The sequence below is a fragment of the Chaetodon trifascialis genome, chromosome 10, assembly GCF_039877785.1.
Source record: "Chaetodon trifascialis isolate fChaTrf1 chromosome 10, fChaTrf1.hap1, whole genome shotgun sequence".
Taxonomy (NCBI): Eukaryota; Metazoa; Chordata; class Actinopteri; order Chaetodontiformes; family Chaetodontidae; genus Chaetodon; species Chaetodon trifascialis.
In genome coordinates this window covers 5,942,018-6,013,723 of record NC_092065.1, presented here as the reverse complement: position 1 = coordinate 6,013,723, position 71,706 = coordinate 5,942,018, and the positions used below count along the sequence as shown (strand labels likewise).

General features: G+C 41.1%; 3 protein-coding genes across 4 annotated transcripts; 2 read left to right on the top strand and 1 right to left on the bottom strand.

Annotated features, from left to right (window-relative positions):
* The first annotated feature begins 16,213 nt into the window (after positions 1-16,213).
* Positions 16,214-42,991, top strand: ankrd26 (ankyrin repeat domain containing 26). Of its 2 annotated transcripts, XM_070971754.1 has the most exons (44): positions 16,851-17,016; positions 17,310-17,598; positions 18,496-18,610; positions 18,748-18,921; positions 19,242-19,348; positions 19,456-19,593; positions 19,901-20,061; positions 20,188-20,214; positions 20,513-20,549; positions 20,632-20,701; positions 20,788-20,839; positions 21,217-23,555; positions 23,735-23,906; positions 25,040-25,101; positions 25,185-25,275; positions 25,547-25,651; positions 26,102-26,169; positions 26,255-26,324; positions 26,423-26,467; positions 26,985-27,248; positions 27,343-27,444; positions 27,528-27,598; positions 30,215-30,390; positions 30,840-31,055; positions 31,663-31,693; positions 31,790-31,931; positions 32,112-32,325; positions 32,486-32,669; positions 32,824-32,970; positions 33,316-33,778; positions 34,123-34,628; positions 34,771-34,923; positions 35,126-35,301; positions 35,537-35,630; positions 35,775-35,801; positions 36,168-36,245; positions 36,740-36,874; positions 37,006-37,118; positions 37,723-37,870; positions 38,048-38,338; positions 38,578-38,813; positions 38,974-39,217; positions 41,225-41,270; positions 41,394-42,991. In XM_070971754.1, exons 2-44 carry the CDS (start codon positions 17,399-17,401, stop codon positions 41,522-41,524), a joined length of 8,421 nt encoding a protein of 2,806 aa, XP_070827855.1. In that variant the 5' UTR covers positions 16,851-17,016; positions 17,310-17,398; the 3' UTR covers positions 41,525-42,991. The 2 variants fall into 2 exon arrangements, with proteins under 2 accessions (XP_070827856.1, XP_070827855.1); XM_070971755.1 differs by lacking the exons at positions 16,851-17,016; positions 25,547-25,651 and adding an exon at positions 16,214-16,266.
* Positions 28,034-29,553, top strand: LOC139337246 (putative coiled-coil domain-containing protein 144B). Its single transcript, XM_070971756.1, has one exon. It carries the CDS (start codon positions 28,045-28,047, stop codon positions 29,161-29,163), a length of 1,119 nt encoding a protein of 372 aa, XP_070827857.1. The 5' UTR covers positions 28,034-28,044; the 3' UTR covers positions 29,164-29,553.
* A 14,050-nt stretch (positions 42,992-57,041) lies between the features above and the next one.
* Positions 57,042-68,318, bottom strand: LOC139338206 (forkhead box protein P2-like). Its single transcript, XM_070973191.1, has 15 exons — positions 68,163-68,318; positions 65,533-65,637; positions 64,521-64,607; positions 63,905-64,016; positions 63,003-63,180; positions 62,484-62,588; positions 61,351-61,438; positions 60,604-60,741; positions 59,707-59,890; positions 59,541-59,611; positions 58,779-58,880; positions 58,549-58,670; positions 57,477-57,546; positions 57,254-57,390; positions 57,042-57,165 (listed from the first exon to the last, which is right to left on the bottom strand). Exons 1-15 carry the CDS (start codon positions 68,316-68,318, stop codon positions 57,042-57,044), a joined length of 1,779 nt encoding a protein of 592 aa, XP_070829292.1.
* Positions 68,319-71,706: the final 3,388 nt, after the last annotated feature.

Genomic DNA, 71,706 nt, shown 5'->3' with positions numbered 1-71,706 from the left:
AGATTGTGCTTCTCTTTTATCCAAGATTCTCCAGCATTATTTGGATTGATCTCCCAGTTTTGACCTCACCTGTTCCCGACCTCGTCTGTTCTCCGCACCCCTAGTAGTTACCTCCACCTTCTGCCTCTGACTACGTCTCTTGCCTCGCCCCTGTTAAGCTCCAGAGTTTTACAGTGCAGTGTTAATACTTCCAGTTAAGTTAATGATGTACTTCTTCTAGCAGTGTGTTGTTGTAACCACCTCATAAGTGATTGCATAGTTGACACATGTTTGTTGTTTAGTTCCAGTGCTGGCTCTGACAAAATGTGAAGTACACACTTGTTCCATTGCAGAATTCATCGTATTCTTTCCGCTCCAATGAGCATGCCAACATCGCTCTCCCAAAACGAAAATTCAGACAGCCTGACTCTCATCTTGTCAGTTCACAGGGGTGCTCTGCTGAGAGCTGCCCCTCTATGAATTCCGGACGGATGTGCCTTTATAAATTGTATCTTGCGGTTCCTGAGCCACCATGTGCTTTATTTGCTCAAGAACTAAATGGATGCTGACACGTATGTGGAACTTCTGTGATTCACTACCCTCTGTGGAGCTTTTCATCTGCATGTTACGCTATGCTTTTGCCTTGGTTTTCACTGAAAGTAGTAAATATTTCCCAGTGCTACATCATTTTGCTGGAACGAACACTTTCACATGATTATTAGTAATTACAAAAAGGCAAAAATGCTGTTTGAACTTGACAACAGTTGACAAAAGATTTCAGGGTCTGCAATCATTCAGGACATCTGTAGCACTGCTGCCCAGAAATTCCAGGCTTGTTTTCAAAATAAAAGCAAACTACTGACATATATTTAAACTTATATACACATACACGACCAAAAGTATGTGCACATCTTTTTCCACATACTTGCATATACTTTTGGTCTGGGGTTGTTTCTCGTGGTTTCTTCTTTCCCCTTTTAAACAATAGTATGCTTCAAACTCTGAGGCAAAAGATTGAGAAAAGTTTCCTTCTGTTGCAACGTGACAACGACCCCATCCACAGGTCCAACAGAGAAATGGTTTGGTCTGGAAAAACATGACTGGCTTGCAGTCAAGTTCTTATGCTCAATTTGTTCGGATTAATTCTAAAGAAGCCCACGCAGCTATCCTAAAAAAAACCCTGTGGTTGCAGTCACACTAGATTTTCTCTCTAGAGCCTCTGTTTGGTTTGTCCATTCTGGGCTACAGTAGAAACATGGCAATGCAACATGGTGGATTCCGTGGAAGAGGTCTCTGTAGATGTAAAGTGCTCATTCTAAGGTACCAAAAACAATTCCTATTTCCAGGTGATTTTACATTAATGAAAACATAATTATGAAAAGTATATTCCATTTCTGCCAATAAATGCCCCTAAATCCTACACACTGGCTGCACCTTTAAGCGAAAACCTCCTCCACCACTGAGGAACTGAGGCTGTGGTGCAGTGGTTAGCACTGTCTGCAAATGTGAGTGCAAATTGCTGTCTGTCTATGTGCTAGCCAGTAACAGCCTGGCAACCTGTCCAGTGTGTACCTCATCTTGGGAGAATGCTGACAACGAGTCAGGTTTTATCATTCATCATTAGTGGTCGCCTTCACTGACACTCTTGCCACTGAATGTATTTTCAACACCTAAAACACCGAAAACAAGCAAAGGTACATTAGCAACAACCATTAGCCTCCACTTATGGTAAGAATCCTCCTTGTTTCTCAACTCCCTTGGTAGTTTTTCATTCAGTTTTCCGTGGTTTAGTCTTAATCATGTATACGTTGAAGGCTCTGGAAATGCCCTCAAATAACGATGTCCATGAGTCTCTTTCTATGATTCACAGCTGCTGGTACACGGCTGACTAAGGTGTCAGGGTTATTAGTGGTAAAAGAGACCTCAGCTGAAGTCAAAGGTCAGTCTTATGTCTATATACCTCAGGGAATGTCTCAAAACAAGCTCTAAATTCTATACATTTTGATTTCCCGCACTAATGTGCGTTACAAACCAGACAAATTAGCAAATAGTATGGAGTCTTAAGCAATTTAGGTCCAAACGTTGTCCAATTATGTCTGTAAAATCCTGGTAATTCACAAACATTTTACAAACAAATTACTGTCAGGCATCATGCCAAACTCATTACTCATCTATAACACTGTAGGACTTCAGTGAATGATGCATGTAATTTGAGTGAGAGCTACTCCAAGACAGACATGCTGTGAGCTGAGCTGAGAAGGTTCTTTAAAGGACAAAGTAAGATGCCAAACTGTCTTTGTTAGTGAAAATGTATGGATATTCTGTTTTTATTTATATTTCTTTTGTGACTTTACTGAAGTCACTGCTCATTTAGATGAAAATTTAAACTAAATGGTGAAGAGCATCTTTTCAGGATACCCATAAGAAAAAAGCTTTTCAGTGTAATACTGTTCGGTTAAAGTCATTCAGAAAGTATTGACTCAAAATGCAATTAAGTGTGAACATAATAAACTGTATTTTTTTCAACAACAGACATCCCATTTTTCACTCTGTTACTAAATCAACTGACCTGCAACAGTGTTCATGAGAAGCCAGATGGATGAAACAATTTCTTCGATCGTTCCTGTCACTTTAGATCTTCACCTTCCGCTGACGTGAAACGCATCTGTCTGCCTCATCTCCCAGAACAGCTGCGTTACACGTGGTATAATCCTCAAGTGTTTAGTCTTCCAGAGGCATTATTTTCTAAAGGTTATACTGTACCATGGTATTCTTCCAGATTATAATATCTTGGAAATCTGTTTCTTCTCAAGAAAAGAGGAAAAAGAAAATTGAAAAATTGCAGTAATATTATGGCTTTTCCAGGTCAGGAAGCTGAATGCCTCTGATGATGGAGCTCGGTGAGGAGGCTGCAATTGCATTACAACCTCAAATGCTAATAAACTCTTTAATGGAAGCATCTGAGTGTTTTATGCATGACTACACACTTGTTGTTGACAATACACAAGGCATTTTTAATAAAAAATCTAATTAATTTGAGAAATGCATAATGTTGACAGGCTCCAGACCAGAGTGCTAACAATCTTATGTGAACGTTGTATGGATCAGTGCATCGAAACTGACAAAAGGACAAGAAAACTTCTGCTTTTCAAGTCTGTGGACCTTGTATTAAAGTGTAATGATTTAGTCCTGGCACTGTGTTAGCCACAAAAGCAACCTTCATACACGATGGTAAGATCATTTAAATGATGACAGGAATTGTGCTAGTAGATGTAGAAGGTGAAGCAGACCACAAGTGGCTCAGACTTTCCTAATTGCAAAACAATTTTATAGTTGTTTAAAATGTGATACATGGGATTTCTACTGCTCCAATCAATGTATGCATCCAAAAAGATCCCATCTAATATTACACAAAAATCATAGCAATGCTTCACGTACCACAGTGACCGCTTACCAATTCTGTCTCATAGGAGTTTTATTCATATGCAGTTCATATGCAGATGGCGATTTATGTTCAGTGGAAACATTTCCCTCCACAGCAGGAAGTCGAGAAGTGCTCATACAGTGCACAGAAAGGCTGTCCATGCTGAGGGCTTAGGTTTGTATGCCGTCTCATACTTTCATACTTTTATATACAGTTAGCCAGAGTTTACTTTTCCAAATACTTCACCAAGACCACAATCATGTTAAAGGAACGTTAAGGGAAGGAATACCAAATAAATCTGCCTTCAGGCTTGAAAGGTTGTTCTGAAACATTTTGGTCAGAGGTCAGTGCTCTCCCGCAAGCCTTTATGTTTTAGCTATGTTCCTCCTAAAACCAGTGTGATCTATTGACATCCTAGCCTTTCTCACTGGATTACAGATACTATTGACAGGTGCTATTAGCATCCAAAGGTGCCAACAAAGCTATCTGAACCCACACCATGATCATTTCCTAAACCTAACCAAGTGGTTTTGGTGCATTAACCTCACCAAATTAAGACTGAAAACTGAAAATATTAAGTCACCTAGGAGTAAAAAAAAAAAGTTAGCATTGACTGGTTTCACCGGTGTCTCCAAAACTTGTGGACAAGGTCAAAGGATCTTGAAATTCTGTTTGCTGTTCAAACAGTCAGTTGCATAAGATTGCAACCAGGTTGCATCACGTTCATTAGCATTTTACAAGCATCCAGCTCTGCTGTTGGTGGGTCTTGTCTTGTTAAAGGCCTGTCAGATGACACAGACATAAAATCCATAAGGAGATGTTGAGTGTCTGGCTCAGCTATACAGCTTTATTTAAATGAGTTTGCACTTGATGTCGAAGGGGGGAAACATCAGAGGTGGAACGTCACTTACTCAAGTACAAATTTGAGGTTATGTCCTTTACTTGAATATTTCCATTTCATCCAACTACCGCTTCATCTCAGAGGCAAATATTGTGCTTTATTCTACTTTTGTCTGAGCAATATAGTTCTAAATTACTCTTCAGATAATTTTATACTCTTCCTGTCCAGTGAAAACCATGTATCTCCACATTTGGTGATTTTTAATTAGTTTTTTCTTATGAGCTGAAGGATTCCGAGTTCCTTTGTAGGTTGAGAAAGTTCTCCTAATTCTTAAAATAAGCAAACTGTTCTGCTCATGAAAAGCTGACTTTTTAGAGATACGTGGTTCTTACAGGACGGCAACACTACAAGCATATGATGATCTTATAGAATGTGATGCTTTATTGTAGATTAAGCTGATAGATAGATAGATAGATAGATAGATAGATAGATAGATAGATAGATAGATAGATAGATAGATAGATAGATAGATAGATAGATAGATAGATAGATAGATATTTTTTACTGATTATGCTTAAATACTTTTACTTGAGTCAGGTTTTGAATGCAGGACTTTAACTTTTAGTGGAGTGTTTTCATAATTATGCATAATTATAATTATGCAACTCCGCCATAAGTACTATATCACTTACCTTCCAAGTACAAAACTGTAAATCAACCTGGGACCTAATCTAATAAATGTATTCAATTAACATTTAAATGAGGATAATCGGTCATGTTTTTAATTGATTTCAGGCAACATTTTACAATATGGATGTTTCTGAAAAGTGCTGGTGCTTGTCCTGAACGTACACACTGAATCAAAGTGTGACAGTGTGTTTATAATTACTCTCCACTGTCTCTGAGGGGAACTTTGATGTGTACACGCATCATAAAATTCCATGGGACTTGACTCCGTTCCCATTTGTTAACAGAGTTGTTGCCTTCTCCCATATGTTTTGATTTTAGCCCATTTTTGGCTGACACACGCAAACTGGCAAACAGGCAAACAGGCAAGCTGGGCTCCAGTGAGAACATGTGAGGGCGAACAGCTCCTTCTCTGAGCCAGGATTCCCACTCTGCACAGCAGGTGGAAACAGTTGGACTTCATCAAATGTGTTTACGTTAGGAGGGATTTAATGTTTCTATATTTGTTTCTGTAAACCACTCAGTAATCCGTGTGAGGGTTTGTTTTGAAAATGACTGGAACATGTAGTCTGCAAAGTTGCTTTGCTCCATAAAACAATAATATGCACGTCATACATGTGTTCTTTTGTCCATTTGGAAGTTATGTGGTTTCACAACACACACGCACACATGCGTGCGTGCACACACACACATACGCACGCACGCACACACACACAGTCTTCCCTCATTTCCATAAATTCTCAGCATAATGCAGGACACTTCAACATAATTACTGTCTCCAAAATAACAATAAAATTGAATCAACACCTGTTTAAAACAGTATAAACACATACTGAACATTATAACCTTGAGTGTATAATTTAGGTTTTATTGCAGTGCTGTTGTATAGACTGCATTAGTTGTACTTAGGTACCTAATAAAAGAGCAGTTGAGAATACAATACTGCATAATTAGAGTACGCCCCTTGCTAGAACTTACTTATTTCAAAAACAAAAACCCTCTCTCAGCACAACTTTTGATATCCAGCTCTTAGTCAATTACGTGATTTGAATGCATCTTATATTTTCTTGTCTTATCTTTATGGCCTTTTTATAGGAAGATGTGCATTAATGTTGTTATCAGAAGACACACTGAAGTATTTGTTAACTTGCTTGGATGCCCGGATCTTTGGATAAAGGTTTTGTTCTTTTTTTTACATCCACTATCAGACAGGATGGATTCATCATTTGGGTTGGGTGGGTAATGTATATAATCGCAAACAGCTTGTTGAAATAAGTCGTTTGATAGAAAATTAGTGGCATTCTCTGGAGTTTGTTTAGTATGAAAGCGTCCGCTGTGCTTATTGTTGTACACCATTTACCCAGAAAATTGAATGATTTTCCTTTGTATATACTGAAAAAAGGGACATCTGCTCAAAAGTAAAAACCATAAAGACTGTAGAAAGAAAAGCCTTTTGGCCACAATAATGCAGCAATCCTCTATAACAGTGTAACAAGGAGATTCTCTTCTCATATTCCCGCTTCCTAAGAGGTCAGAGGTCATTGCTGCAAAACACCACCCATGACGCAGGGAGATACTTCTTGTTCTGCCCAAATGCAATTAAGGTTGAAGGATGTTGGTCAAAATATTGCGTGAGACCTGGTTTCTCCTGTTCACCAATGGTCTCTCGAACTACTTTGGGTCCCTGCTGCTCCGCTGTCCTCAGAGTGTTTTCTCATGGTCGGCGCTGACTCATTAAACATTAACTGTTCCACTGAGTAATTGCGTGCCCATGCATTCCCTCCCACCCTCTCTGATTCTCAGCTGATGTGACTTGGGGTATTGCTGACTGCAAGCCAAGGTTCCCAGACGAGCAGCCGATGAGAAACAGGCAAATCTTTTCCAGATGTTTCAACCAATGGCTCTCATTTATCGACGGAGCACTCCAAAACAACGCGGGTGATTTCCTTTCCTTCTCCAGCAGCAGGATCCATCCCTGGTGTCCCCGATTGGTGGTGAAAATATCTGCTCATGCATGTGGCCTCGCTCACTGGACCCACAGGGCCTCATACATTGAAATAACACTACCCCATTGATGCACAATGTTTAAATATACATTACCAGCAGGTACTGTCTCAATATTAAAGAACAGACCAAAAAGATCTGACCATCAGATGAGATTGAACCTTTGTGCTGCATGAAAGGAATATTGTTTTAGACTCAAGCAAGAAGCCTCCTTTACACTATAGAAAAATAAACCATAGATTTTGTGGTTCGTGCTCAAGTGGGTTCAGACATCTGCACCAATATAGCTGTCTTTGCTCACGTTACTATTTCCTGCCTTTTCCTACTTCACTCCTGCTGGCCACCGTGTGTCTGTCAGGCAAGTGTGCGTAATGTTTTCTTATAATGAAAACGACCACATCGCTGCTTCAAATGTGGTTACAACACTATAGCCATGACACTGCCGAGGAGTAGAATTGATGGAAGATAAACAAAAAAAGAGGAATCATATGACAGCGTATTTTTGTCATGCAAAGATGATTGAGATGCTCGTTACGAGGCACAGTGGTCTGCCAACCTCCCACGTTAAATCAACAGGCATTAGCAGAGCCACTAATAATTCAGAGGCTTGACTGCAAAGTGGATGCCGCTTAAGTGGTGGCAGTAAGGAGTTATGGTTAAGTTGAGCGTTTGTTTTTGTGTTTTGGTTATGGTGGTGGAGTGTTAGTGGTTTGACTACACCATCAGTCACCTGATTTTTCTGTAAAACTTATATTACTGTATATTGCATGTACATTTTCACTGATTCTGTCAATATCAGGGTTTGACACACATATTTCATCTTTTAATTGAGATATTCTGCAGTGTTATGGTATCACATTAGTCATTTCTTGCATTATGGTGGGGTTCAGTATCTTGCCCAGGGATACTTTGGCACGTGGACTGCCAAGGCCAGGAATTGAACCACTGACCTCCTGATTGGCAGAAGGCTGCTCTTCCACCTGAGCCACAGCGGCTACAGCCCAGTTTTAAGATTTTTAAGTTTCAATTTCACACCACAAAGTTCATTTAGTAGCTGTCACATCGTCACATCGTCAGCAGATGGGAGTTTGCCAAATTGTAATGAAGGTGAAGAATAAACTTTAAACTTTAACTTTTATGTCAATGTGGACAAAATGAATATCTATAATTTCATGACAACTGAGCGAGATCCATCTGCTGATGAAGATCATGTGACATTTACAATTATTGCAATTTGTCGTTTGGCATATGCTTTTATCCAAAGCGATGTACATATGAGATTTTCATACATCACAAGCAAGGCTCTAGATGGAGAGAACAACAACTTTCTGGTCCAACTGGACATAGGTGCTACAAAGTAATGCACAGAGTATATAGAGAGAAGAGAGATTTTTTTTTTCTTCTTTTTTGAAGAAAGAAGGTGTTTAATGAAGAGCTTGGTCTTTAGTCTTCTTCTAAAGATCGAGAGGGACTCTGCAGAACAAATGGAGTTTGGTAACTCGTTCCACCACCAGGGAACCACATGATCAAAAGCTCCAGAACAGCTCCTTAATGGACTTTGTGGTGAGATTTTTTTTTACAACCTCAGTTTCCAATGACAAGGACAAAATTTGTTCTTTAGTTTCAAGACTTTTCTTATTTTAGTTTATATAATGCTCACTTGTTGCATAATTGCAAAATAAAGCTGTGTCTAATCACATTACCACAAACTAATTGACAAGCAAAGTCCAGGTAGTGTTGTTCCACTATAAGAGTACCGGTTTGTTTATAGGTCTCTGGAACAAATGAAGCTGGTATTTATAGACTTCTTTGTGCACTGTACTTGTGCTTAATTCAAACTCTGCAACAGGGCGCATAAACAGATTGAAGTTGCATGTGTGGGGCCAATAAGGGCAAATGTTTGTCCCAGTGAGCCTCCTTGCACAGATGCATGTGTAGTGTGTAAGAAAACAGACTCTTTGTAGAAATAAAGCAGAGTGTAGGTCAGGATGTTCTGGAGAGGAATTGCCTGGATGAGGCTCAGTGTGTTTGAACGTGTCCCCTAATTCCACAGGCAATACCTCATACCACCCATTTAGTGCTACTGGCTCTTATCGTCCCTGTGGACAGCCTGCTGAAGCCCAGTGAGATAACTCAACATGTGCTGTAAACACCATCAGTCATGTCTGCATGACATCATTTCAGCTTAGCCAGCACACCCTCAACCTTTCACTCCAGTGTTACTCAATCCCATCTTTATCGCGTGTGCTTTCACTAATTACCAAACTATTAGTTACTGATTACATCTCTTCGCATGTGATCAAAAAATCATAACAAAGATTGTCCTCCTTGACCCCAGTCATGTGAAGCAGACTTTCAGTGCAGACACAAAGAAACAGAAAAGACATCTGTGAGTATGATATTGATATAAATACCCATCATTAAAGGCAGCTGTTTGTGTCAGAATTAGCTACAACTGGTTCTTCAGGCAAGTGTGCTTTAACAGATAAAGCATGTGGGCTAAGTCATCGTTGCATGGATCAAAAATTTGATATTTATTTACACGTTTATATGTCATGGAGTGTGACAGAGCAAAGATGCACTAATCTAAATGAAGAATGATGGTTTTTAACTCAGCTTAACTCTGTTAAGCTCTTGGAACAGCTTGAACTTGAATTCCTTCCTTTTCTGTTTAAGCAACAGTGAGCATAACAGATGTTACATGAAATGCCTTGTGCTAATGATGTGTGGGTAGAAAAACGGGGGAAACTGCTTGGTGAATCAGATGATTATTGCTGCTATAAAATGAAAGTCTTCTGGGGTGTTGAAGCTCAGATGGCCTTTGAGTCTCAGGGACTTCTACCCAGCTCCTGGTTTTACACCTCAAACACCACAGATTCAAGTTCTGTTTAGCTTTGGACGATAGCTTTGGCTGTTATGAAATATTTTTATTTAACGCATTGAGTAAAATGAAGAACTAAACCCTCACATTTCACACTTCACGTTCTTTTGGCCACATTTTCACATTCACATAAAATGAACTTTATCCAATTATTTAACTTAATCCCAAATGTGCATATAGTGTTGTGTTAGTTTGCTCTTGTTACAGGAATGTTTTTGGATTAATAACAGTTCCTTTGCTTGCGGTGATAATTGATTTGTTCAGAAAATGAACCGTGCTGTGTCCCATGCAGGCATGCATCTTGGGAATGCAGTTAGCTGGTGTGAATGTCTTTTGCTCTACTCAGGCAACAAAGAAATACCATCCTGCATGAAGAGATAGCTCTGCTTCTGTAATCCAAGCATGTTTGAGAGAATGTATGAAAGCACTGAAAAACACTACAATTATTAATTAAAAATTATAAGCAGCAGAATGTTTAGGGAGTAAGGGCAAGTCAACAAGTGTTTGCTTTCATTATGCAGCACAGTATCCCACACATGCTACATACACCAATTCTCTGTCCGTAATTGTGTTGGACAGTATAACTTTTTGACTCCCATCCTTCTCAGTTTTGTTACAGACCTGGACAAACCTGATCAGACTTGTGTGTTGCCCATCAGAAAACGGTCCTTTTCCCAGAAATACTGAATGTGGTGAATATGTTTTGGATCATGAATGAAGATTACAGGAAATATGAGCATCATACCCATTGTTTAGGTTTTGTTCTTGTTAACGTGCTCCAAACATTTATGAACATTATAAAATATGATCTTCACACTTCCACCACAGACCTGGTTTAGCTGTGATTAGATGATGATTCAAAAAGGGGGGATTAACAAATTGGATCAATGTGGTGACAGTTGCTGTATGCAAACCACCGGTGCCGGGCTGTGCACCTGGGAGCCGATGGCATTAATCCAACAAGTTTCCCCTGGTCCCAAGGAAGAGCATTTAAGCAGCTTCCCTTGCAGTGCTGCTCTAATTTCACAACCACAGTGTGACCTGCAGATGAATCTTTGCCCTGGATTTCACCAGAAGTCGTGTACATGAGTATTCATAGTATATCCTTCCATGCATTCCTGGGGTCAGAGGGAGAGCACTAAGAGACAATGTGTGGAAGGGGATATTTCGACATGCACTTCCTTAAAAATTGCCCCATCCAGAGCTAAAAATGAAGCCACTCTGAAGCCACTTGAGTTGTTTTAATTAACCTTACCACAAAATGCCTTTCTAACATGAATGACATCAGCTCTCTGATGATAAACAGCAGATGTTCCAGATAAGTGGCATCATTGACTTCCTGCTTTAATGGCCTCAGACCAAAAGGCAACTCCATGGGAATATTCTGCCCCCATTTGTTTCCCAGCTTCCAGTTTAGTGTCGCTTACTCATGCACCAATTCATCTGCACATTAAGGAAGATCATATAAGATGAATGAATATTTAATATTTTTATTGGTGTACTCAATCCAAGATGTCATTTTTTGAGGTTTTGTAAATATATTCTGCAAAAAATGCCGGCAAAAACATCCACCAGGCCTCCAGTTTCCTGTATTGCCTCAGCATTCATTCTGGGAGTGAAAACCGTGAATGACTGAAAAGGTTACTGATCCCAAATTCATATATGAATGTTGTTTTTCTTCCCCCCATGCCTCACATCCACCATTAACACTAACACCTTTCACAGCCCCTGTAGAGGGACCATTTGTTAGCTGTCAGTCATTTTGGTGTTGATTAGCTCCTTGTGAGATAAAGCTGAGTCCTGTGAGGCAGTGCTCAGGTCCATCAGTGCAGCAGTGTTTTGACAGGCAAACATGTGCCCGTTCCCATGGTGCGAACAGAATGGCACTGTATTAAGTTAATGTTCAAGTTGTTTCTGTATAAGCACTGTCACATAAATGGAATATTGTTATTAGTACAAATTCACAAGAAAGAGGAGTACTCTCATTCATCGTTTTTTGCCACACTTGCGGCTGGAGAGGGAAAAATCCTGCCAACTTTGCAAACCATGATGGTGATTCTTTTATTTATTACTGAAATGTCTTGATAGCTATCAGATGGATAGCCATGAAATTAGGTACAAATAACCAGAGTGCTCAGAAAATGAATCCTATTGATCGACTCTTCATTGAGCATCACCAGTAGGTCAAAGTTTACATTCAGCCAGTGAAATATCTCACAAAATGTTATATTCATGGTTCTCAAAGGATGACTCCTGATGATTTGGTGACTTTTCCTCTAGAAACATCAATAACTTAAGCTGCGCTTTATGCTGTTAGCCAAATATTAGCAAGCCCTCCTGCTAAACTAAGATGTTGCACATAGTAAACATATCTGCTGCTACCTGCATGTTGGCATGATGTTAGCATTCAGTTCAAAGCACTGCTGTGTCTTCATATAGCCTCACAGAGATGCATGTGTGGTTATAGACTGTTAAAGTCTATTACTCTGTATACTCTACAGTATTTCTCTTGACTTTGTCAATGATGTTTTACATGTTTGTACTTGTACAGGTTTGTACTTGTACAGGATGTAAATAAAAATTAGATAACTAACAAGGTACCCTGAAGAGGAGAGAGGCTGGCAACAAAGAGGATGGTGAAGCATATAGTCCCTATGATGGACTGTGCAAGATATTCTACGGGATCATGGAGGTTGAGAGTCAATCCTCTGCAGCTGAAGTGTCTGTCGCTAATGACAGTCCCTGTCTCCTTCATCCTCTTGGGTAGTGGAAAGTATTGCAAGAAGCTTGCATAGATTGCATGAATCTAAGCTTTTCAGGTGGAATACGTTCTTGTTTTGTCTTCTTAACAGTGAATTGAGATTGAATCAGATAAGCCTTCAAGTTTTGAACAACCAGACAGATTGGATTTCAGCCTCAGACCATCAAATCACACACCTTCAGTGAAGGTAGACCACACTAGATGGCTTGAGGCTAGAGGGTGATGGCTTGATGGCCTTGAAACAAGTCCTCTTCAATTTGAGAGCATAGTTAGTGATTGAGGTTGAGAAGGTGGAGGAGTGAAAATATAGTTAACACACCTTCAGTGAAAAAATCAATTTCAGGAAGAGGGGACAAGAGACCTCGAGGTGTGTATGTGTGTGTTCCATCAAGAATGATAACAGAGAACACAAGACCATAGAAGAACAAGTACAATCTCCACCCAGATCCACCTGCTGCACTGTGAGTTATGTAACTGGTTGAAGCTGAGCAAGAGATAAATTGAACAAGAGTGTGACATGAACAGAATTACAAGTCTTCCGACTCTGTCCCCTTTTTCACTACAAAGATTATGATATGAGAAGGCCCAGCTCAGTATTACATCAGCACCTCTCTTTTGCAGAATTACAGAGGGATCAAAAACAGAATAACTGGTTGTCATCCAAAATCCAGACTTTGCAAAGACATTAAGAAACTTGTTTTTTTATGCTTATAAAGAGATTTTAGGGTAAAAGAGCACATTCAAGTCTAGTTCATCAAATAAAAACAGTACAGGGTAGTATTAATAGGTATAGTGTTATGTTGCTCAGAATTTTCCCTCAGTAACTTCTACAAGATAATCCTTTAAAAATATACAATCAAAATTTAATTGACTTTAAATACCATGACCAAACCTTAAATAAGGAGGGACAAAGGTGTGCAGGTATATCTAAAAAAAATGCATTCTCCAGTGGAGGTGGTTTTCTCTTTGATAGCCTATGAGTCAAATGTGGTGGTGCTCTCTCCCAAAACATTCTGATTTACAGATGGATTTTAGGGGGATTCACTGTAGCATAGAGTCTTAGTCTGTGACATCACAAATAACTTATCATGACGTATAATGTCAAAACTAAAACCATAAAAGGTATCTCGATGAATTCCATTATTGACCTGTAGGTTGCGCAAATTGAAGGATATAATGACAGTTTAGGGCCAGCACATCTAGTACAGAGGACTCTCAAGCATGGGACTGAATGATTTGCTGAACAGCAGCCTGCATGATTTAAGACAATATAAATTAACAAAAGAATTAAAAGAAAGGAATTAAATATTTTTTCAAATATAGTTTTATATAACTTGATAATGAGTTAAAATACTTCACTGTGTTTTGTTCTGTGTTCTGTTACAGAATCAGATCGATATATTTTGCTATTCTTGTCATTTAATTAGATTTCGTGTACTATATTCATGGAATCTTGACAATGTGCTGTCACAAACGCTGCTTAATGGGTCACATGTAACAGGCACCTGGTATTTCAACTGAATTATGAATCTGACTCATTGATTCCTGGCTCAAAAATACCCCAGATTCCAGCAACTGACAACTTCAGAAGCATGTATTGTTAGTTGGAGTGTTGACTCCAGATATTGCCTCTCATAACAGTGTGGTTTATCACAACTGGCCTGCAGTGCACTATTCAATCATTACTCAACAGTTGGTATGATCTTACAGTACAAAGTGTTCAAGTACAATATCAAACATTTCATTTTTATGTGATAGAAATATTAGGTGATACGTCATAATAACTATACTGCATTGCTGCTACATTTATTTTTACATTTTAATATGATTGAATGGATTTCTATTACATCTTTTAATATATAGAAATACTAAACCTGAGTATTTGAACATGAAAACTTTGTACATCCCAATATACAATTTTCTCCCTTGAGATAATGTGACATTGCTTTACGACACTGAGGCACATATGTTCCATAATGTTACATTTCTAACAATACTGCTAGAGCATCCTCAGCTCCAGGATAAAGCAATTTTGAGTAGTTATGCTCCAGTGGAGGTAAAAGAACTTGTGCCAACTTAATGACATGTATCACAGTCCTCTGTAACACTTGGTTCTATTGCAATTCTAACTAAGGTATAATATTATACGGCAGCCAAACACAACCAGTCAGGGGTGGCTTTTATTATACATCTTGCTATAGTTAGACTCTTGGATGCAATTCTCAACCTTTCTCCACAACTTTTAAAGGTCAACATATAGTCACTATCTCTCAATATCACACTATCTTGCTACAATCATCCTATCAAGGCTGAAATTGCACAGTTGGACTCAAGTTTTCCAAAGTATATGCACATGCAAAGAAGATTTAATTCCCTATATAATGTCACACAATCAGTATTTGGTGGTGAACGTTCCATTGTGCAAACAACAGGACAGTAAATAATTAAAATAAATAAAAATCAAATGAATTCAACAATATTCACTGACTTGGGCTTTTTGGCAAGACAGTAGTCTACAAACAGCTGAGATTAAAATGAATGATTTGGTTGTCTGGAAATCGTAATACTTCTGTGACCTCACCTTTCAACATCTCAAATCACAAAAAACTGACAAAACCATGAGACTGTTGTGGATCACAAATATGAACACCATCCAAGCATCTACTGAGGGTTTGTGAAATTCTGAAAAGCAATAACACAATTCAGTTAGGCGTCTTAAATTAACCTCCACTTAAGTTCAATTAGCACTCTCCTCTGCTTTTCATGTTGCTTGTGTGATACTTCAGTATGCACGGTGCGACTCTGCTCCATATAGTCTAAATGAGGAGCACATAATCAGCACCACAACTTCATAGCACTCTCCACTGCTTTTAAAGTTGCTTATGTGGCACTTCAGCATGCAAAATGCAACTACTCCAGATGGAGTCTAAATGAGGAGCACATTATCAGCACTACAAGTTTAATTAGTGTTACATCTGTTTGTGATGTAGCTGAAAACATGGAAAATCATGTCTAAATTGCTTTTATCATTGTATATGCTGCAGGTCTAAGTAATCTCTTTTGGATTCACTTGTTATCACTTCCAAATAATCATTATCCCCTCATACTCCATCCCACCCCTCAAATCACTTTGATAAACAGACTGGTTCACATATTTAACAATAAATACATTGCAGGTCTAATCTTTGCCACAGCCTCTGTTTTGTTTTTTTTGTTTGTTTTTTTTTATTTATAGATAAGTGAGTTATTCTACAATAAGGTGGTGCATTGGATCCGTTTAATGCCTAAATCAAAAATCTAATCATCAACCAGTTTTATTCAGTGTTCTTTTTTTTTAAAGTGACTGTTTTGATTCATATTCAGAATGACTTTACTGGGTTGACCAAAACAAAATACATGGAACGAGTACTTAAGTTGTACCAGGCAAAGATATGATTTCAAGACAGCTGTTACCATCAAGTGGTAAAGTTTTGCTATTACACAACGAAGCTTTATCGCCTACGAACAACCCACCGTGTCTTGTAAACCAACCTTTAACACAAACTGAAGCCGGCTATTGGCTAATGAAAGCCGTCGTCGCCTCAAACTCATTTCTGATTGGTTCATTGAAATTCCAACTACCAGCAAGCTTTTCCCAACCTTCGTTGGCTTTAGCTCTTTGATTATGGTCTGACTCCGACAATCAACAGGTTAGTCTTAGAGTGAACACATTGTAGTTAGTATTAATTACACACACTCTCCCTTGAATTCGAGAATTCAGATACCCTCTTTGTATCTGTCTTACAGTTAGCGTTTGTAACCTCGCTTTAGTTGATACCGATCTCGGCTTTGATTTGTAGCGTTCGCTAATTAGCATTGAGTTAGCATGGTTAAATTTGTTTCATCCAGGTTAGCGTTTGCTAACGACAAGCATTTTTGAACCGAATCGACTCTCGCACATTAGCTTCGCCGTTTCAGCGCCGTTGTGACAGTCCCCACTGTGCTCAGCTCTGCTACAAATCCAGTTTAAATGTGGCGGTTTGCATCATTTGTGAAGTGACGACGTGGGAGGCGCAGCACGGAGCCAACTGAAGCTAATGTTGCTAGGCAACAAATGTTAATCCTGAATATAAGTAGAGCTTTTACACGGGTAAAACGTAGTTAAATTATTTATTTAAACACAGTAATGGTAACTGTGGTGACTTAACACGATTCTCAACGTTGTCAAATTGGGTAGCCTTTAGTCGTTACGTTAGCAAACCATTTCTACGGTCAGTTACCATGGTAACAAGCCACACGATATAACGCTTCGTTCATATCAACACCGCTGAGTGACGTCAGCCAATTAGGATTTGTTCGGTTCTGGTCGTCGTCGGTCTAATCGGTGTACTAAGGAAAAGCTAACATGCTTTGACAAGCCCAGGTGCTAAATAACGTTTGAGAGGACACTCTGGTGTAAGGTATGGTCAAGAAAATTAGGCTACGTGTAGCTTAGCCTTTACTGAAACGCTTGTGGACTAGAGAGACTAACTGGTGTGTTTTTACCGTCCACCTAACGTTATGTTGAAGTAGTTTAGTACTAAACGATATACGTAATGCCTCCCTACCGTGTATGCACCAAAGGTACCTCGCTTGATCTTACCATGAGGAGCACTACATGTGGTACTCTTTAAAATCTTATACCAAGCAACACCGCAGTGTTCCCGGCTCGGTTTTATACGCTTCTAATCCGCTTTGTACGTCTTATTTTTAGGGATGGGGGAGCTGCCTGTAGTGATCCTCCAGCACCAGATGAGTGGCAGGTAGTGACGGTGCAAAAGCAATGTCTTGCTGCCCTGTACAATGAAGAAGATATTCAACTTTACTAAGAAAAAGAAACACCCGTCCGGTACTCCTGACAATGGGAGTGTGCTTTCTGTTGGCTATGAACTGAAAGACAAGGACCTCGGGAAGGTTCACAAGGCTGCCTCAGTGGGTGATTTGGCAAAGTTGAAGCAGCTTGCTAAAAAGAATGATATCAATCAACTTGACAAGGAGAACAGGTAATTGGGATTAAAGTTACATCCATGAAAGTGTTTGTCTTTGCTGGATTCATTGCAGTCTACATTATACTGTAGTAATATAGTCTATTTGATGGTTTAATGTCATGATCTGTTGATGTGATCTCTTACACTCTTGTCTGTCTCACCCTTTGGAGCCTCTCTTTTTTCCACTGTTTCGTCAGTGTATATATATGAGTATTCATCAAATGGTAAATGGTGAAATGAGTAATAACAGGATTCATTTGTTTAACGAAATTGTCCCCTGACAGATTAAGGCAGCCATGCAGATGGATATGATCTTATATGATGTGCTGACACATATATGTGTGTGTGGCAGCTTTAGGGATATATTGAGTACAGAATGCAGTTTGGAATACTTTCTGCATAGTAGACGTGGGTTGTGGTAAAACGATGTCCATTATTGGAACAGCAAACTGCCAGCTGTTTAAAGAACCACCTAAAATGTACATGACACCCCATTGTGTCTTTTCTACTTATGTTTCAAAGTAGGATCTAGTTACCATTTACAATTAGTGTGTGTCAGAAGTAACTGAGTGGCGTACATGGAGTGTGTGAGGCAATTTACAAAATTGCTTGTAATAGGGATAAAATACCAGGAGTTGAACTTGTCAATTATTGTAAGTCACTTAAGACAAAGGTGTCTGTCAAATTAAGGCAATGTGATAATGATGATCTTAATTAAAGAAGAAACCTTTCATGGCAGACCTGTGCTCCAGGCATCAGTGATACAAAGTATGTCAGGCTCTGCAGTGAAGCAATGTAACTTTGAAACAAGTCGTTTGGAGGGAGGAATTAGTGAAATTCAGTAGCTGTAAAAATCTGTGTAAAGGTTGCATGAAAATGGCATATGACAAACTATTTCCTTTATTGTTGCAGAACTGCACTTCATATCGCCTGCGCCAATGGACATGTTGAGGTGGTGCAGTTCCTTCTTGAGAGCAAAGCCAAGCTTAACCTATGTGACAATCAAAATAGATCCGCCTTAATGAAGGTAATCCTGGATGAAATTGATTGATTCTTCATTTAATGTTAAATATACTGAAAGGATCATAGTTGGCTACTTTTCTCACACATTGTTTCAAGCCTGGTACACATCTCCACATTCATGTCAGTTCTCCACTGTGTCAGGCAGTGCAGTGCCAGCATGAGAGATGTATGAGCATACTGCTGGAGAATCATGCTGACCCTAACCTGGTGGACATCAATGGCAATACAGCCCTGCATCTAGCAGCAAACATCCCATCCATTTCAACTGCTGTCTTGTTGCTGGAGCATGACGCTGACATCAATGCACAAAATAAGGTAAAACTGTCTTTTTTTTCTACCCCAGGTCATCTTGTCAGTCTTAGGCCAAACATCAGGATGATCATTGGTTAATACAGACGTAGTATCATGTTACCAGATGTATTTGAATTGTGAGTAGATCCAGCCAAGATGCTAGCAGTTGGACAGTATTTATCAAACTGCTGTATCTTAATTGAAAATATTAACAGCTACCATGCCATCACAGTTCAATGGCATGGTGCACAGCGCGTCAAAGTAGATATTTAATATTTGGTGTGCAAGCGGGTATGGCTGTGCTGATGAATGAATGAGCCTGTTGATTGTCATCTTACTTTTAGGAAGCATTCACACCCTTGACTGTGGCAGTCCGTGAAGACCACATCGAGATGGCTGAGTTTCTCCTCAAGGAGAGTGCTGATGTGAATTTTATGGACCAAGATCAGAGGTCAGTACTAAACAATGCCACATTTGGAAGTCACATCTAATATTCTTAGTGTTGTTGAATTCATTGTTTACATTTAGTCATGTTGCTGTCATTGATTTTACCTGCAGGTCACCACTAATGATAGCAGCTGGCAATGGGCAAATTGGTATGTTGCGACTGCTGTTGCGGTTTAATGCAGATATCAGCCTGAAAGATCGCAACGGGTGGTCAGCAGATGACCACGCAGTGATGAACGGTCATCATCCGTAAGATGTGCTTCTTTTCTTTGCACTTATGTTCCCAGGGTGGTAGTTCTTCTGTAATTTATGCATTTGTGGTGTGTAAATCACAGAACTGAAATAAACTTAACAACCAAAGGCCACAAATGGGTCATTTAATTTGTTTTCAATGTTTATTTCATTCATAATGAATCCATTTTGTTTTTAGTCTTCTTCCTCTGTTTTTTTTTTCCTTCAGTTCCCCCTTACATTCTCAGCACACATTTGCACACCTGGCAGTGCAGAAGCAAGCCTTTGACAATATGACATTTTCAGTGTCTTGTGTCTTTTGTAGTTGTTCCCTCCTGATCATTGAGCACAGCACCCAGAGGAATGATGGGCAATCCCTATCACATCAAGGTCCGAGCAAAAAGAAGAAAAGAATGCTTTTGGGCAGTCCTTCCCAAGATGTAGAAGCAAGCTTCTCTCTGGGAGGACCAGCTGCTGATAAAGATGGTAGGGATATTGGTTTTAATCACATAACAGTGAATGAAAGTGGTTCGAGTATGTTATTGTGTCATTTCTTTATTGACTTTGATTATTTCATTTATTCCTCATGCATTACCTCTTGACTGGATCTAGAGCATGGAGCAAATGAAGCAGGGGGAGGTATTACTTCGCAAAGATGAGCTTTGTCAGCAAAATAATTCAAATGCTGTCCATTTCTTGCCAGTAAAGATTAACAGTTAATAAGGATGGATACTCAACCTACTCCTACTGTTTTCAGGAGCTTTGAAGTGCTTTTTGCACCATATTTTCTTCTGCTTTTTAGCATTTAGATACTTTATGATCTTGCGATTTGACATACATATACATGACAAATATGACATGTATCTTTCTAAAATTGATTCAAATGAGTGTGATTCAAGCGTTGATCGGCTGAAAACAAGTTCCTGCTTTGTTGCAGATTTTGAAGACAATTCTCAGTCGGAGTCACTAAGTCGGTGAGAACAATTTTTTATTGTGATTTGCAACTTACAATTACAGTTGTCTTCCAGACACAAACCATTCATTTTCCCTCCTCAGGGTTTCAAAAAGTGCTGGGGATGAATGGCCTTCATCAGAAGACGATGATGAATCAGGTTTAATTGAAAAGGTTGGTGTGACTTTATGTCCCTGTGAAGTGTGTTTCTCCTAAATGTGTCCTGTCCTTCATTATGCTTTCACTGTGCTTTCTTTCAGAAACCACAGAAGGTAAACCTGAGGAAAATGATTGCATCTAAAAGGGGAGAAGGTACTGAGATTCTTTTAACCTTATTCACTTCTTTCTGTACCCTCCATAGTTTGTGGTTTTTGGTTGTAATCGTTTATCCTTGCCTGCCTTTAGCTTCTGCACTGCCTGACAGATCCTTGAGTGGTACAGAATCTGAGCCAGAGAGTGAAAATAGAGTCCAGAGAATCCCACCCATCCCAAAGGCTTTACCATCCAACAGAACTCCACAGCACCCAGTAGATCCCTCTCCCATTTCCTTCCTATCCAAAGCACCTCAGATGACTTCTACCCCTAATCCACACTACAGAAAGGTAAAATGTTTGTGTTGAGGCTTTGACACTTGCGTTGCGTTGACATCTCTCTCTCCTATTTTTCTCCCAAATGTTTAAAACAAGCAGACAGTGCAGCTGAGCAGCCTTCAAGTAGTAAAGCAAGATCAGACTCGCAAGAGGGGAGCTCAGAAGCTGAAGACTCCGAGGAGGAAGTTGGAGAAGAAGAAGAAGAAGAGGAGGAGGAAGAAGAAGAAGAAGATGATGAGGATGACGATGATGATGATGATGATGATGAAGATGAGGAGGATGACGATGAAGAGGAAGAAGAGGATGACGAGGATGATGAAGATGAAAGTGAAGAGGAGGGTGGCGAAGAAGATGAAGAAGAGAATGAATGTGAGGAGGAGAACGATGATAACTGTATGGCTTCTGTCGAGGCCAACGGTACTGAACTGAAAGATGTTCAGAAACCCTCTGTTACTGGTACCCTGACGATTATCAACAGTGCTCATGCTGAAAACTTACCCGGCACTGACATCTCTGACAAAGGTCCTGGTATTGTAGGTGAGAATGTAGATACCTCAGAGAAAGAGACTCCAAAAAATGACATTGATTACCCACCTGGAACAACAAGTTATGCAATACCAGTGACATTAGATGTAGAGGAAGATTGTGTCGTGTCAGCTGTTAGGGTTGAATCAAAATTTTCTGATGAAGATGACAGCCTTGGGAAGGAAAGCATGTGGTCATCTGACCAAAACAGAATGTCAGACATGGGTTCAGCAGGAGGCCCCACACCATCCAGACATCACACAGAAACTCGTCCACCTGCTGAGATCAAAGAGGAAGAGTTTGAAAAAGAAATGGAAAAGGATGATGATGATGATTCCTGGAGCAGTAAACAGAACAGTGGCACTACAGTGTGGAATGACAGTGATGATGAAGAAGATAGTCAAACAGGGGGCCTTGGTCGCAACACAGTCCTCGCTAATCGAAGAAATGTGGTGACTGAGGGTAGAGAAGAACTTAAAGACTCTGATGCTGAAGATGATGCTGAATCAAACGAAGAAGCTTTGAAAGAAGAGAAACGCAGATCCTCATGGGGCTCCTCATTAGAGGACAGTGACGCGGACCTACCTGAAAAAGATGAGGTCAGCAAGGAGAACCTTGATCAGAAAAGTGATGTTCAAGCATCAGATTCACAACCAGAAGCAGCAACACTGCATTCAAAAGACACATCACCCCAACCAAATGAAGACCACCCAGATGCCTCATGGGATTCTTCATCACCAGTGGAACCATCTCCAAAATGTGTCTCACCTCAGCCAGTGATGGAGGAACCTGTGCCCTCTTTGGGATTAAGAAGCACTCCTCAGTCCAAAAACACACCAGCAAAAGCAACAGTTGATGAATCAGAGTGGGATTCTTCCTCTGAAAATAACAACCAAAATGATAACGGGTCCATGATTACAGGTGACGCACCACTGTCAGTTTCTACAACAAATATTGTAACAGCAAACCAGTATGGAGAGCAGCAGTGTTCTGATGGATCATACGAAGAACAACATGAACAGAGTATTGAGAAAGAGTCAAATGACCCCTCCCCTGTAGTGTCACCAGTACCTGAGGATGAAACAGTATCTAGAATGAAATTACCTGATAACAATGATAATGAATCAGTTGGTCAGTCATCACAGATGGCAGGAAAATTACGCTCAGAGAATGACAAAAGTGATGATAGTAATTGGGATGACGAAGATGAGAGTGACGAGTCAGAAAAGCAGAAGACAACAGCAAAAGGTAATGTCTCAAAGACCCATTCTACCCCAACCAAGTCACTGTCACCAAAGTCAAGGCCTGAAAGTGCAGTAGTCAAGAATTTAGAGCAAGATTCTGAAGTAGATGACACTGTGGGAGATGGAGAGAAAGACAAACAATCTGCTATTTTTGGAAATGATGAGTCTCCAGAGGAGATCAGGCTGGAGGAGGAAAAATTGGTTGATGGTAAGAAATACAGTCCCAGCAAAGACGATGATACAAGTGAGGACTCTGACAGCAAGGACCAAAAGCTGCAGTATGATTTTTCCAGCGCCACAGTCAAAGTGTCTGATGTGGGCGATGACTCTGATAACATTCCTGATGGAGGCCTGTGTGGATCAACCAAGATGGACAATGATCATGAGGCCAGATTAACCACATATGTTCCACTAGAAAACAGAACTGCTGTCGTTCCCCGAACAAAAGTGCTGTCAGGTGAAGAACCAATAAGGGAAAATATTTTTTCAAGCCCTCCCACTAAAGATGATGTCGCTGCTGGGCAGCACCATGACTCGGACAGGAGCGTGTCTGATGAAGTGTTACCTCAGACTGACATTGATGATGTTGATCTAGACTCACCTGACGAGGCAGAGAGCATAGGCACAAGAAATCAAGAGCTCAGAAACATTGAAGTGCCTGTTATTCAGGTAAAAGACGAGCACAGCAGGTAGATTTTAGTTGTATGTAGTATAGCTGTTTCTAAAATGTAGTGTTGCTCCTGGTTTGATTAGTGTTTTTCTGTTCATTGGAGATGCACTGTGGACACATGCACTAGTAAAAATAGGCTTTAAAGTACATGATTATGATTTCTTTTTTTTTTACACAGGAAGAAGATTCCACTGAGGATGAGGATGACGATGATGATGATGAGGAGGAGGAGGAGGAAGAGGAGGAAGGAGACATCTCAGATGAAAATGATCAACCTATAGAGAGTGGAGAGTCCCACGATGCCACCTTACCTGCTCCTCAGACAGAAGTCTCCAAAGATAGGAAAAGAGGCGAGCAAATCGTTTATAATAGATGCTGTAAACATGTTATCAGTAACCGCATGTGCACCACAGACATGATGACCCACCATAATTTGCAAATTTCAGCCTCAACATGTCCTATCTAAGGCCAATCTTTTCGCTAATTTAGAATAACAGCACAGTCCTGTCCATGCCATTAGTTACTGTGGCCTACCTTTAACAACACACTGACAACAAACATGGTGGCTCCCATTTCATTCAGCCAGATGTAATGCTGGGTCTTTTTGACCAGATTCCATAGAGATGTAATTAATTTACAGTAACTTCACATTGGACAGATTACGAAAAGAGGAAAATTAATTGTCCAATGACAGAAAAAGTGACAGATGTCAGAAACATTATCTGGAGTTTCAGTAAGGTAATTGCACGTGTCAGATTTGTCCACTCTGATGGAAGCAGACTGAAAGGACTGTCTTTATTTTTTTTCTATACAACGACGCAGATCATTTATAGGCAACGCTATCACTTAATTGTTCGCTTTACTGGCCATAGGATTTGTGCCATAGCAAAAAAGCAATATGATGTGATTTAATGTTATTTGACCTCAGAATTTGCATTTACTGCCAATCAAATGAGGGCTGCTTGCACCAAACAGGCAGGGGCATGACTCAAGGGCAGAGTACCTGGATATACTGCTCGCATCTATGCTTCTGTCCGTCCAGCTACCTGTACACTTAACACTGATACTCATACATGTATGCTAATACATTCTGCAGGAATAGCAGGCAGTTTAAGAAGATAAGTGGGTTTGTGACTCAGCCTTTTTAACAAGATATAAACCAGCAGGCCTCTTTGCTCCTTGATGTTGATTTAATAGCATGCTGGTGACATTCTGGCTGAGTGGGGAGATGATACCATAGTAACTGTGTTATTGTATTGTAAATGTGGTCGTACGGTGAAGAAAAGCAGGGACATCAAATTTGAAATACAAAAGATGCATCAAGAATTGTTTTGACTTGAATTGTTGCATCATGAATTGAAAACAAATCAAATTGTAAGATTTCTTCTGCATCTTCTGCCCCTGTCCAAGACATCGTGATTCATTAAGAAATGCATTGATTTTCAGTTATGTCAGTATAATTAACCTCCATCTGTTGAAATAGACTTCCTTTCTGAGCTGGGTCTGGAGAAAGGAGAGGAAGAGTCAGATTCTTTGGACTCGGAGGTAGAGTGAAGACACATTTTGGAATACTTTATAGGATTACAGGTTTGCCATCCAGGTCTTACAGATTTATTTTTCTCTTTCAGTCCCACTCTGAAAACCCCAATATGCCACATGAAGAGAAACATACTCAGGATCAAGAAGAGATATCTCCTGTTCAAGAAGAGATTAAAGAAAGTAGGTCTATTCTGTGTATTATTTTATTTTTGTATATATATATTTTTTTAAAGCAAATCATTTCAGGCACCATTTCATGCTGCAGGACCAATGTGACCTTATGTAATTACAATCATTGAAAACTGTGCTTTAGTGTATTAATGAATGCAATGATTTTGTTTATGAGTAATGTTTCAGACTTCCAGTTTTCAGTCTAAATATGGTGTAGAATGTGCAGTGCAATATAATTTCAAAACAGCCTTTCCAACAGTATGTTGCATTTCTTTTGTAGACTTGTTTTATATTCCCTCTTTTTTAAGAGGGGAAGGAAACAATAGGATGGCAGCGCTAGAGCCTCGAAGGAGTGTAGGCAGGCTGAGAGGCTGCCAGGGAGAGGGTATGAATGTCTTGACTCATAGGTCTGAGGAACAGCATGTTACCCATACCAGAGGCCTGATCGTCACCTCATGATCACCACAAGAGAATGCATGCAGCGTACACTACTCCATCCTGTTGCTACCTTTGAACCTCTTTTCCCCAAATTTTGGACTTAAAGGGCCACAGGTTCTCCTTAGCTTGCTTGGTGTCAGCAGATTTTAGCTCAGATAATACTGGTAGGCACTGATGCTGAACTTGTGTCCCAATAAAACCAGAACGGGGAGTCCAAATGCTTGTCTGATGTCTAACCATGCATCTTCATGCTAATTAACCACAAGCTCATTTACATGGGAATGCTTTTTACAATGTTCTGACAAACTCATCCCGCTTCACCAGAATATTGTTTTGTTTTTTACGTTAAGTTAATAGTGTTGTCTCAAATATGACAGACGTGTCTTGTCTCTTGCAGTTGGAAACAACAATAATGGTCATAATGAAGGCGAACATGTTGATAAAGATGATACTATACAAAAGGAGGTATGTTCAGCAACTAAATCCCATAGAAGGTCAAATACATTGTGAGCCGTTGGAATCCACTAACAGTGTCTTTGCTTTCAACTAGACTGAGAGGGCAAAATGGGAACCACTTAGTGTTTTGAGCAAACTTGAAGGCGATAAAGACCAAAAGACAGGTAAATAGAATAATCTGGAGAATCATGGTTCCTGTTGGTCTAAAATTTATTTGAAGAACCGTTTGTGTTTAACTTGGTGCGTTATTTCTTTTTGACAGACTTGATGGAAGAGCTTGGTTTGGGTGATGTTGATGATCTTGAAGGTAAGATGAAATAATAAATTCTCCACTTTGTTTTAATATTTTTGACTATTTTGTTATTCTCCTCCTTAACTTCATGTGATCACAAGACAGTTGTTGATGATCATCTAGTGCCTCAGTCTGCCCCTAAACTCAATGCACATGCATCCTTTCCAGGTCCACTGCTGATAAATTGTCTGATATTTACAGAGAACCGCTCAGTAAATTAGTTTTTAAAGCTTTTGTTTAAAATGATTAAGTCCATGCATGCAACACTGACTTTACTACCCTTTGCATATTTCTGCCATCACACTTCATGAAGCTCAAAAAGCAGGTCAGTACACATAAACTAGCTGCATAGATGAGGTGAACTTTATAAACTGGTAGCTGTAGTTCCTCCTTTGAGACGTCACTATGAGAGTGCAATAGCAGCAGTCTGTCCCAGATCTTTTGCGTTGTCTTGCATGTATCTTGTCCTACTCTCAGCCATTTCAATGTCATATTTTGTTCATTGACCTACAGCTTCTTGTGTTAATAACAGATGCATCAGACTGGGACTCGGCCAGTACTACCAGTAAGAGAACCCTGCCTGGCCGCAGAATGGCCTCCCCTGGCCTTGAAGAGTTTCCAGAATGCTCCAATCCATCTGTTAAAGAGCAGGATGAAGACACTGCTCCAGCAGCACCCCTGACGCCTCTGAGGAGCATCATATCCAACAAGAGACTCGGCACATCCCCTCCGTCCGTGCCCCATCCCCAACCTCGAGCAAGGAAGATGGTGCTTCAGAAGCCAGAGAGTGAAGAAGGTAAGGCTGGTTCAGCCCTTCTGTAATGTTGTTTAACACATGCATATACCATTGAATCAAAGAATACGATCATGGTTTGCTTTCTCTCATTCAGAATCAGATTGGGAACCAGACAATTTGACATCTTCTTCCAATACAGCCAAAATTGACTCTGAGCTGCAGAACATAGCTGAGCCTCAGGCAGTTTGTAGACCAGGTCAGACTCATGCATCTTCTCAATGTTCCATCAAACATTTGTGTGTCCTATGCTCTGAATGAGAGCTCTCTCTGTCTCCTTAGGTTCCCCTGACCTCCCGCCGATGGCAAGTGAGAGTAAAAGTATTGTAGAATCTGACAAGCAGCAACAAAAGGTGAGAAATGCTTACATTATACTATGTCTACACAATTCTAACTTCCCTGTGTATTTAATTTCACTGTTTTTGTTTTTTTGTTTTTTGTCCCAGACACATCATCATCACTCTTGCTTTAATATGTGCTTATTTCAAAGTAGACTTATATTTAAAAAAGCTTTCCAAATTTAATTACACGATCTACCGCGAGATCAAAGATTTAGGTTTTGGTTGTTTTGGCTAGTTGTCAGTGTCAAGGTTGGTCCATCCCAACATTATCCAACATTATTGTAAATTTTTTCAAATATTTTCTATAATTAAAATGTTGTTTGCTATTATTTTAAGAAGGGGATATGAAAATGTCATGTTGAAATGACTCCATATTTACTTGAATATTGTGTATTTTAAGTCCAAACTTGGTTTTTGCATTTTTGTCCTGTCTGTTTTGTGTTTTTCCTTGTCCACCCATGCCATCAAAGGAGAAAGATTATGCAGTAGATGCATGTGAGTTAGCTCTAAATAACCCATGCCCATCTGGCCCTGTGGGCTCTGGCAGTGGAGAACAGGATAATGACTTTAGAGATCTGCACAGTCCTGAAGAAAGAGGTGAAGCAGGCGATGACGTCCCATGGGAGAAACGTTATGAGAAGCTCTGGGTGGAGGTGGAGAAACGGGAGGTAAAATCCACCTTCAAGAACGTTGCTGGAGAATTAAAAGAGAAATTTGGTGAACTGCTTAGATCAAGGCGTCCTGCAGAAGATGTCACAGAAAAAGAGCAGGCCATGGCCGAAAATACGTCTGCAGAAGAAGAATCAAGCGATGAAGAAGAAGGGGAAGTCATTGTGCGCCCCACAGCCAGAGCGAGGAGTACTGTCCTTGTCACCATACCTGAGCAGAGGGAGTCTGGACTGGAAGACTCTGTGACAGAATCAACTGACAAGTCCGTTTATGAGGACAGGATGCAGGTCTGTGAGCATCCAGCCAGTGAGACCAGCATGTGTCGAGAGCCAGATCTACTTACTGATGAGGAGTGCAGATCTCCTTCACCACGACTCACGACAGCTCAGAGAGACCGCAACATGGACCATGTTACCACAGCTTTCACTAATGATTGTACCGTACCCGTGCCTGATAAGGCCAAACTTGGGCCATTTCAGAAACCACATTTGGACCTTACCTTGAAGGACAACACCGCTAATCTAGATGAAGCTGACAAGAACCGTGCAAGTTCAGAAGAGGTTCCTGAGGAACTCACCAAGTCTCGCCCCCCCTCACTAAGCAGATGTTCAACATCTGTCCCAGGTGTTTCTGATGAGGAGCTGGAAGAGGACATGGAAAGGTTTAAACTTGAGGTAGGGATGCTGAAGGTTGTCTTCCTGGATTTGGAGAAAGAAAAGGCCCAACTCCAGAAAGAGGTAGAGGATGGCCGCCCCTCCCATAGTCGCCTAGATCGCCTCTTTTTCTTCATTTCATCCATGTTCTTCATTTCTTTTAATCAGCTGTTTAAGAAGGCCAAACTGACCATCATCATATTCTTTGTCAGATGTTCATTTTCCCTGTCTTCATATTTATTTTCTTTGGTTTGATTTCAAGTACAAAAGTTAATCCTGCATGTTTCTCCTTACATTTTTGTGTCTTTTTAACTAAACGTTTAGACATGTAGAAGGGAATTTGTTGAAGGTCATTTGCACTGCAACCAAGGAACGTTTGGTACTGACTTGCAGTTAAAAAATATTGGTCGTTTCATCAGGAGTGCAGTCAACAATACCAAACAGTTTAGTCTTGTGTGTTCTTTAGTAATGACTTGTCCCTCATCATGCATGGACTTTGCATGTATCTTCATGTTGAATAGCTTCTGTTGGATAAACTCTTTCTTTTTAGGTGATGTGGTGTGAAGATTGTTCAAATAATAGCCTTCTTTGCCCTCAAAAGAAGTGCCGTTGTCATGATGTGGCGATTGCTGGATGTTTTTTTTTTCTTTTGAGGCATGGTGTGCTTAAGTTATTCTTTATACATACATGTATTTCTCAAGCAGGCATATCTCCATGGAATGAATAGGGTTTTATTGACCAGCCTTTGGAGCATTTGGAACAAAGCAGAAGAAAATATTCATGTCTTTGCAACACAGTTTGGCTTTTTAATGGCTGTTTAATTAATGAAGAGAACAACTAATGTCTGTGATAGTCAGTCAGGTGGTGATGTAAATAACATACAGTATAAACTACTGTGTTGAGCTCACATGGAATCAGTGGAGAGTCTTCGCATTCTACTGTCTTTAGATTGTAGTTTTAGTTTTGGGAAAATCTCTTGCAGACAGCTGTCTCCTAGTTTTTTGAAGTTCACCATTCATATCAGACTGGCCAAAATTGATGAGATTCCTCTCAATTCAGGTATTTAGAATGCCACATAAAGCATTGCGATGCATGGAATCGTGCTTGTAATTAACTGAAAATGCAATGTCAAATAGAGTAACCACACTAAGGTGTTAGGTCTCCAAAGGGAGGGGAACACTAAATTATGTATGACAAAGTGTACAAGTCCCTGCTCCAAAACGCATCTTAAAAGGCTGGTCCCAACCCGTTTCATTTAGGAATAGTCTCTCAAGTGCAGTTATCATATTTACTCTTGTCTTTTCAGGTTGGTAAAGAGACGGCAAAGACTGCAATGGAGGTGCAGAAGTCCAGTACTTCCTGGGATACTGGTGGAACGGCTTTGGAAGAAGTGGGTGCTGTGAAACTTGAGACCAGGCTAGGATCCCTGTCAAGTCAAGTTGGAGGAACTCAGCAGAAACAGCAGCCTCTGGCCACCAAGAGGTATGCCTTAATTTGCTTTTGTACATTTTTTAGGCCCTGACACTTAGCATTAGCAAACATTAACTATTGCTTTCATAATGTCATAACATCACATGCACAGTTCTCCAAATTTAGAAGTTAGATATGCAAGAAAAGATTTGATTTTTGCGTGTGCATCTGTGTATGCGTGTATGCGTGGTTTGTGTGTGTGTGTGTGTGTGTGTGTGTGTGTGTGTGTGTGTGTGTGTGTGTGTGTCCTTGAAATAATTTTATAACGAAGTTTTCACTCAGTGCTCTTTGTGCTAAATTAATTTTTTAATGACACATTCAACAGAAAGAGTCCAGTCTAGACTTTTGAACTCTCATTGGTTTCATTTAAAGATGGCTTTCTTCAGCAGTACCTCTAAGGGCCCCAACATGTACAGTGGATGTCACAACTCATTGACTGTCAGGTTTGTTGCTCTCCATAGCACCAACGGGGTACCAGTGCAATTGCATCTCCCACTCCAGCAGACCTACAATAGCAACAAACAAGAGGGGCACGCTGTAGAGGAGAACTTGCAGCTGGAGCTGGTCAGAGGGGCCCGGCGCAGCAGAGCCCCTCAGACCAACACCCATGTTAATGGAGATCCTCTGTCAGTGTTTGACGATAGCACTTTAAGTGAAGTGTCGGACGATGAAGGAAGGTATATATGCAGTATGCCACTTTTTTCACCTCTCTGTTACTAACCAATGAGATGTGTTCAGTCCGAATACAAAGTGAATTACAGGCAGCCCAATTGTGTTCAAAGTCAATTTACAGATTCGCTCTAAGGAGAGCTGAAGAAGGTGCCTGTGCAAGTGAAAAAAGCAAAAAATTTGTCAAATTGAGAAAATGTATGCTTATCTGAAACCTTTACATCATGAGCATACAGAGAGAAAAGAAATAAGAGAAACTACTGGAGTTGTTGGTATGTTAGAAGATCATGTTTGTGCGTTAGTAGTTTGTGATGGACAGACTTCTAAAACACTCTGAAACTCACTATAATTGTCTGAATAAACCAAGATGGCAATTCACTTTGCATTCAGTCTACACAAACCTTTATAATATTGGTGGTGGGCGGTGATTAGGATGCAATTTTTCTTGATTTTAATTCTTTTGCTCCGTCCATAGTTGCATGACTGACCACAGATTTTCCAAAAATTAAATAGTATACTGCATTATACCGTTAAACTTCCAACAAATCTGCAATGTCGCTCATAGTCTGAGAACACAAATAACCTGTTTTCCCTCACTTTGTTTGTTGGCCTCAGGTTGTCAACCAATGGACAGCAGAAAAACGAGGTAGAACGCCAATTCTGTCTGAAATTAAATTTTGAGCGCACAATACAGAATGAGAAACTGAACGATATTAAGAGCACATTTTGTTTCCATATTCAGAACCCTGAAGAAGTGGAGATGGCAGAAGACTTTGATGAACTCACTCAGTCATCAGACACAGCTACAGATGACATCGACTCTCCCACTTCAGGCTATCGCCACGCATCCCTCCTCATTCAGAAGCTGGACTCAGCCACGTTGGGTAGGTACTTCATTGAATTTTCAAAATACATGTTTATGATCTCATTGAAAGAAATATCTTATACAGACTCTGCTATATTCTCTCTCTCTCTCTCTCTCTCTCTCTCTCTCTCTCTCTCTCTCTCTCTCTCTCTCTCTCTCTCCCCCTCTCCCTCCCTCCCTCCCTCCCTCTCCCTCCCAGACTCGAGAAGCATGGTGAAGCTGCAGAACATTTTTCATGAATATGAGCGCTCCATTCAGAAGGCAAGAAGTCGCCATGGTTACCTGTCAGACAAGGTGAGCCAGCTTGAAATGGAGAGGGCGGAGTTGAAGAGCTCTCTGGAGGAAGTTAAAGATGTTAAATCGGACTTGGAACGCAACCAGCTGGAATTGCAGACTGAAGTCACAAACATCAAGTGAGAACTACTTCCTACTACAAGAGTAATCTGTAGTTCTTTCTTTGCACAATCTCTGTCTCTCTTCTCATATTCCTGTGCAACATATCTTATGTGACTGCCTGTTTTATGGGTCTTTTTTATTTTGTTTGTTGAAATTTATGTCTGATATTTGGCCTAGATTTCAGCTCAAACAGGAGCAGGAAAATCGCCGCAACGCCACCATGATGTACAACACCACCAGGGATAAGCTGAGGAGGACAGAGGAGCAGCAACAGTTAGAGGTTCAGGAGAGACAGAAGGTGGAGCTCACCCTCAGGAATATGGAGCTGGAGATGAGAACACTGGTCAACAACATGAAACAGGTACACCCTCTTAAACGCCTGGTGTCCAAAGTGTGCAGTGTTAAGCTGTCTTTTTTGTATTTTTTGAGCATTTTAGCACTCACTCGCTTGTCCAGTTGTTGTTTTGCTGTTAATATGATTGTTACATTAGTGGGTTATATATCAACCCCCCCAGCTTGAAGAGGACCACAGTGAGACCCAGAGACTGCTGGCTCAGGAGCGCAGTGCTCGGACGCTGCAGGAGAATCTGCTCAACAGTCATCTCCGTAAGCAGCAAGAGATTGAGGATGAGAGCAAGAGAAACCTAAGCAGAAGCAATGAGGTAATCCTCAGAGTGGTATCCATCAGTGTAGAATGTATGAGTTTGGTTTTGGTTTAGATACCATTCTAACTGTTGGCACTCATTGGTGCTGTGTTTCTTCGTACGTGGCTGCTAATTAACAGAAAGATGTTAAGTAGATTTAAGGTTTGAAAATCTGGAATTGTAAAGTAAGAGTGGTACAGTGTGGTGTTACTTATAGATTACTGTTAGTATTACCATGCTATACTAGATTACTATTTGTACATACACATTTTTGGGAGTAAATAGTACATTTTCAAATCAAATCTGTACAGAAAACCTGTCCTCTTGAGGCAGTCTTAGCATGCTTTTTTCTGTTATTCATAGGCCTTGTCTCAGCTCACTGAGGCCAGTGACAGGGAGAGGGAGTTGCTCCAGCAGAGTGCTACCTTACAGGAGCAGCTGACCATCCTGAAAGCAGACCTCGAGCGTTTGCAGGCCAACAGCAGTCTCAAGGAGAGCCACCTTGTAGAGGAGAACGAGGCCCTCAAGGAACAGCTCGAAGATGCTCGGCGAGATCTCAGACTCAACGGTGAAGCCCTGACCCAAACTGTCTTCAACTGCAATAACCAGGTGACCACCCTGAAGTCTGAGTTGTCTATAACAACAACCCGTCTGGAAAACGAGCGGCAGACTCGTGAAACACTGGAGGCAGAGGTTGAGTCCACTCGTACGCGCCTGGCTGGAGCCGTTAAGGAGGCAGAGCTTTGCCTGGCAGCTCAAACAGAAACAGAGAAAGCTGTGCTCCGGGAGAAAGAGGAACACCAGCGTCTTAAAGACAGACTCACAGGTTAGTAGTGGTAGGAATGGATGGGCAGCCCCAACTTGGCTTGACTGTAGCAACTGCCACTCATAGCTAGATTTAAATTGCCATTTCAGTTGATCCAGTTGCCTCTGGTGGCATAAACTTTCCCTAATTTTGGATGTGACTGCTCAGAACCAGTGTCACTCATTACCCTGAGAGACCCTGATTGGATGATGTACAAGTTACTCTGTTTGTGCCAGTCACACCCCCTGCTGTGGTCTACACTGGCTGCCATAGATTGTATTGAATTTTTTAAGCAGCATTTTGTTTTGTGCATCCTTTTTTTTACTGCTTTCTGTCTTACACTCCTAATGTATTTACTTCAACAGGTGAAACTGCGAGTCAGCGTGAGGCGGTCAGCAGCCTGTCCCAGAAGCTGTCCAAGGCAGAGGCTCGTGCAAACAGCATGGAGAACGAGGTTCATCGGGTCACACTGCAGCTGACGGAGAAAGCTTTACTGCTGGAGGTGCTACAGCGGGAGAAGGACCAGGCAGCAGTGCGTGTCAAGGAGCTGGAAGCTACTCTGCAGGCCGAGAGGGAGCTGGTCAGCCGTGCTGGAGCACGCCAAGAGGCCACACAGGAGCGGCTAGCCCAAGCCCAGAGTGAGGGCATGTTACTACGACAACAACTAGAGGAAGCCCAGAACAAAGGTGTTGCAAAGGAGCGCGCTGTGACAGACGCCCAGGAGCGCTTCAGTGACATCTTGTCCAAGCTGCGCTCTGACTGCGAAGAAAGAGTACAACTAGTGGAGGAGAGAAATAAGGAGCTTGCCAGTAAGGCTGCTGATTTCCGAGATCAGATCTACAAGCTGGAGGAGGAGAAGAACGAAAGAGAGGTAAGACGAGGACTCTGCAGGGTAAGAGGATTACCTCTCTGCTTCCTCCAGACCCACTTTGAGCCTTTCTTCCACATGCTGGTTAAGATCTCCCTTTATATCTAATCAAAGTCTGCTTTCTTCGTCTTCTGTCTGTGCACAGACTAGTTTAAGGCAGCTGCAACAGGAGCTAGCAGACTCACTCAAGAAGCTGTCAATGAGTGAGGCTTCTCTGGAGGTCAACACACGCTATCGCAATGACCTGGAGGAAGAGAAGGCCCGGCTCCTCAAAGACTTGGACAGGCTCAAAGGAAAGGTAAGGGCAGGGAACAGTGCCGCCTTGTGGCAGTATATTCTCACCACATCACAGATACCAGCTGTATTAATGATTATGAAGCAAGCGCTTCACTGAAATTAGATGGTCCATTGTCACTGTTTTCAGGTGATAGAGCAGAACTTACAGGTGAGTAAACTATTAACATTGCTGATGGGGTGGATGCTTTGTCTCTGTCATGTAGCTGGAGGAAAGCGAAGAACATCATGTGCAGGCTGAGAGACGTTTTAACAGCCTGAAGAGCGTGCTGGATGAAAGGGAAAAGGAACTCACCACGGCTGCTCAGAAACTCCAGGAGGCGCTGTCCGCCTCAGCAGCATCTGATACCACCATCAAACAGCTGGAGGAAGCTGTGCAGCGGTACGTCCAAACACACAGACCTGGGACTGAACAATCGATCAGTTTATTTTATTTTATTAGATACCACACATACATGCAAAAATGAATCATGAAAGATAAAGCACAAAAAAGGCTAACTATAACACAGATGTAATTATATATTCAACAGCATGTATTAAAAGTACTGCCTAGATGTGTTTCTGTATACACAGTATGAATGTCTGTGATGCAGAGTGTCAATGTGTTGTCACATTAGGCTTGAGATAGAGAACGCCAGGCTGGAAGCTGCTGCGAAGCAACAGTCCAACAAAATTGATGCACTTCAGAAAGGAGCTCAGGAAGCTGCCATGGTGAGTGGGGATGTAGACATAATACAAATGCCTGCACAAACACGCTCTCGATGGTGCCACATGCACTGTTTTTTTGTGACTAGCTGATAGCTGATTTATATTATGAAGCTGTTATTATATTTAAGGTATCCAATCTTTTTCCAGCTATCTGACTGCTCACCTGGAGGAGGGGTTGGTATTGTGGATGTAGGCGTAGTTTCTGTGTGGAATTACCTCTATTTTCTCAAAAAAGATATTAATTTATAAAATGATAACATCCTACGGTGTATGTACAAAATGAAATGCTCGTGGGCTTTGTGGGGTCTTCACATTCAGAGGAAGTAGTAGCTTTCGGTCGGTTTGGGTTTTTCTTGGTGACGTCAACATGTGTTTTTTCCCTTAAGCTTGATCTTGGTATGTGGGGTCTTTTCACTCCCTTTTCTCTTAAGCTGCATGATGCATGTCACTTCATTTAGGCTAAAGTGTTGTTTCACAGCAGCAACACCCACAAAAAAACTCTTTAATTTTAGTTTCACACTACCTTTCTTATTTCTGTAGGTCAGAGGTCATTTGGAGGACTTGGTTACAAACCTCCAAAGCAGTAAGATGACTTTGGAGGACCAGCTCAGTAGAGAGGTCGGTGGCAAATTTTGTTTCCTGGCTATGAAAACCTGCAGCTTGGATTTCCATTTCTTACTCTCATCTCCTTTTCTACGCTTTGTGTATGTAACTCACCTGAGACCAGTGCGAACAGGGACTTTCTAAATTTTGGGGTAGCCAGCAACATGAGAAAAGCAGCAGAAGCAGCCTAAAAAGTTTTAACGCATTTCTATGAAATGAAGGCAGTTGAAATATCAGGCAATTTAGACGGTTTAGAAGCAAACAGTTTCTCTTTCTGGAAAATAACAACCTACTGCAGGTTTTATTCACTTCAGTCTTACTGAGATGTTCAGTCATACACAACATTTTCTATAAATTAGCTCCTCACAGATAAAATGAACAGCTGGCTGTGTAGCAGAATGTCTAGTGTGTGATCAGTGTAACAAAGCTGACAGTAGCTTCTTTTTTTTAATAAATTGTCACTTCTTTATGCATAATGATAACTAAATATCTGTGTTTGTCTTTCTTAGGTCCAGAAGCAAAGCATGCTGTCTCACACAGCCCAGGACTCTCAGGCCTTGTGGGAGGAGGAGCTGAAGAGCCGCTCTAAGTTAGGACTGCGCATGGCAGAGCTGGAAAAGGAAAAAGTAGAACTGAACACCCAGGTGATCACAGTCAAGCATTCATGTGCAGGCTAATGTTATGTACAGTATATGATGAATTAAGTAGCCGACCCCTCCCGTAAAGATACCGTGGTTTGAGTGTGGAGGATTATTGGCCTGTTTTTGTGCTCCAGATGGAAATAGAAAAGAAGAAAGCCAAGAAAGTAGCCGAGCAGAAGAAGGCTGTCGACACCCGGCTGGATCAAGAGATGAAGAGAAACACAGAGCTTCAAAAAGAAATGTACAGGTGACTCCTTAACTTCCTCCTCGCGTCCTCCTCACCTACGGCAGCACCTCCTCCTACTATTTAGACACAACTAGGATCTAGTAGAGCGCAGCCTTTCCTGGCTTACGTGGCTGTGGTGCACCAATGTGTGTGTCTGGTGTATTTTTTGTTATTATTATTATTATTTTTTTTTTATTTATTTTTTTTTCAGTGTTTTTTTAACTCAACTCCGCTTCGTGTGTAATAACTCCCTGCTGTTCTTGTGTTTGTCTCATGTTTTTGTGTTTGGTATTCTTTGATGTACCTTTTTCTGGTGATGATTTACATCCATTTTGAGTTTGCCTTTAGTGAGAGGTTGTTTGTGTGTTGATGTGGATTGAATTTGTTACACTTACAAATACAAATACAAATACACAGGTAACATATGGTCAAAACTGGTGGTACCTTTTTTGCAGGATATGCATAAATAACAGCACTGGCTAACCTTGCATAGCATTAGTCAAGTTGATATATAGATTATGTCATGTTTAGCTGGTCTTCAGGTTTGTATTAGATACTCAATTTGTCTGTGAAAATTTTATTTCCTTATTTTTTAACATGTAACTCTTGTGCATATGTGTTTAAGGTTGCGCACTTTATTAAAAACTGCAAAGAAGAAATTGCGGGATCAGGACACAGGCGGAGCTGAATTTAGCTCTCCTATGAGCAGTCTGCGGATGGACCATGGCAGACACAGCCAGACTGAGGGTGCCTTTGGACGAATGAAAGATAAGGTTTGCCTGATACAGCACTGCGATTTCGATGTAACCCCCTAAATGATACGTCTATTACTGCTAGTAAAGTTTGGAACTTTTTGTTTAGCGACCTCTTGACTCCCTTAGATGTGGTGTTACACCTCAGCTGTTAGAACTTGGCCTCAGATGTTTCCTCCGTCTTTCTTGCGTTAACAGTTGGACGATCTGCAGGTGCAGCTGGAGAAGGAAGTGTCCCGTCGCAGCCAGCTGGAAAAGGTGAACGGGGATCTTAAGGATCAGCTGGCCTCCCTGAAGAGCTTGAACCGCAGTAATGACCAGCTGGAGAGGAGTAAGAGGCAGTTGGAGGAGGAGGTGCTGGACCTGAGACGCAGAATGGAGGTTTCTCAGGTGGAGCAGAGCCAAGTGGAGCAATACCGCCGTGACACAGAAGAGAGGGCCCGTCAGGAGATACAACAGAAACTGGAGCAGGTCAACCTCTTCCTGCAGGTAAAACTTCTGTCAGGTGCCCGTGAGCAGAGCTGAACACACATTACTGATCAGATCTTTGATTACATAGCTTCCTTTTAAACAGCTGTTAGAGAGAGCAAAAGGAAAGAAGCAGGAAATAAAAGACAAAGTGAAATCATAATAATAGTAATTTACTGAATAAATAAATTGGTGTACATAGTTGCTGTTAAAACATCACTAAGCCTGATTTCATATGATTGTGTTCGTCTGTCTCTCAGACCCAGGCAGCATCCCAAGAAGCACTGGATCAGATTAAAGCAGCCAACGAGGCCAACCTGCGCTCCCAGCTGGAGCAAAAGATCCGGGAGATGGAGGGGGAACTGGGTCGGGCCCGCACCACCCAGCAGGACAGCCTCAACCAAAGAGAGTCCGTACGCACGGAGCTAGAACGATACCGCCAACTCTACACAGAGGAGCTGCGCCTCCGCAAGTCTCTGACTGCCAAACTAGAGAGGTGAGACCAGCTTGTTCTTCACAGTTTAGAGCCTGGTTCTGTGGAGCAGATCAGTCTTTTAATACCTGATTTCTAGGGTGTAAGCGGACACCACGCAGCGCTGATGGTGACAAACCTCTATCATATCAACGATTAACCCTCTGCTGTGTTTTCCCCTCAGGGCCAACAGTCGGCTCGCAGAAGCCAATTCCAAGTTGCTCAACGAGCGCAGCAGATCTCTGATCACCAGCAGCATCCCAAACGGAAGCCTTGGAGGGCCCTCGCTGGACGTGGGCTCTTTTGGTTCCCCGGCACACTATGGGGCCACACTGGGGCCCCTGAACAGGAGCCTAGGCCTGGGATTCTCCCTCCTCAGCCCTGTGACTGAGGGCCAGAACAGCAGGGTTGAGGACTACCTCGCCAAGGTCTGTACATTCATTCACTCGCGCTCATTACAGAGGAATATTCTTCATGTGAGTTTATTTACTTTGGGCCATTTTCATTTCCACGACATCATGGTTGTCAGTGTTGTTATTGTGCAACTGGTGTTTTGTTCAAAGATGTTGCTTTTTATTCGCAGGTTAGTGTGTTTTTACGTTGTCATAGCTGCATTACAGTAAGATATTTCAGATTGTGAACAAACATTCTCGCCTGTCTTCCCTCTACAAGAACACCTTCAAAACTGAACTTACTGCTTCTCCCTTTTTGTTCTATTTTTTTCTTCCTCCTGCACGTTGTCTTTGCCTTTGCTTCTTCTCTGTCTCTAGCCTTTATGATAGTGAGACTTTACTTGTAACCTGTCTTCTATTTCTCACTCTTTTAGCTTCTAGCTCAAAAGTCTGTCTCTCATCTCTCTTCTCTTCAGCCAGACTCATAACCAGGTGTGTAGATGTGCTTAGCTTAGTGTCTGATTGGCTGCTGTTTCCTTCACCCTGCTGGTGGGCCTACATCTATGGCTCTGTTCACACACAAACTATGTTTTGGGGTCCGCAGTGAAAACAAAAACAGACTGCAGATGTTGTAGAATGTGAAAGTTTTATACACAGCAAAATATATATTTACTGAGCTTTCCCAGTACTGCAATCAGAGGAATGTAATTGTTTTTCAAATTGTGAAGTATGAGATGAAAATTATAACCCTGTTATCAATTCAGTTGCCTTGAATTGGAAATGGGAAAAAAAAGCTACAAATGTGTTTTAAATTTCTATTACAGCAGTCGACTTCACTGCAGAGCTTTTTCCTGGTTCATCTTTCAGCAATTACATCCTTAAGGGACTCAAACAGTTGGCATTGTGACTGAAATAACAAATAGTCAAAACAGACGTAACAAATGTTTTAAAGTTTAATGGCAAAACCTACAAAAATAAGACACGCTTGCAAAAATGTGAATGATAAATTCAAGAACAGAATTTCACTGATGTGCAGGAGCCCTGTGTTTTGCATTGTGTTTTTAGTTATCTAAGAGACCCTCGTCCTTGATTCTCTGCTTTGAGTTGACTTTCTTCATGCTCTGACGCTCACTGGAACAGTCACATGATGTGGCTCTTCTTGAATTTTGATCTGTCCTAAATCTGATGTAGCAGAAAGGTTAAACATCAATCATAACACAAGACGTAGAATACTGTATTGGAGAGGCGTGAAAAGCCTGCATCCACAGCTCAGTACATATGACCCACACGCCAACCATGCACAACTGAGCCCATGTAGTGACATCCTTCATACAATCATGTGTTCACAAAGTGGTGAATCTCACTCCATGCTTGCTTGTGAACGACTGAGCCTTTCTAGGATGCCCCTTTCATACCCAATCATGATACTATCACCTGTTACTAATGAGCCTGTTTACCTGTGGAATGATCCAAACAGGTGTTTTTGGAGCGTTCCACAACTTTCCCAGTCCTTAGTTGTTCCCCTCCCAGTTTGTTTAATTCTGGAGAAATTGGAGAGAAATACAGTTTTCCCCATTATGTTGCACACAGACGTTAAAGGTTTAAAAGAAAGATTCATTTAGATATTCACCAAAAGGCATTTATCATTAGTTTAAATGCATCTTATGCAAAGTTTTTGCATCATTTGGGCAGAAATCTGACGTCCGTCGACCATATTGTGTCAGTTTTTGCTACTGGACTTAAAAGGCAACATCAAATAGCCTGCAGAAACTCTACACTAAAGCAGAGCTTGCATGCTTAGCACGCCCTGCCATGTTTCACTAAATGCTCCTGACTTTCTTGCAGTGTTTCTTTACGTTATTCAAGTATTTGTGATTAATATGTGTTGCCATTCACCATAGTCTTGTGTTTGGTGGTGATCTATCATCCCTGTATCTTTGTAATATTTATTTCTAAGGTCATGTTTTTTCAGTTTATGTTAGCTGATATTCACCATCAAAATATTAGAACTCAAATCTAACTGAAACATTCTCTTTTTTCCAGATGCAGAGTGAGTTGGATAGAAACATATCAAAGGAATTAAACAATGGTGAGTGCTCTGACGTGGAAACATGGCATAAATCTTACTGTGCCGTAACGTATTTGATGAATTGGATGGTAGCAGTGTCTGACGGCTCAGTGATGGTAACTGTGGCATCTCTCTGGTCCCCAGCCTCAGCAGAGCTGGACATGTCTTCAGCCCGTATGTCACCCGTGGGCTCTGCCTCGAGGATGGAGCTGGACCCCGTCAGCAGGGCTACGCAGCAGTACTTAGAGGTACTAAAGAAGAACAACATGATCTGAACACACGTCGCAGCTGCTCGCAGTCAAACGTATTGCGGCCATTAAAACACTTGAAAGCAACATTATGCAAGAGTTGGTATTTTTTGCAATTTGGCATAGTGGAACTCGCATCTACACAACTGTCAGAAATGTGGACAGCTTTACATGTGCATTTGTTCTGATTTTTAATTCTTATGATCAAGAACTAGCAAGTCGACAACTTTAGGGCCAAACATCAAGCAAATGCAACAACACAGGGGTAACGTAGCAAGCCAGATAACTTACCAACAGCAAGAGGACAGCTCGGCGTCTGTCGTGCAGCCTTTTATTTTGTAAAGCTCTTGCCAACAGTGAAAATCAAGTCAAAGATTTCCTCTTGACTGGCCTCTTGGCTGCTGAGCCCGGTTTGCTGCCCACTCGGCCAGCACCACCCCCACCAGCATTCCTGCTGGGTTCTGCAGCAGCTACAGTTAGCAGCAGTTAGCACCTACTTTAGCAACAAGTGAAGCTATCTGTCCAGCAAGAAACTGCATACAGAGAATTGAGGCAGAGCCGCCAGAGGACATCAGAGGGAAAACCACAAAACACTTTGATCAAACCTGGCGATAGTCAGTGGTGTGTTTCATCGTGCCATGAAGCACTGCACACCTCTCACAAGAGATCGTACCAGCTCAAGCCCAGTTAACGCAGAGTGGGGATGACAAAATGGCTTTGAAGCTGTTGTTTTAAGGTGAAACAGTTGCATAATGTTGTTTTAAAGACTGACCAACAATAAGCCACCACCCAGTCATACATGTAACACCAAAAATCTAACGTATGTATTTACTTGCCCTTCTTTTATGAAAGAAGCTAAACATAATGCACATTGCACTTAACCACTCAGGAGCAAAGGGCATGAGTCATATATATATTGCATCATTGATGGGTACAGATAGAGAGGACCTCGAAAGTATTTGTTCCTTCTTATTAATTCTGTTCTCTTTTGTTCCTATTAGAACAACATTTATATATATATATATACAGAATTGTGGTTTGGATTTTATTTGTGAATATTGGTGTTGCTAAATTTGAATTTCTAAGTATTTGATGTACAGTATGCATCACTGATCATTTTGCCAAGATGTTACATTTGGTACGTGCCATCAAATGGTGCAATATCTGTCTTGGTCTCACTCTATTAGACTCATTGGAGTATTGTGTTTGTGATTATTTTATTTATTCTTTTTTTTGTTATTATTAATGAACATGATATACTTGAACAAGACGAGCTGGAATACTCTCTGGCTATTGAAACAGGGTGACCACGTTTGTATAACTGTCATTTCGACTTTTGGTTGGCTTGGTTTTAGGGCCACTAAAAGTGAAACACACTTTTTTTTTTTTTTTTTCCATTATTGATAAGTAACAGAATCCATATAGGAAAACATTTATGACGCCTGTACATTACAGAAGACTCTAAAGTTGTCAATAAAACGCTAGAAAACCCTGAACTGGAGTCAGTCATTGATGTCTGGATACTGAATGGACATGAGAAGCAGGATCGATGCAGTGTTGTTGTACCAGCTTTAGTTTAATCCATAGTTCAGTTTGTGGCTAAATTCCACTCTAACTTCTAGCTAGTGTAAAGCAGGTGACTTCAGCGATGTCTAAAGCTGTATCACCATCCAATCAAAAGCAGTTAACTGTGTAAAAATCCATTGTAGCATCTTAAGCTGTCATATAACTGCTAGAAATAACAGTTCTAGGAGGTGAAACGATAAATGAAGCTTACGTCAGTCGTTTTATTGCAGGTATGACTTAAAAAGAAATAACTAATTAATGACCATATGAGGAAATGAAGTAGTAGTGAGAGGGAAACATCAGGTTATTTTAACCCAGCTAACATTATTACGCAGTTCAGTCTGACTGTTTTTGAGAAATTCATTTAAAACCTTAAATCTTTTTCCCCTTTCATTCATTTCATGTCATGTTGAGCATATTTGTTACAGTACTTTTCCCTTAACTCCTCACTGTAGACAGGTCAGATCAGGACATTTGTGGTGCAGCCTGTTTTTATTTAGTGACGTGTGAATTACACCGAGGTGAACTCTGAACTTATGAACAGCCGATGAAACTGTCTCGAGATTACTTCTTTGGTTTGGTTGTGAAAATGTCGCTTTAAATGAGTCTGTAAATGTCACAGATATGGCTTTAACCTGTCCTTATCTCGACAAACAAGAAGAAGTAGAAAACCAAAAGGAAAAACCTGGTGAAATCCTAAATGTGACGTGGAAAAATCTAAACTAAACTGTAAATAACAGGTAAAACAAACACTGAAGCATGACCTGAAATACGAGGTTAATACACCTTAATGTCAGTGATCCTTGCTTTCCCAAAGACAGGCGTCTCTAGCATGCAGATAATTGCTTATGTACAAATTTGCATTTATTAAGATATTAAGTTCATTTACTGTAACAAAAGATTTGTTCACCTTCAAATCTCCATCAGAATCTCTGTCAGAAAGCTGGAGCAGGTGATGAGCAGCACACAGCTTTCACTTATTAAATCCAGCCGAGCTGCTGACAGCTTTCTGCTTGAGGAGGGTATATTTAGTGCTGACCTCTCCCGCTTGAATCCCTCCTCATTCTGCGGTTATTCTGTGCAGAGCTCGCTTTAGATTGCAGGTATCTTATATTCAAGATAAAAATGCAGCTCGCCATCAATATTTCATGCACAGCCATTTTTAACCCAGCTCTCATTAGCCGTGTTTTGATGTACTTCACTTTACTCCCCCTCCTCTCGCGCTCCCAAACACATGAAACCTGATGGTATGCGCTGGTTTAGAAACCATTCCCCTCACTTATTAAAATGAGACAATGTGTTTATGATTGCCCCCCTCTGCTGTGTCTCTCTTCCCTTTGATCCGTCCTCCCTGCATCAGCCTCAAATGTTAGATATTCAAATCTGGTTACATTTATTTTTGTTTCCTTTACAGCAGATGGGCACATCTGACAGACTGACTATTAGGTGTTATTATTTCCCCTTTTTTCAACAGACAGCACATCATACACTACACGTAAACCTTGTTTTGATTGAGGAGGTTACAACCATTGTCATGAAGCTTTGGAGGCAGGCGAGAATACAAATAGACAGATTCTGAATAAAAAAAGTGTTGAAAGGGTTGTTTTTGAAAAAGCAAGTGAGGTTTGAAACAAACCGCTCCTCGCTGGGTCATCCTCCATCTGTGATGCCCAGTCTTGTTATCTCGGGCTGCCAGTCCTGCAACTGTTAAGACAAAACAAGGTGTCGGTTTTCAACCTCGAGCCTCCGACGCGTGACGAGGTTGTCAACTGAGCGGTCCATTTTATTAATAAATCTCATACAAATGTGCGAATGCGTCCCTCAAATTTTGGCTGTCGCCCAAATGAAAGATGACACAAAATAACATGAGTCATTTTTGAAGTTGAGCAAAGTTCTTCTCGTGTGTTCATTCACCTGTTTTTCCGGCATGTATGGCATGAAGGTGTTTGTCAGGGGTCTCAACCTACAGGCCCATGAAACACTCCCTCCCCTCACTCTCTTTTACCTGCAAGGCTTTGAAAACCAGAGCATGGAAACTAGCTTTCAGTGACAAGGCACGCATCCAAAAGACGAGAGCGAAGGTCTCCACCAGGAGCAGCCTTCTACAACAACTAACAAACTCAAAGTGGGGGGCTCACCCAGGCACATCAGCCTTAGCACCGCTGAATATGCATCCCAGCATGGAGCAGATCATGCCATGCACGTAATCTAGACCCTCTCCTAAATGAGACCTGGATAATGACTGGGTGCATCAAAACAAGCCCTGTACTCTGCCTTTATGCCCTCTGTGGCAGCGCCAGACGACCCAATGGATAGACAGAGGCATCACCCCGGACCAACGCCTCGCTGTCGGCCACAATCACCCTTCAGCTGTCTGGAAAACACTGAACCGCCTACAGGTCGGCAAAGGACGCTGCAAGGTGTCCATGAAGAAATGGAAAATAACTTCGGATGTGTGTGTTTGGAGAATCCCAAACCATGGAGCACATCATGAGATGAAGCCAAGCTCCACAATGCAGCAGAGTTGCTTCGCCTCATAGTGACGGAAGTAGACCCCTGTAGGTTAGATGAAGCTTGTGTAAATGATGTTTTTAGGATTTTTTTTATTATTTTGTTTGCATAAAATTTGCCAAATTTAAACATATTGAGTCAAAGAATGCTTAAATCAGTTTATAAAACACTCGTCGTGTATACTTTTAATTATGGAATGTGACCTTGCCATGGATTTGCGAAACTCTCAATTAAAAAACAAAACAAATGGCCACAGCCTTGCTGGAGGTGTGCCTGAGCGCACAGATGAAATATTTTTGTGTAAAGTGATAAATAATAAAATAATGAGGCCTATAATTTATCCCAAATAGAGTCCTAATGGAGCCAAAAATGTCTAATTTATTAGAGTGTGAAATAATTGTAATTAGTTTTCAGTTTTCATTACGCCGTCTTTGTACGTTTGCTTTTCTGTGATTCATGTTTTATTGTATTATTTTACCACATAAACAAACACAGAGGTTTAGAGTTAATGATGCATTATTGATGATCTGCAAGGTATTTCCTACATTTATCAATTAAATTTCTATAACGTGAGAGAAATGCCCAAGGCAATATCAGTGTGCCCAGTGTGATGTCTGGAAATTGCTTGTTTTGTCCCACATTTCATCAAGTACAGCAGCAATCCTCACGACTGAGAAGCCGACAACGTGACAGTGTTTGGCTCGAAAAGTGACTTGAAAAGTTCCAAAAAAAGGTGCAGATTAGTTGTCTTATGACTTACTGATTCATAGAAAGCAAATCACAAAACAAAACTTTGCAAAGTTTTGTTTGTTTGTGCCTCCATAAAGTGCCCGCGATGGCGCCGTCACCCACGTTTATTTAAGTGCTGATTTCAAATCAGGCGAATATACACATCCATCTGAACCCAATTCATCACCGCAGCATATGTCGGTTCTGAATTCACTCTGACAGCATCTTCTGCTTGTGATTTGTGGAGGTAGACGTCAGCTGCGGGTAAAGGGTACAACAAATTGAGGGGGACAAGTGGAACAAACCTGAGTGTTTATTTGTCGCCGTCTGCTCGCCATGCTCTAAATTAGACGTCACCGCTGTTTCCTGTCACCAGCAGAATCCAAATGTGTTGGGTGCAAAAGAGATACTTAAATTCGATTTACTCGCTCTAACGTGATTTAAATGAGCCTCTCGGCTCGCCCGGACAGATTGACAGCATTGTCTTTATCGCCGCTTTGTTTTATTTTTGGCTGTTTACTCTGCCTCTCCGCTGTCATCTCACACGACGCCTTTAAAGGAGCCGGCTTCGATCTTTTGAGATCTGGAGAGAATAAGCTTCCTTTTATGTTCTAAGTGCTTTAAATGACAAATATGAAAAGGGATTCAAGAGAGAGCTGACAAGTTTTTTGTCGCCCTGTTCCTCAGCTGCAAAGAGCTGTGCAGGGAGAAGTCAAACCTGCAATCTCATAACATGAGAGCCGAGCCGAGCCGAGCAAAGAGGTGGACCCCTCTGTTCAGGGTCAAAGCCATTAAATGCAACTTAATGTACAAACAAAAGACATCTCTGTGAATGAAGTCAGCTTGTGCACGCCTCTGTGCAGCCAGTTTCTCTGCTTGTTTATCACACAAATGACCGTTTGGTTGTGCAGCGGTGTGATCAAGAACAACAACACTGGCATTAATGAGTCCCACACTGGCTTCAGGTTTGTTCACCCAGGCTATCCACAGAGATTTAATAAGCACAACAAAGACCTTGACAATTTTCTTTTAATATTTCAAAAGGTCCTTGAATCTGTTTTCCAAAAAAAATCAACAAAGAGATAAATAATGTATCTCTTCCTTCCTCTTGTCAACGTGGTTGCAATGAGCTGCGAACACACACGCTAAAGGAAGACTTTGACATTTTGGGAAATATGCTTTATTGCAGAGAGTGAATCCACACCTCTCTCATATCTGGGCATTAGGTAGCCGATGGAGCTGGAGCCAGGAGACAATTAGCTTAGCTTAGCATGAAGACTGGAAACGGGAGCCAGCCTGGTGACCTCATGGTGATGACAAGATCCAGGAAGTCAGTATCCACCGAATAACCACAGCTTGTTTTTACGCTTTGGCTCTTGCACTGTGAAGCTTTAGAGAGGCTGGAAGGGGTCAGCCAAGCTGTTTCCCAGCCTCTATGCTAACCTAAGCTAATTGTCTCTTGGCTCTAGCTTCATATTTACTAGTACTACTACGAATAATAACTTTATTTGCATAGCACCCTCCATACAGGAATTACAGCTCAGAGCGCTTTTCATCCCATGCACCAAGTGAGTGCTTCACATAGAAAAGACACAGCATGGACATGAAAACAGGGATGAACAGGGTGGTTTCGGCCTTCTCGTCTAACCCTGGGCCAAGAAAACAAATAAACGCGTTTGCAAAAATGTCTATTCCTGCGAGTGTGAAGCTGAGCTCAGCATGAAGACTGGAAGTGTGAGTAAACACAGATCCTGGAGCACATGACTGTGGGCTGTGCCGATCGAGGGGCTGTTGTTCATCAAATATTTACTGCGTGTTGGTCCCTTTGAAAACACATGATGTGTTATTTCCGTTGGTGTATGGGTGAAACAAACAAGGGACAATATGTTCGTTGTGAGTGTTGCGTGAAGTTTAACTGATCGCCTCCTGCCTCCAGCTCTGTAACAGTCATGAGAGCGATACCTTGAACTTATGGATAGAAAACAAATAAGTGAGTCTCAAAATGTTCAATTATTTAATTAAAAGTGCTTCAGCACATAATGAGATCCCCTTCACTGAAGAGCGAGAAGCACTAAGGTCAAATCTGCCCTCTTTGGAAGGTGATCATGTGGGGTGAAGTCAAGGAGAATTAACTATTTTAGCAGCTTTTGGTGTAAGAATAATTTGTAGATATATTAATGATCACAGAGTAAGAGGGCTGCAGCTAACAATTATTGGCATCGTTGGTTAATCTCTGGATTATTTTCTCAATTAATCGCTGTTAATTCATTTAAGTTAATTGCTTGTTCTATATGTTGATCAGTGTTTCCCAAAGCCCAAGATGACGTCCTTAAAAGTCTTGCTTTATCCACAACACAAAGACATTCAGTTTACTGTCACAGGGGACTGAAGAAAGTAGAAAATATTGACATTTAAGACGCTGGAATCAGAGGATTTTTAATTGAACTGCCAACTAACCAATTGATTAATCAGTGAATCGTTGCAGCTTTGCTGTTCACAACTCTGACGCTCAAAACAGGAAATGCCGCTGTAGTGCTAACGTGTTTTAGTATCTGTAGCTTCAGTCTTGTCAGATGTCCTTTGGCTCTTGTGGACCAGCTGCCTCCTAGCTGCGATGGCAGATCTCGCAGCACTCCAGGCAAAACTCAAGGCACTCGGTTGGCTCGCAGCAAGACTCGAACAGCACCGAGTGGCAGTGGGCGTGGCAGTTGAGCTCCTCCACGGGCGCCTCCTGGATGGCCGAGCAGCAGCGAGCGCAGGCTTGGCAGCAGGAGGAGCAGAGGGTGTGGAGGCAGGAGGAACAGGCCTCCAACAGGCCCAGGAGCAGCACGGAGCCCTGGCACGACAGGCACGCCAGCAGCAGCTGTAAACAGCAGTCTGTGGGTGTCACAGCGAGGAAAAATGAAATGATTTTAGCAACAAATATCACATCTGAGGTCAAAGAAAAGCTGTCGTATGTTCTAAAAGCCTGTCAGACACCGTCAGAAACGGGGATTAACAACTCTATTAACCCTAAATTAATCTCTCGTATGTTTGTTTGTTATTCTAAGTGCAACTTAAAAGAGTCTGCTGCAGTGATCAAGTGTGTGATTGTGTTTACTTAATCACAGAGCTTCGTTCAGTCCTCGGGGGAAAATAAAAAGGGCCGCAGAGGCTGCCAGTGATGAACAACAACCAGGAAGAAGCTGTCACAACATAATTGCTCTCCTACTCAAATTAGGTGCAGATGAAATTGCATACATTAACCCCGATGGTGCGTTATGGTGCCTCACTATCCTAACCGCAGTGCTGTAACTCAGCTACCGTTTTTCATCCTCACAAGGACCAGATAGTGAGTGAGCTCATGCAAATCGAGCTGTTTTATCCTGTTTACTCAAGGAAGTAAATGAAAAGGAGGCGGCAGAATTCCCTGGGGAGTGGGGTTCAGCGTTTTCCTGCTTAGTTGCTCCAATTATACACCCCCTGCACATAACTTATGCTAATGTCTATATATGCGCGTGGATGAAAAAGGAGCTTTATGTGTGGCCACTGTATTGATTTAATACTTCATAGAGATAACAACATGAACACAAGGATAAACAAGGAGCCGCCCTCTGCACGCTTTGATACAACTGGAAGAAAGTGCAGCACTTTGAAAGTCTGCAAGGGAAACTTTTTAGAGCTGGTGATGGATTTTCTTTGGTGGTGAGAGAAAAATCATTTGAATGTACATGTTTCCACGAGGGTGGACGATGACCGAATCTATTCAGTTACCGATATTGTGAATTACAGACTCTTACTGACCTGAATTTACTCATCTCAGTTCTCAATAAAGTCATCTGAAGATGAAACCCGCCAGTAAAAGTGTTTTGATCTTCACCTGAAGGTTTACGGAGGGAACGTTGTGTAACTGTATTTGTCCTGAAGCACGACAAGTCAGCCTGACGGATATTTTAAGCAACTGTTGAGCCTTCATCAACCCTTTCATTTTGTAAAACTTAAACAGTTTTAAAAATACTTCAGGAAAAGCGTAAATCTCCCTTTTGTGTGACTTATTGCGGTTTGTTTTCAGGTGCATCAGGAATCGCTGCCCCTTGTGGCTGACGAGGGGAAAAACACCCACTGAAACTGGTTCAGGGCAATTTTCACCAGCTATAATGTTTCTGACCACAAGGGGCAGTAAACATATTCATGTTTGATCACCAGAAAGGCAAAGAAGACAATACATGTAAAAAAATACATGAACAAGCCACACAAATTTGAGATTTATGTTTTATCCAGAGTGTTTTCAGGTAGTGTGTTTCAGTGGGTTTCACAAGAGAAAAGGCTTCCCAACCTCCTTTAAAGTGTTCGTTTCAGTGAACTTTTAATAGGCAGTATCGTGGGGTGGCAACAACCAATGAAAATTAAATCAGCATTCAACAAGTCAGTCACCTCAAAGCTTAGTGCAGAATCTGTCCAGTCAAACTGTAAAAATCCAGACAAACATACAAAGTAAACCAGTTTAACAATGGAAGAGTATTTACTTACAACCCCTTGTCTAAAAAAGTTTGGACGCTGCACAAAAACAGAATGTAATGATTTACAGAACACTGAAACACCATGTTTCACTGAAAATAGCACACAGACAACATATCAAATGTTGAAACTGAGAATTCTCATTGTTTTTTGGAAGTTATATCCTCATTTAGAATTTGATGGCCACAACATGTTTCAAAAAAGTTGGGACATTGGCAACAAAAGACTGGAAAAGCTGTGAAAGGCTGAAAGAAAATGGCTGGTGGAACATCTCACAGTTAATCAGGTTAAGTGGCAGCAGGTGAGTCATATGATTGGCTATAAAAAAAACCTCCCAGAGAGACTTTCGGAAGTAAAGGTGGGGAGGGGGTCACCACTGTGACAGACTGCGCTGGCAAATAATATGATTACAATAACAACTTAAAAATTATGTTTCTCAATGTAAAATTGCAAAGATTTTGGGGATTTCATTGTCTATAGTGCATACTGTCCTTAAAAGATTCAGAGAATATGAAGAAATCTTGAAAGACACAAGGCTGAAAACAAATGTTGGCTGGCTGTGCTCATCGGACCTTCAGACAGCCCTGCATTGAAAACAGACACGATTCTGCAGAGGACATCACTGCATGAGCTCAGGAACGCTTCCAAAACCCATCGTCTGTGAGCACAGTTCATCACTGCAGCCACAAGTAAAGCTGAAACTCTACCATGCAAAGAGGACACTGTAAACCAGATCCAGAAACGCTGCAGCCTTCTCTGGTCCCAGGCTCATTTAAGATGGCTAGACGATAGAATTTCCAAAAATAATGAAATTTCTCAGTTTCATCATTTGATGTGTGGCTATCAAATATGGGGTTTCAGTGTTTTGCCAATCATCACATTCTGTTTGTATTTACATTTTACACAGCGTCCCAACTCATTTGGAAACAGGGCTGCATTATTGTTAGCAGGATAAATCTAACAATTTATTGTGGTGGTCTTAGATCATATTGTTCAGTCCTGCTTAAACAGTGTGAGGATGTGAGCCACATTACTGCACCTACCAGCAGCTGTAGCAGTGGACTGATGTGATCGCGCTACATTGCTCCTGGTCTTAGACCTACTCCTCCTGCTGCTGCTGTGCTCCAAGCTGGATCCATGCAGGCCCAAGGAGAGAGGGACCAGTCTGTGTTCTGGGACTGTGAGGCCACATCGTGGGCAGGTGGGCTTCTGGGGGTCACATTGAGGCTTCTTTGACTCCTGTGAGGCCTCTGCTGGTGGGGCTGCAGCAGGCAGAGGCTGGGCTGGAAAAAAAAACAGACAAACACAACTTGTTGTCATTGCCTGAAAAGTCACATCATCAGAGTTAAATGATGTGATAATTACACATTCAGTGTGTCACTGTAAGGTGGTGCATTCACTGTCCTTCAGTTGTGCCTTCTCGCCTTCCCTTTAATAAAACCAATTTGTTTTTCAGTCAAACTCCTCATCCAGAGTGTCAGCATTTCATTTTGGTCACTATTGTTTTCTGTGAAGGTCTCACAGTTTCCACTTACTGCTAATGAGGCCGGAGGGGCTGGTGTTTCCTCTGCTAACAGGGTCACTGGCTGAAAGGATTTCCTGTGCTGAGTTTAAAGACGCACTGCCTTGAGACACATCAAAAGAAAGTCATGTTAGCCGAAGAGCTTTCAGAAGATCTGACAGATTGCTCACTGACCACACCTACTGAAAAATGTGGAATTCCAGGATTTTGATTCGAAAATTCATCTCTTTTTTTACATAAAGATAAAAGTAATTTATCACCGTCACTACTTTTTACTATATGTGATCGTTAAGGAGCTTTGAACTCTCACATAATTAAATAAGGTGTTTCAGTGGGAACGTTTCATGTTCCATGGTGCTTTCATTGCATTTCAGGGTTGTTACCACCCTGCCCAGTTTGCTGTTTCTTGGGCAAACATAGGAACCTTTAAATATTGAGGTAAAAATGGCAAACTTTGCAGATAATGAACAGCAGCACAGAATATTGACCCATGACTCATCAAGCTTCAAAACAAGAGGCTCCAGCAGCATGAATGCATCAAGAGAAATTACATGCTTTCATGTCTTATTTCAGGTCAGACCAGGAGCACTTGCCTTCAGTTGACTGGCTCTGTTCCTCCGTCCTGTCCGCATGTAAAAGGTCTCCTGGTAACATGCCTGACGCTCATGACTGCTCGGGGTCTCTGTTACACTTTGTTCACCTTGTCCATCCTCCTGCTTCTGTCTGCACAGAGAGGTCAGTAAACCTCCAACAACACCCAACATGCCGGCCTGAGTCACCGCTCAGGAGACTCTGAGCTGGACTGCGTGTGGGTGTGTGTTGTTCAGTGACTTAATAGCACTCCCCTTCCCAGCAGATCCCTGGGGGGCTGCTCGAAACATGCTGATCAGCAGCAGAGACGACCAAGGACTGGTTGTTTGACTTCAGGTTCCTCGGTCTGTTCTGCTTTTAGTCACCTAACACAATGGAGACACATACCTCACAAGTGTGTCAGCTCAATGCTGTATGCATGTAAGCTCTCTGGCCTTCTTGCACACACACACACACACACACACACACACACACACACACACACACACACACACACACACACACACACACACACACTCAAACGAACCTTGAGCACCATCAAGCATTCAGCATGCAAATAAATGCAATTACTAATTTGCTCAGTGATGGTGGAATTCATGCTTTCAAATTAACAGTTTGTTTGTCAGTTAGGTTTTACGCGTCCTTGTGACAGCCGTGGTCCGAGGCATTATGTTTTCAGGTTGTCCGTCCATCCATCTCATTGTCGTGAAAGTGACATCTCAGGAACACTTTGAGGGAAGTTTGGCACAAATTGGACTCAAAAATGAACCGACTGAATTTTGGTGCTTCAGAGCCACACAGGTCAAAACACATTTTTGGCCATAATTATGACAAAATTTCACATGAATGTCTCAGAGGATAAAGCGATGAAGAGATGACAGTTTATATCCAAAAGGTCAAAGGTCAACTTTTCTGGTCTTCTTGGTAATCTGCACCATGACTCAGGAACAGAAGCACAGGTTGTGACCACGTTCCACATTTGATCTGATACTGAAGTGCTGACACTAACCTTTGTCGTCCACCCTGAAACTGTGCTGATGGTACAGATCTTCTGTGCTATATTCATCTTCAGCTAACACAACAACCTCATGGTCTTCCTTGGTGGACGAAGTTTGCAAACCTGTGCAAAGTAAAGCACAGTAAAAGTAAGTGTAAAGTAAGAGCAGAAGTAAGAGCATTGCTGTCTAACGTTAAATACAAAGTAGCAATCAATCAAACACTACTTCTGAGTTTTTCATTTCAGCGTCCTGCAATGAAACGAGTCATTAATTAACAGTCAGCGACATTTAAATCCCTGTTTGTAGAAATCTGTCTTTCCCACTTAATGAAGCGTTTGGACACACGACAGCCTCGTCATCACATGCTGATGAGAAGACGGGCAGAGAGCAGCACGTTCAGCGTGGCTGTTGACTAAGTGCCGTCAAAAGCGCTGCGCTGAAAAACATGTCGACTTGCCCGCCTCACGGGGAGCATGTGGCACATCAAAGCGGCACATAAGTGAAGCTGTTGAAGTTGTCGAGCACCATGCTAACTTTCAGTCAGCGAACGCGTGGAGTGGCAATCAGAGGAAAATGTCATCTAAACAGGCTGACAGCGAATCAAAGGGAGCACTGAGAGGCAACAGCAAACTTAAAGCTAACTCGTTAGCAGCAAAGACAATTACTGACATTAGTCAAAACAGGAAGCTGAGAGAGCCTTTGTTCTGCGTTTGGTTGTGAAGTCTACAGTCACAGCTTCACTTCATGGATGAGACCATGTTGGGACTGTTTATTCATGCATTTTATTTTAGCATTTCACATCGTGATGCGCTAAAAAGGGAGAGTGAAGTGAAACCTCTCAGTGACTGTCAAGACGCAAACAGCCCTGAATGTTAGCAAAATGGCTTTAAAATTACTGGTTCAGATAAAATTATTTAATGAGACTCATTATTTGCAGAAGGTATTTTAAGGTTTTTAAGGTATTTTAAGGTTCGGTGCCAATTCATGCATGATAGTACAAGTAATTTTATTGCCCTCATATATTCTTTTACGCCAACTGTATAAAGCTCACACTGCTAAATAAACATTCCAAATACTGTGAAGAATCTGGATCATTTATGTGAACAGACTTTTAATCACATTCAGTTTCATTAAATTGTGATCAGTCGAGCCAAATAAAAAAATAGATAAATGATAAATAATCATTTGTTCAGGTTGTATTTACCCAAAGCATCTTTTTATTGTCCATGTAAAATTCCCACATACCCAGCATGCACTCTCACAGGTGTAACCACGTGCGGTGGCGTCTGGTATCGAGTCCGTAAGAACACTGGTGAGTGAAAAAGCTTCAGCCTCATGCACATTTAAATTTGTCCTGAATGTCGAGACCTCAAAACACAAACGTTATCTCCAATGCCAGTAATCACGTGTGATAAAACACACAGCACGAACAGGTTGACATATATTTATTACATTGTAATCAGACACTTTGGACATACATACGTTACAGCTGAACACATTTTTATAAAGACAGACACAATGTTTTAAATAAATGTTATAAAAGTGGAATGTTTGGAACAATATTCATTTCAGTGGGAACACAGCGCTCCATCAAATACATCAGTGACACAGCAGGAAACACGAAAACACACACAGGACAGAGCGACTCTGCTTACTTTTTAAAAATGAACACTGAGAAAACACAGTTCAGCGGGATGAAGTATTTTTAACGTACAAAGACGACAGAGAAAAGCCACAGCACAAACTACACGTTTTCAGATATTTCATCAACAGGGAACCACAGAACACGTCCACAGTCACCCTGTGTTATTCCCTCATCTCGGTCACAATAAACAGACAAAACATCAATTCTCTCCTTCATATTAAAACAAATATTTCTGTAAATCGCTTGCTTTGGCCTTTGTGTCATTTACATGAAAGCGTGGGACTTGTTCAGGGTGAAAAGGACATAACTCTGTTTGTGACTGTGTCCATTTTTTTATGCTTGTCATGATGCAGAAGTGTCCTTTGAAAAAAAAAGCACAGCTTTAAATACATTGAGTCTCATTTAACTGCAATAATTTTTAGTCATTTTATATATTTATCTAATTAATTTCATTGATTTTTTTAAAAAGCCCCAGATGATTAAAAAAGCAGAAAATAATCAAATTGTAGGGAGATACACACACACAAAAAAAAATCACAGGTGAGACTATCTTCTTCCTCTTTTGTCATCCAAAGGCAACAAAACCAAAATCTGAACCACAGCTCTGAACAGCTGAAGTGCGCATGATGGTATAATCAGGGGTGCACATAACTGGGCATGCATGCGTGACAAAGACACAGAAATGCATCACATCAGTTATTCCTTCCTTATTATTCCTCGCCTTGTGACACACATTTCTAATTTCTATTTCTTTTCAAAACATTTGACCCAACGAAGAAACCCACTGTGAGAAATGTCAAAAAAACAAGAGAAATCAAGCTGCCTCTTTGGCTGCTTAAAGAAACGTCAAACTGAAGGCTTTTCTCTGAAAAGTGGCTCCATGGTGTGCCGTGGCTCCAAGCCGACGAAGAGCGCACCGAAATGTGGTGCAGGAGACGTCGCTGGCATCCACATCTGGCAGCCTAAACAGGTGTGTTTTATACAAGCTGAAACAGCAGTCGTTATTTCATGAAGACAGGAAGAGTAAGTGGCACAAGCTATAGCTAAAAGACAAGCTAGTGAAGCTGAAGGGCAGCATGTGAGAGGGGATTCTCACGTCTCAGCGTAATAAAAACAAAAGACAGATCTCGTCTGTCACATCCTCGTCTCTCAGTCCTGACGCACATTCACCTTTCAAAGACAGAGACATTTGACCCAAAGCCAGCTGTCAGCCTGTGGATGGAAACAGCTGATCGGAGGCTCAATTAGGGACTGAGAGGAGCATCTTTATCCTCTAGCATGCAGGAAGCTGAAGTGGGGGACAGTGGGGGATATTATGTTTGAGCCCATGCTACGTAATGGGTGAGTACCAAACACCGTCGCCTGATGCTCACCTGAGCAGCTGACTAAAAACTTATGTGCACCCCTGTTTTTAACATAAACTGTGGTCTACATCCCTGAATGTTCAACAGAGTTCTACTTGACTGAAAGTCTGAAGCTCTTTTTTTATTCAAGGTCGAACAAATGCTCTTCATCATTTTCAGTCACGCCGTGCGGCAGAAGAGCTGGTTTTATCATCTGGGATTCTTGGTCATTCAGATTCAGCGCTTCGTCTTTAAGAAAAGGAGAGCTGTAAGAGGTGAAAGACAGATGCATTTCGATTATTTATCTCAGGAAATCAGACACTTTGTGGAGTTCAAAATAAGTAAAAAACTCACTGCTGGACATGTGGGGAGATGTTCTGTTGGCTGTGGTTGTTGCTGTTTGCTGCTTTGTTCTCCTGTATTTGGCTCCTGGAGTTTCTGCTGACGCACCCCTTTTTGAAACCCGGCAGGGACGCCTCAGCCAGTGCCGTCTACAAAGACGATTGATTGAAAATCAGACAATGATCTTAACTAGTTCAAACTCCTGGAATCAGGAAGCTAGTGCTGCAGTCCTCACCTGTAAACTGGCATTCAGAACGGTCCCAAAATCAAGGCTGGAGGACACGTTCTTCATCAGTGATGGGCTGCTGTGCACAAAGGTAACAGAGCCATGTTTAATTCATGGCAAGCAAATCAATACCCTGTATATAATCCACAGGCCGCAACATGTTTAACAACAATATTTTGAGGCAAGGTCAGTTATGATAACAAATAATTCAGTTGCATGAATGAACCTTGAACTAGAGCCTTGAAATTGTCACCAGGATGAGTCCAGTTTCATTTATCATGAATCTACTGAGGCCTGTAATCAGGAAATAAATGCGTGCAAAACTGCAGATACAATAAGGAACTGTTTTGGCCAAAGTGGATGCAGTCGCTGCATATTTTTTCTGTTTTGACTCTTATTACAACACAGTGGTGTCAAAACAGATCTCAGACACTGAAAAGTCCTCATTTTCACTATGAAATTTAAAGTAAAAAAAGAAAAGGTCATGATATGTATTCAGTTATTTTAAGATAAAATACGAAATTTGATCTGAGGCAGATAAAACTGGGCAGTTTTTAATTCAGTCTTCATGTTTTGCTTTATATCTCAATATAAACCAGCAGCTCTCAGAGATTTTCTGTCATGCTGCCTTTCAGAAGCATAAAAACGTTCACGCCTCCTCTCACTACAATTTTCATCAGTCATTAACAATGAAATCGAAAAGGATCCAAGTTGAATTTTGGTGAAATAAATGTCAGCACGATAGCATCAGCAAACCCTTGTTTGTTTATTCTCCCTGCATAAATCATATTCCTGCACCTTAGTTATTCCACATTTAATAATTTGGACGGATCTGCTCTCCACTAAATATTAGGTGATGCTCCTTCTGTGGTCGCAATCTGTTAAAACCCAGAAAAAAGCCAGATTTTCTGTTTTTCTACTTGAGTGTTGAAGCAAAGAAGGGAAGGATACCCCTGAGCATCTTAAAATATGTATTATTTACTGCTTCAAATGAGTTACAGAAGGGTCTTAAACATCATTATGTTTGCACTGAAACACCCTGATAGCAGCACTGTGATAAACAGGAAGCCATCGACTGTACCCTGTGATCTTCTGGGATCTCCTCCTCTGGTATTCCACCTCGTCCACAGTCCACACGGCGCCCTTCACATTCTCCACACGCACAAAACACTTGTGCAGGCTCAGGTTGTGGCGCACCGCGTTCTGATGCCGGGAAAATCAGAGTGAGGGAGATATTACTGAGTACATGCTGCATAAATCAGCTGTGACACACACTGGGATCACAGAGTTAATTATGTGGAGGTGCGATACCTTCCAAGTGGCAGCGTTGCGTCTGAAATAAGCGAACGTCCGTGTGAACCAGTTGTATATCTCGTTGAGAGTTAGCTGCATGTCTGATGTTTCCATAATAGCCTGTAGATGGAGGGGGAATAAAAGACTGGAGCACATTACAGGATCAAATTAAAGCTCTGATCCACGGGAGGAGGAGAGAGCTGCACAATCACTACTCTGAAGCAATCTTTTTTACTTTTTAATTCTGTGAATCAACTTTTTCTTGAGGATAAAAGGCTCATTTTCTTGATGAATCAATTAATCCTTTGATGTCGTAAATGTCAACCTGAAGCCCAAGTTTATCCATTTTAATACCTTTTTTTGTCAATCCAAAACCCAAAAGCTACTCAGTTTCCTATTGTAGGCAACTTAGAGAACCACCAAATATTCATATTTATGGAACACGAACAAGGACAATTTTGACATTTTTGTTGAAAAGTTACTAAATTAACATAATTAATCCATTTCAAAATTGCTAATTATCTGTCGATGTTTAGCTGTAGACACGTGATTCAGTGAATGAGCTCACACGTCAATCAGCATCAACATATTAACAGATTAGTCAGAGAGGTCATTCATTGGCAAGAAAAACCCCCAACATTAAACACAGTGAAACTGACTGATGACATTCATTGCACTTAACTGCAAAAGATGCAATTAGTGTACAAAGGAATTTAATTAACATGTAGATATATGACATCTAAGTTAACTAGACAGTGTTTAAAGTTAAGAAAAAACTACCTGTCTTATCAGCGTTGCATAGGTGAAAGGTGGTCTGATGTCTGTGTTCTTGTAGAGCTCAAACTCATTTTCTGAAACAAGACAAACCAAAGTGAGCCGAAACTGGAGTAGAAAATGTGCTATTTGCTGTATGAACGTAATAATAAACGTTTACCTGAAAGCTTACCTGAAGACAGCGAGTAGACTAAGGGGTGATAACGACGTCTTATGGCCCCAACACACGATGCACGAGGCGCCTCGTCCTCACAGGCCTGGGAGGGAGTGCTGACACGGGCCAGAGGCTGGGGGGACGCCTGGGCCGAGTCCGATGGGCTCAGCGAGGGCAGGCTGCTGGTGACGACTGAGCTGAGCTGAGAGCGACACGAGCAGGCGATGCAAGTTAACAAAGGAACAAGTGGAGTGAGAAGACTGACAGAGAGACAAAACAGAGGGGGGAGTGTAACCGAGCGATTGGATTCGCCTCCTCAGAGGTGATTCCACTAAGATCGCAAGAAGAAGGAAGCCAATTATTGTTAATTATAGGGTGAAATTGTTTGGTGAGTGTTGTGATTATGGTGCAATATTTGCAAGATTAACAAATGATTAGCTTCCACATTATCAGAGCATGTCTGGCAGCCATCTGGTACCAACAGCTGGGCAACGAAAGGAAAGGAAGCGCTCACATCTCGCATCACACTCAGAAAGCACCAAGATCTCCACAAAGGAAAAGCGTCAAAGTAATTTCAGAGTTAGGGCGAAAATGATCAAACTTTTTCAAGATATGTATTCATGATTGTGCATTTGTGGTTCAAATGACCTTCATCACACAGGTGCACCCGTAAGATGGGTTTTTTGTGTCTAAGAAAACATGTTCTTGCAAATCATCCAACTGTAAAAGTTCACCAGGTCTATTACAGGCTGGCGTATCTTCATCAGCGCTGGAGGAGGTGAGGCTGCAGCCAGACGTGTCACTCTCAACCACATTTGTAGTTTTGCTCACAGCCCAGAAATGCCATTCGCTTCACGACTCATTGGCTGCATCTCTGCTGTGCACACGCACTACATATTACTGCGCAATGTCTACCTGTGGGCCGCGGGGGTCAGCGGCCGTATCAGATTGTAGTGACTGTAGACTCGCAGGTGCACAGCTCGATGGAGCCTCTAAAGATGGCAGATGCAGGTGAGCCATCATCGCTCGCAGACGCTCCCGTTCTTTGCAGAGCTGTTGGAGGAGACGAGGGGAGGGAGAAGAGATCGGAGTGGACGGTGTGGCGTTAAAATCGCTGAACGCAGATTGCTGAAATGGAACGCTGTCAACCGAACACATGCTGTGTCAAACATCAGGAAGTGCAGCTGAGCATCACATGAATCTACCCGGGGTTGACCCGAGACAGATTACATCTAATCTGAGTTCCGTAACTTGAAAAGAATTAGATTATAGTTCCACTGTCAAGGATTACTTATGATTACGTCTTTAAAATCTGCCAATTTGACCAACTGCAATGTGAAATATGAAAAAAGGAATTTTATTTGCATTGAAAATGTTTTGAGACTTTAATTAAGGAAAAAATTATAATAAAATAATTCAAAATTATCTGACATTGCCCTGTATTTCTGAGCAATGAGGTGTGTGGACAGACTAATGTTGCTACCATAAATATATAGATTTTAAATTAATAAAAACGAATTACGTTTGCAAAATGAAGCTACGCTCTAGTTAAAGCTCAGTTGGGTTTTATGTGTGCAGAATATGAGGATGTTCTTATATTCCCAATTCTATGTGTTTGACCCAAACAGCAGTTCTGGACATCTGTGCAGGACTCAGGCCTACCTGAAGCTCCAGCTGCTGGACCACCTGCATCTGGACTCTGCACTGCGCGGTGCTCCTGTCATCCAGAGTGTGCTCACTGCCTATGTGCCTGAAACACACAGAGGCATTAAAGAAATGATCCACTGCAAATCTGTAGGCTGAGCATCAAATACTGACTCCCGAGGGAGCTCCGAATAGTCTGGAGAAACAGCTGCTATAGTCAGCTCGGACTCACAGCAGAAACTTCATTCAAGCCACTCGTGCAGAAATGAATTGAATAATCTCTGAGGCAAGCAAAGATTGTGGTTAGAGAATCTTCTACAGATGTTCTGATATCACTTTATTTTTTCACCGTTGAAATACGTTGTGATTGCTGTGAATCCAGACTGACTGATTTTAGCTCAAGTTTGTGCCTCTCATGTCTTATCTTTACTTTTAACTACCATTTTTGAAAGTGTTTCCAGAATCCTCAAACACTCCTCTGCCCATCTTGTCTGCTACACAATACCTCTGATTCTTATTGGGGGGGGGGCTGTGGCTCAGGAGGTAGAGCGGTCGTCTACTGATCAGGAGGTCGGTGGTTCGATCCCTGGCCTCGGCAGTCCACATGCCTATGTATCCTTGGGTATCAGTATCCAAGATACTGAACCACAAAAATCGATGCTGCCATCGGTGTGTGAATTAATATGTACGTCACTTTGGATAAAAGCGTCTGCCAAATGATTCATTGTATTGTTATCCTGTATTTTCTATCCAAATAAAATTAGAACCACATGGTATTGCTTAGTTAACTTAGAAAGTGTTAGCATCAGTGGCATCTTATCTATATTAATGTTACTTTCCATTACTTCATATTTCCATAAACAACATATTAATACTTTCCTTGCATTGTCCAAAACGTTTCTGAAGAGTTCCTGATGATAGCGTACAAACAGCATCAGTGTTGTTGACTGACCCACTGGGCTTTTCAATGACCACCACATATTTATCTTTCTGAAAAACGAACGCATAGCTCTGTGACTTGAAAAAACTACAACACACAAACATGTCAGAGCCTACAGGGGGTAAATATTTAGGATTTTCCTTTAAAATAAGGAACAGAGAGCTACAAAGAGTCGCTAAGTGAAATGCATCAGGATGGAGTTAAAACCTACTTGATGAACTCGCTGAAGCTTTCACACACCGACTCACATCCGGGCCAATTACACACACCATGGCTGTAGAGAGTGTGTGTGGCAGTGCGCTCAGCTTTGACAGCACTAGACGAGGGGGAAGAGCAGGAGTGAAAGTTTAGACGTGATTAAAACAGCAATAAAACAGATATAAGCGGATTTTCTTGTCTTTTCAGGTAGCAGAAAATGACAGAGGGAGGTGGAAGGAGCAGTGAAAAATAAATGGAAAAGTGTTTACTTTTGATTTGGGACATGTAGTCATGTAAACTTTTTCTTTGCTGAACCACTTCAGGTGGTGGAACACAAAGCAAACAAACAAAACAAAATATATTGTCCCGAGGGGAATTAAAAGCGAAGTCTCGCCGCAAAAGCAAACACAGCTCCCCAGCAGCACCTTGAGAAGAAGAAAATGTCTACAGATGACACGTCTTTGATGTTTACAAAAAGAAGCATCGTCTCACTTCTCACAATCTGTTTACAGCAGGAACAGACAGATCGTACCACTCTGCCCTGCGAGGGGAGGAAGTCAGCTGGTCAGCGGGCTGCTTCGCTGTGACTTTTGTTGACACGGTGTCGTTAGCAGACGAGTCCTGATTGGCCTTCGATGTGGTTTTATCTTCAGTTACTGCGTTTGTGAGCTCTTTCCATATCTGGTGCATCTCTGCAGGGCTGAGACCTCCTAAAACCAAAAAAAAACCCCCATAAATTAAAATGTTACATTTCTGCATCTGAGTGTTTGGTTTTACATGTTGATTAAGGAACCTGCGAAAAGATTGAAGGTTTATTATCCATATGTAATAAACTGGAGGCAGCTAACTCGTGCAAGTAGCTGAGTGGCACATTTTTCCAGAATTATGATGTTTACAGTTTCTTTCTCTTTGTTTTGCTGTTCACACCTGCACTTTTTCGTCTGTGCCTCGAATCCACACAGTTTCTTTATTCCCAACTCAGCTTGAGGGCAGAAAATGAGAGTAACTCTCATGACCTCATGTTACCTTTTCACTGTAATCCAGGAATAATTTTCACAGCTGAAAAATGAGTAATGATGAATTTTCTACTTTTAGTTTTCACTTTCATCGTCACGTCTTTTGAGTTTAGTGCAGTTATGTAACTGAAACTGAAATCAACAAGAAACAAACCTTGCTGTGTGGAGGTTTCTGTGACAAACTCACATCAGATAAAGGTCCATGTTTGTCTATTTTTGTGTCCTTGTGATATGATACAACATAATGTAGTAACCCAATGGTCAATTCAATCTCCAATTTGCAAACATGCTCTGAATTAAAAAACTAAAAGCACCGATACTGCACAGACAACTGAAACACACTGAATGAAACAGCTGACATCACCATTGCTTTCAAAGAAGAGAGGAAATAATGATGGTAAATGTAAAGAGGAGTGACCTGGAGAGAGGGCAGGAGAGGGCAGGACCGGTCTCTGTGCCCGGAGGAGCTGCTGCTGCTGCTGCTGCTGGAGCTGGAGGAGCTGCTGGAACACAAGCTGCTGTGCGGGGAGCTGGAGGACGGAGAGAGAAAATACGACATTTCACAGAAAAGTGAGGCAGTATTCATGTGAAACTCTGCTGCTCACACTCTCTTTTCTCCTGGTAGCTGCCTGGTATTGATCCTGAGCTAAAATCAGTGGCGTATTCTGCATTTGTAATGGCATCCTTCAACAAATACTTTGAAATCTCACATTCCAAAACAATATCTCACCGCCCACACCACCAATACCGCAGCCAAGAACATTGTTCTTTCCCGAGTGCAGGTGACAAAGCGTATAAAGATGTTCTCTTAATTGGACATTTCTGTTGGATCTCCACCCTTCCTCCATCTGTCCTGCTAAAATATGTTTTCATTATTTGTGTCACTTACAGGCCACCATAAAAATGTAACACAGTTCCACAGCAGATACTGCAGCAGTTTCTTTGCTTCCCATAGAGAACTTAACATCAATTATCAAAGCCAAGTTGTTATTTCATCCTGAAAGTAAATAAAATCAAAACAAGAGACCACTTACCTCTTTGACTTTCTTGCTGGGCGGCTGCTGGAGCAGCTGCAGGTGGATCTGTTGTTGTTGCTTCTTGTAAAACTCTTTCAGATGTTGCTAGAAAAATTATATTGGGTTATTATTATCATTATTATTATTATTATTATTAGGACATTTACCTCACTGAAAAAAAACTGAGAGAGGTCTGGCACACCATTTTTTTCTTTTGTTGATAATAACTACCAATGAGCCAGTTTGAAGTCATGCTAAAGCTAAATGGAACTGATATTAATTACACCTGTGTTTGTGTGTAGGTAATGTTAAGGTTCACCAAATACATACACTGTAACGTTGTCTTCAATTTAACTTCATTTTGTATTTGCCAAGCAGACCAAATTTCATTATCTTCATGCATGTTCACTGTCAGTAATTTAGTATTCTTGGAAGTTTAATGCTAGCTAGGCTAACTAGCTAACTAGCTAATGTTACAGCAACATTAACCCAAATATCTAGCTAGCTAACCATGTCACTAAATTGTTTTTCCCCTCAGATATAAGTTTTTGCTCTAGCAGCTTGTTTACCTTGTTTAGCTGGTTTATATTAGCTACAAGTTATCTCAGTAGTAAAATTATTGGTTGGCTAAAATGAACAAGTTTTCCCTTAAGTTTCATACTTTTTAGTAAGTTAACACTAGCTACTTTGCCTTTGTCAGACAGTTAAGATCACAGTGACCGTTGATAGCTAATTTACAAGCTTAATTTAATGGCTATTAGAAGCAATACTATAATATTTTATAGACACAATAATAATGCAATAATGAAGTAATACTATGAGCTAAGTAACTACTGTATATTAGATTCCAGATTGACAAATGTGCTAACTGAGCTAGCTAATCGACTTATGGCTAATGTAAAGTTATACTGCATTCACTTCTTGAGTTACAGTATTTTCTGTCCAAAAAGTATTTGTATACGCGAAAAAAATAGCACAGGTATAGTCCAGTAAACCTGTGTGCAGTGTAATATTAGTAGTGCATAAATACCTGCTGGAGCATAAGAGCTTGTTGCTTCTGGTGGATCAGAGCCTGCAGCTGGTTGGGGGACAGAAGGTGTTGCATCTGCTGAGGAGCCATCATAGCCAGAAACACCTTCAAGAAGAAGACAAAGAATAAAATGACAAAGGACCACAGTCTGCAGAGGGAAGGCAAGAGTCAGGTGTTAAACAGTAATAACCATTGAATGGAAATCTTTCCAGTCCAATTACAAAACAGTGCTGTCAACCCTTTGTGAACATCCTCATGCTGGATTGTGTCATTGACCCTAAATGAGATGGGGAGATAGGCTGACCAGTTAATTAGTAACACAATTACATGCTTGTTTTGACTCCTAATAGAAGTGTATGGATATTAATAAAGGCAAACACTCCCAGAATAATAACTGATCTGCACTGTTAATGGTTGGGAGACAAATAACAGAGTGATTGTCTCCTTTTGTATTCAGACAGAGGCAACAACAATTGCCATGACTGTATTAACAAACAACAAAAGCCACTTACAAATTCAACACATATTACAAACAGTGCTAAAATAATAATAATAATAATAATAATAATAATAGTGTTGACAATTGATTGTTGGAGAAAGTTTATTATTTGAACAGTTTCTGAAACTTTTTTCAAATGGTGAATATCTCTGCCTATAAAATGCCTGTTTTATAGGTGTGCATACTGATGTGTGTAAAGGCTATGACCTGATGTTCTTCATAGGTTTCAGTGAAGCCTTATGTCTATACTGGAGTAATATCTTAGCAGCTTGCAGGATGTGATGAAAGAAGGGCGCATTAGGGACTTCAAGTTTGTCATTTTTGCTGTCAGTCCTTTGAGATGATACCTTATGTGTTTTGACCGGACTGATATGACAACTGGAAAGTTAAGAGCAGTGGAAATGAGATGAGGAATTCAAGCTCTGGCACAGCAGGTTCAACAATCTGCACTGCCTGCAGGCATGGTTGAATTTGTCTTATTTAATGATAAGGAGATAAGTTGATAACTTACTCAACCAAAAATTTACAATTTTAAAGACTTACGAAATTAATTTAGTGTTAAAGCTTTCGCAGCATCTTAAATGTAAGTATTTGCTGTTATCTGTTTTTATCTGATTGAAAATTTTTGTTTTTTTGATTGTGTCAGACCCCAGAGGTGGACTAGAGGAAGCAGAATGTGAAAAACAGAGCAACAATTTACAATATTTACATACACAGAAAATGTTCTCTAAATGTGGTTTTGCAAAAATGAACAAAAACAAAACTTATTCAAACCAAGCAAACACCTAGAAAATTAGCATTGCAGTAGGCACACCAGCCAATACACCTAATGTGTTCAACAGAAGTCACCTATGGGTGTAAATATGCACAGGATACCCTCTCTTACCTACTATCCCTACAACACCACCTGCCTCTTAAATTCTCAAACGCTTTCAATTGAGCAAAACAAGTAAGTCAAGAAGTCACTTTGGGATTAAGGAAATTGTGATGAACATATTTCATGATTTTCTGACAATTTATTGGGTAAACAGTAAATCAATTAATCATGTTAAAAATAATGAATAGAGGAATTTCTAATGAAAATAAGTGCTAGTCGCAGCATTAATCTTACACTTTTTGCATCTGTCCTGAATCTCGTGTACGCATGCATTTATGTTTTAATGAAGGCATTGACATGCAGCTGGCGTCATTATCATGCTTTACAAATCACGCGGTAACCATTTGTGGTGTGTGGATTAGATGCTTCACTCAGAAAAGAAATGCATTATGGATGGAAGTCCTTCTCTTTCATTATAAGAGAAAACCAGTCTTCACTATAAATAGTCTTCATTTGTGACGTTTTCTGAGTTTGCAGGTTGAAAAATGTTAATATCACAAGCCATTGTTATGTTTTGAAGACTGGAATCACACTCTGGCAGACAGGCAGCGTTGCAACGGTGGCGCTATGACATTGTCACTTGCTATATAGTCCTTATGTTTGCTGGAAATTACAAAGAAATAACATGTTAAAGCTGAGCCCACGCAGACAGTTGCAGACAGTGCTAGCAGACCCTTTACCGCACCAAGCACCACTGTTTTTTGTTATATTGTTAAAATGCTGTAGGTCGCAAGCTGAGTGCCTTGTGCAGGTATATAAAGTGAATTAAGAGAAAAGAGCAGAGCAGAAGTGACAAGATGAGAGAACAGAGTGAAGGAAACAGTGGTGACCAGGCGTTCATTATCTTGGTTGTTTCATTGATCCTCTACATTAAGATTCTAATGCATGAATGGAATCGCAACAGACAACCATAAAATTATGTTGGCCCATGCTTATTTGCCTTTCACTTGCATCTGTTTGGCTGAGGTCTGCAGACAATTATTCCTCCCTGGCCCTGACTCACAAGCTAATAATGAAGGACAAACAGAGTTCTGCGCATCAACTCCCAACCCGGATCAGATCTCATATGAAACCCCCGCCACTGTCAACAGAGCTACAGGCTCCAGGTTTGGTGTCCTGTCAGAGGACGTCCAATATGGAGCTGACTTGCTGTATTTCCCTTGACATCTGTTTACCTAAGACTGTTCTATTTCCCACTTATGAAGAGGAGGAGGATGAGGGGGAGGTTGAGGAGTAGGAGGAGGATGAGGATACCTGTTTATGGTGGAGACTCTGCCAGTTTTCACCACTCACTCCACTGCAGGAGTCCCCATTAGCTACTCTCTCTCCTGCACCGTTGTCTGTGTGACTGAGGAGGCTGCTGGCTGGGGTTTGACGGGCTGCCGTGGGACTGAGAGGAGACTCAGGCATCCCAGCTCAGGTCCTAAAAGAAAACAGTCAAATAATGGAGTCACAGTCCAACATTGCTGCTGAATTACACCTTTGTGTGGATTTGTGCATGGCAGGAAAGAAAACTAATATGTGAATTTTAAATATACCAAAGATGGTGGGCATGCTTTTTGAGGTTTTGGCTAATAGGGCATACAAAGAGAAAGGAAATATGCAGAGACATTCCTTTGCACAGCTGAAATAAACAATGCAAAGCTTCAAATCCAATGAAATTCTATAGATGCAATTTACAGAAGCCTAGACTAGAAGTTAATGAATTCATGATTTCCAGGTAAGAATTAAATTACATGTGAGTGTAAAGAGCAAAAAAGCATAGGTATTTCAGTATAGTTATTTAACACTCAAAAAAATCCAAATTTCTGGATGTTTCCATCATCCAGACCTCATGCACAGATAACATAAATAGCAACAATGACAAGTGATTTGCAGTAGCTTCTAAAATCAAGCTGTATATGTATTTACTATACATCCAAAAGTTTTTTGGCATGTTGATACTCATACATGCATCTGACAGTTAGCATGCAGTATCATTTCTATAAAATCAGATCATCCCAATCCAAATCAGTGTTATGTGATACAGAATATAGTCACTACATTAATCTGGAGCTTCTTATTGGCAAGGCATGAAGATCCAGGATGGCTAGCACAGAGTTTTTCAAAGCCAACTTTTTATTGCACCTCTCAACTTACTTTAGCACTACGTGAAATATCAACTAAGAGGTAACAAAGATCCTATATATACACAAAAGAGCTATAACATACAACCTATTACATCTAAAATTGAGCACAAAACGGAGTTTAACTTTGAGCATCAACTTTAGCCCTTTAACGCCTGTCTCTGTCTGAACTGAGTTAAAGCCACATACCGTTAAGATGAATCGTCGAATTCAGAGCTGCCAGGCAGAGTTGATGTCTCCAAGTCATGCAGTTTGGAGTGAGGATGGGAGAGAACTGATGGAGATGTGTGTCTACCTGAGGGGGAGGAGTCACAGTGTCACTCACTGATTTAGACAGTGAGAACAGCAGCTGATTACCAGGATGTGAAAAATAGGAATAAAGTAATTATCAAATCAGCTAGAGCTATAAATTATTTTTATTTTAGGCTTAAAAGTGATTGTGCTCACCTGTTTTGTTGTGATGTTTTGTCAGCATTTGTTAAAAGGTGCTCCACAGTTTGCATTAACCAGTAAATGTCACTTATACATTGCATTAATATAAAAATATAGCATCTATTGTAACATATAGACAAAACATGATGTTGTGCGATTTATTAATGCATTTTTACAGCCATTGCTTTTCTTTGTTGATATTCATAGACATACACAATTCAATAAAAAAGAAACATTACAAAACAAAAAGCCTCAAAACAAGCATCATTTATTGTCTTTTATGATTAAAACAAAGTGTTCCCTTTGAGAAAAGACAAGTATAGTTGTCTGTGACTTTATTTAGATATGTGGTATCTACGCGATTTGAACAACAAAAAGAGCTCTGCAGCCACACAACTGTCAAACTGTTATCAAAGAGCTATTTACAGTAGTGTCTGTGCTTTTATTTGAATAGCATATCAACATCTGTTAAAAACAAATAAAAGTGTTTTAATTTTGGCTCCTGATAAATGCAGCGTACCCTAAAGTGTAAAAGTTCGGCACAGCTACACTGACAAACAACACCTGGAATGACTCTGACAAACTAAACTGTCACCTCTTCATAGTTAATTCCTCATTTGGTTCAGCGTTTTCATTTGTTTTTCTCTTTTTCACTCTCCCCTCTCTTTTCACCTTTATCACACTCCTATAGTGGTTTCCTGTATTGTCATCTCTTATGTTTCACATGATATGTTTTACAGATGGCAAGTACATGATGAAGCAAGATGATGAGGGCCAAAGGCGAGGTGGCCATCAGAAGTAATTACACTTGATGAGATGAGAAAGATATCAGGGTAAGAACAAATACACTGAACGCTGCACCCTTTTGTATTTTTGCATGCACAAAAATGTCACAGAATACAAAAGAAGAATAACATACAGACACACCAATAATGCAAGTTAATGCATGTTAAAGACAAGGCTATGTTCCCCATGAAAATGTGGATAAGTGCATTTAGATAGGATGTTTCTATATGAGACAGTTGAACAGAAATAGCTTCTCTTTACAAAACAAAAGCAGAACAGACCTTAAATTAATTGATGATTGAACTGTAGATATTGTTACTAAGGTAACTTTCTGCCACCTACTGGATTAGTATTTACCTGCCCTCATGTTTTTATTGGTAAAAAAAAAAAGTAACACACATTTGTTCTGTATGTTCAGAGTGCTCTTCACCTTGTTCTGCTTTTCCTTATAATGCTTTGAGACAGTTCAGGGGTGAAATTAAAAGTTGGCGTTTTAAGGTAAAGGTATTTTCTAACTCTCTGATAACTGGAGACATACACCAGCAGCCAAGAAACCTGAAGGTTTGTACCGGTGGTGTCATGAACCTGCTGTCATAATAAGAGTGTTTCATGGCCGCCAGTGCTGGGTCGTTCATCTCCCAGCAGTGCAGTCTGGAGGTCACGGGTTGACTGTTGTGTCCTCTCCAAGCTGCAGCCCTGCCAGATGCGTCTGGTAGCCTCTCTGGAAAACAGTAACATTTCATCCAGCTGGGGGATTGCGTCCAGCCCACATTGACGCTCCAAGGCTGGCAGCACGGTAGGGTCCAGTCCAGAGAACTCAGCTGATACCCCCTTGGTTCCTGCAGAGGGCATCGTGGCTCCACACATCCCAAAGATCTGCTCTCATCAAACCTTCCCACGAGGGAGCAGCTCTCCATCAAAGCCAGACACCCTGCTACTTCATCATACTGCTCCCTCTCCCTCCTCCTTTTGGCCTTCCTGCACTGCCTGAAGTTGCCCTTTTGGAAGTCTCTCAGGTGAGCTTGGTGGACACCCCAGTAATGACCACGTCCATCCTCACAGCGGCTCACCTTCACAAAGCAGTCGTTCACGGACAAGTTGTGCCGGACGCTGTTCCTCCAGCCTGGACCCCGGCTCCTGAGGTAAGGAAACTGCTCCTCCATTGCTCTGTAGATGGACGCCAGGTTGAGCTTCTGGGAGGGGGATGACAGGATGACTTTGCCAATCAGGGCAATGTAGGAGCATGAGGGCTTAGAGAAGAGCTGAGTGTCCTTAGAGGATTGATTGTCTGAGGGGCTCGTCATGTTATCCGAGTTGGTGAGGATGCTCTCACAGGTACTGACAGCATCTGCCATTTCTTTCACAATAGCTCTCCTCTGCCTCAGAAGTATTTATGAAGTCACATCCTGATTTTTCCCCTTTCATGTATGAAGTGTCCTTGAAATGTTGCCTTG

Excerpts from the sequence above, each read along its gene's own strand:
- ankrd26 (XM_070971754.1), top strand. The coding sequence starts at position 17,399 with ATGAAGAAGATATTCAACTTTACTAAGAAAAAGAAACACCCGTCCGGT. Across the intron at positions 20,550-20,631 it reads CAGTCGGAGTCACTAAGTCG|GGTTTCAAAAAGTGCTGGGG; the intron begins GTGAGAACAATT and ends TTCCCTCCTCAG. Across the intron at positions 31,932-32,111 it reads GCTGGACTCAGCCACGTTGG|ACTCGAGAAGCATGGTGAAG; the intron begins GTAGGTACTTCA and ends TCTCCCTCCCAG.
- LOC139337246 (XM_070971756.1), top strand. The coding sequence starts at position 28,045 with ATGCCATCAAAGGAGAAAGATTATGCAGTAGATGCATGTGAGTTAGCT.
- LOC139338206 (XM_070973191.1), bottom strand. The coding sequence starts at position 68,318 with ATGCCTGAGTCTCCTCTCAGTCCCACGGCAGCCCGTCAAACCCCAGCC. Across the intron at positions 65,638-68,162 it reads AGAGTCTCCACCATAAACAG|GTGTTTCTGGCTATGATGGC; the intron begins GTATCCTCATCC and ends TTCTTCTTGAAG. Across the intron at positions 59,891-60,603 it reads CTGACCCCCGCGGCCCACAG|CTCAGCTCAGTCGTCACCAG; the intron begins GTAGACATTGCG and ends TGTCGCTCTCAG.